This window comes from Gymnoscopelus braueri (genome assembly GCF_963280865.1).
Source record: "Gymnoscopelus braueri genome assembly, chromosome: 18".
NCBI lineage: Eukaryota > Metazoa > Chordata > Actinopteri > Myctophiformes > Myctophidae > Gymnoscopelus > Gymnoscopelus braueri.
Window position 1 is genome coordinate 40,933,296 of NC_137618.1, and position 72,089 is coordinate 41,005,384.

General features: G+C 41.4%; 1 protein-coding gene across 1 annotated transcript; it reads right to left on the reverse strand.

Annotated features, from left to right (window-relative positions):
- Positions 1–600: 600 nt before the first annotated feature.
- Positions 601–25,947, reverse strand: ikzf2 (IKAROS family zinc finger 2; the record flags this gene model as incomplete). The annotated part of the gene is made up of 7 exons (XM_080412242.1): positions 25,568–25,947; positions 25,058–25,129; positions 21,401–21,447; positions 13,154–13,261; positions 5,891–6,082; positions 3,527–3,694; positions 601–689 (listed from the first exon to the last, which is right to left on the reverse strand). The coding sequence occupies exons 3-7, from the start codon at positions 21,432–21,434 to the stop codon at positions 601–603; spliced, it is 591 nt and encodes a 196-aa protein (XP_080268368.1). The 5' UTR covers positions 21,435–21,447; positions 25,058–25,129; positions 25,568–25,947.
- Positions 25,948–72,089: the final 46,142 nt, after the last annotated feature.

A 72,089-nucleotide genomic window follows, 5' to 3' on the forward strand; every position in this document is an offset into this window, starting at 1 on the left:
GGGAACTTGGCGTAAGTTCTCTGCCTTACACAAAGTGCAAACCTTTCCATCGCAAAAAAAAGTTTTTTCTTCTAGTGTAAAAATCTGAATTAACACGTCAGGGTTTTACTCAGATTTAAATTATATACTGCTTTAAGATCTTGCAGTATGACACTGTACATGTTGTAATCATGTACAGAGAGACAAAACAAAACAACGATTCCTGATCAGTCCCGATTGACCACGTTGTGCTCTTGCATCCGTGAAGAAGTGAAGATCAACTTTCGGTTTGTTCTTGATCATTTTGGACAGACCGATTAACAGACAGACAGAATTACTCTTAAACAAATTTTTCTGTGCGATCGTCACCGCTAAAGATGTTGTCTTTCCATGCAAGCATTCACGCTGGCAGTCAGGGCTGCATTCAAGCACATCGTCCTCCTGTCGCCGCTTCTGTTCTGCAGCAACTCTCTTTGCTCTTTATCATCTGTTTCCACGCCTAACTTCTCTTTCCATGCTTTACTTCCCTCTTCTCTCTGCGCTTACACCTGTTTCGATGGCAGGGCGCCAGATGCCGCCCGGTGCCAAGCCAGCGCCATGCAGGAAGACAAAGGGAAGAGGTCATTTTACGAGGCAGCCGTAGCCAGCTCCGTCCACCACATTCTTCACATACTGTGCTGTACTTCCCTGGATCAGACCACCTGCCTTATCTGAGGGAGTTAGCAGTTACACACTTTCACTGATGAAAAGGTGCACGGGAGAGGCCGGGCGAATGAATTCAGCACGATTAAGAAAAGGAAGTGAAAACGAGCGAGAAAAAGAAAGGTCATCATGATCGCTCATGGAAGACGAGAGAGAGAGAGAGAGAGAGAGAGAGAGAGAGAGAGAGAGAGAGAGAGAGAGAGAGAGAGAGAGAGAGAGAGAGAGAGAGAGAGAGAGAGAGAGAGGAGAGAGAGAGAGAGAGAGAGAGAGAGAGAGAGAGAGAGAGAGAGAGAGAGAGAGAGAGAGAGAGAGAGAGAGAGAGCGAGCTGAGTTCCTATAAAGGATTGAGATTATTTGTGTACTCAGAACAGCGATGTAGAGATAAATGTGCTTACACTCACACAAACACACACACACTTGCCTCTAGCCCTCTATAGGTATACCTACAAAACAAAATCATGTCTGCATCTGAGTAACCCCGGGGAAGGCACCACCGCCACGGACTGAGAGACGAGGGGGTCTTGTCACAAAAGGCACTTCACAGGAGGACACGCCCCCCCCCCACCCCTCTCGACACCCAGATAGGAAAGTGGGTTACAGTTAAAGAGCTCCATGCATCTCTCTATAGACACACAGAGTTTCCTCCCTATAAGAAGTGCGAGCCGAGGCAACTGAGAAAAACGTGTCCTTGGTGACAAAACCACAACTGAAACAGAGAAGACCTGGCGTCGCATCTATCCAACTGTAAGAGATGGAGCCTGCTATAGGCACCTGTGGTCGACTGCGGCTGCCTCTGCTGCCTCTGACATAAGCAGGCACATGGGTCACACAGACCCAGATCATCTAGAGTGACCTATTAAGGGAAACGTTGATATATATCTCTGTGTGTATCGGCGCTGTCGGGCGGAAACCGTGTCCAAAGCTGTTACTCTTCAGGAAATGGAAAAGAAGAACCTAGTGTTCCAATAGGTCCAAATGTGTCCAATGCAGTTGTTTATTTGGTCACAAGCTGTCGTTAATACGTTTTTGGTTAAATATGTATCAAAACCCACAGACAGACTTAACCACTTTCACTTTTCAACAAGACAATCGCAAAACAAATTGTCTCCCCCGTCTCTCCAGCTCTTTAGTAAACAGAAAATACCTTTTCAGGTCAGGATCCCAATGTTATCCAATCAGGAGAGAGAATGCATACAAAACAAACGAAAATGAGCAGACAAAATCGGAACTGGAACGTTATAAAACTGAAGCTGATAAATGAGGTGGTCTTTCCTAATTGGTGACCCACCTGAAAATGTATTTTCTGTTTACTAAAGAGCTGGAGAAACATGGAGACCCTGTTACTGAACAAACAATGATTACTTAAAAAATATCGAATTTTTACTTTTTAACAAAGAAATAACAATACACAATAATAAAATAAGATAAAAAATAAAATAATAATTGTTTTGTTTAAAATAAATAAATAAGCACAACATCTTTAACACCGTGCTGTGCAGTAAAATGCTGAAATGGCCATTTGCCTGCTACTGTATGCAAGCCTGGCATGCAGAGGAACAGCTTTGAGCTTCCCAATAAAGCACGAGATAACTTTAGTGTCATTGATTTAAAGGTGGCATGACATTCATTTTCACTTTTTTTATTTTCAATGTTTTATTTGGGGTTTTATGACCTCAATTACACCCAAAAAACCTGAACTTAGAACATTCAGTGGATTTTCTGTGGTCTGGGGTTTTCTGAATAACTAGGCTGAAAAGTAATCTGAGCTTGGCCCTTCGACAGTGAGGTCACAGTCGATTAATCCCGCCCACTCTCCTCCTCGCCCCTCCCCTCCCCTATCCTTTCCTTTGGGGGGGGCGGAGCAGAGGCGATGATTGACAGGCAAAATCCCTCACCAGCGACACCCGCAGGCAAAGATTTCTTTTTTCATTGCAGTTGAAAAGGCTTTAGAAATGTGAGAGAAAAACACCTGCCATGGATCACTGGAATTGAATTTTCACTTAAAACTTTTTGTACACTTTTGAAGGACCTGGACAAAGACTTTGAATGTGGTGTAAAAGTGAATGTCATTAAACCTTTAAGAAGAGCCTTAAAGTGTTTACCCACAGGCTTGAATGATGGTGTGACAGATAAAGCAATAGTAGAAGAGTGTGTGTAGTCGCAAACACAAAAAGTACTCCTAATATACTCTAAAAGACATTTTAGGATATGTGTGGCAGGTCTGTGTGTCTTTATTCACGCCTGCCATGAATACACCACCTAGCTCCTCATGTGTGAAACACTGGAAAGTAGGGCTGGTATTGAAATTATATCAGTATCATGATATAATACTAGATATAGTCTGGAATTTGTATATAGTAATATTGTGATATGACATGAGTGTTAATATCATATAGCATTCATTTTGCAGATTCATGTGGCCAAGGGAGGAAGAGAAGGAGGAAGGGGAAGGAGATGAGAACAAAAAAGAAAAAAGAAAAAAAAAATGAGAAAGAAAGCACTGGAACAGCTCAGGCTATTCAAATGCCAAGTTGCTAAGTGCAAACGGACAGACTAACATTCAACACATTTCATCAGCGTCCGAGCACTTTTAGTTAGTTTAGACATGTTATATAGATGTTTTTATTTATGTAAGCAGCTTAGTTTTTAACACAGATTTGACACGAGTCTTTAACATCGTGTTGGTTTTTAGTGCGCAATGAATTCCACGCCTTTTACTTTGTAATTGGTATTGTTGACAAATAAAGTTGAACCTTGAGCTGCTCCAGTGCTTTCTTTCTCACCTTTGCTGTTGCTTTTGAAACTCCTTTTCTACCCAATAAAAAAACAAGGCAAAGCGTCTGACCTGCATGCGTGCGCAGGTGTCCGGACAGAGCATCACGCCTCCGACAGGCGTAGTTACAGAAGGGACACTTGAAGGGTTTCTCTCCCGTGTGCAGCTTGACATGTCTGAGCAGGTTGCCCTTCTGAGTGAAGGAGACCCCACACTGGTTACACTGGAAAGGCCTGTCACCTACACAGTCACACAGGAAGTCAGACATCACACGTTTTATTCATTACAGACCTAACTCCACCAGTTTTATCTCTAGCTTTTTATTTTTTTGTTGTTGTTAAAAATAAATGCACGGATAGGATTTAAAGGGCAAGACCAATTTGGTAGAGGTTTGGGTTGTGTAGTTACCTTGCCATGATATAACTCCAAAGGTGGGCAAGAAATGAAATAAAAATATATAAAAATAATTGCTCCAGTGATTAGAAATTGATAATTAGAAATATGCTCCTCATTGACTTACATTGTACGCTGAAACAGCTCTCAAAGTCAGTCTCTTACCACATAAAAGAACACAAACAAAGTTGATTCAGACAATATAGAACATCACCAGACCCAGTACTAATAGTTTTTTTTAAATATAAATGTTAACTTCTTGTAGATTTTACTATTTGAAGTTCATTCCAGGTTTTCTTCCTAATAAAAATTGTAAAATCAACAGGAAGGTGACATTTTTATAATAATTATTGGGTTTGGTGATGTTCTATGTTGTCTGAATCAGCTTTGTTTGCGTTCTTTTATGTGCTAAAAGAGTGACTTTGAGAGCTGTTTCAGCGTACAATGTAAGACAATGAGGAGCATATTTTGAATTATCAATTTGTGATTATCAATCAATCACTGGAGCAATAATTTTTGATTTCTTGTCCACCTTTGGAGTTACATCATGGCAAGGTAACTACACAACCCAAAGTGGTCTTGCCCTTTAAAAACCGAAGGAGAATAAAACCCACTTCATGGGTGTCAGAGAGCATCTTCTGCCAGAAATTGAAGTGCCGTTATCGAATCGGATGTTGTGTGTTCAAAGTGACACGTTGTCCTAAATGCCACTGGTTTATTATAACTTCTGAATGCCGTTGCTGCTAAGGTGAAGCTGCAGCAGCTCTGTCACATCTCCACCTTTCTGCAGAGCACTCCTTTTGTGTGCGTGTGTGTGTATGCGTGTGCGCTCGTTCATGCATGTGTGCGTGTGTGTCTGTGTGTAGGCGGGTGTGCATGGGTGTGCGTATAGGTGTATGTGCGTGCAAGTGTGGAGTCACTTCCACCCCAAGCCAGAAACTATCAGTCACAATAACAGTCAATAAGCATTGGGCATTGGGCACATTCAGGGCTCTGAGAAAGTGCTTGAGAAGTAACATTTTCTCAGGATAAATCATTGCATTGAATTGAATCAAATTGTCGTGTCTCATTTAACGGAATTGAAACTGTGATAAAGATAAAGAATGTGGGACAAGGCCAGGAAAGTAGGTTGTCAACTTGTTCACACTTCACATGATTATCTTATTCAAAATAACTTGAATGGCAAACAATGAGTTAAAAAAAAAAAAAAAAAAAGTGCTACTATCCAATTCATTCACACACGTCCCTATTGTTCCCTTTGTTGTCTGTATCCAGGAACACTGTCTGGTACATAACTACTGTACTCTCTTCTTGAAGCGCATCTTTTTCTTTTTTTTTCCTCTTGTATCTGCGGCCGTTTAGAAAAGCGAAACACGATCCCGATGCCGTGACGACCGGAGCCGGCGTGGCGTCAGTTTGAAAGGGCTCAGGAACAGGTTGCGGGAGATTTTGGGGATTTTTTTGTACCCTGATAATGAATCCAGTGCCTGAACTATTGTCTTTGAACAAACAAGCTAAAAACCTCTCCACGCCCAAGGAAAAAGAAAAAACAGATAACTGATTAGTGACTCACTCTACAAAAGGGAAAAGGATTCTCAAGTAGATAAGTGGGCTGTAGGAGGACCTGCTCGTTCCACATACGTACGTGACTCATTCCTTCACATCTAGGGCTGCAACTATGGATGATTTTCTTAGAGATTATTCTATTGATTACTTTTACAATATATTGAATAATCCTGAAGCGTGTTTTTTATACTTAAAAAAAATGTATATATCAAAAAATCGATAAGACTGATTAACCAAATTTACAACGGCGTCGTGCAAAAATAGCTGATGTACAAATTCACTGAGCTTGTAGATCTGCTAATTTCGCTATTTACAATACAACAAATTAAAAAGCAAATTTAACCCCCCTCTCCTCCCTCCAAAAAAACCCGAAAAAACGTGTTAAATTAAAATACTTTTTTTGGGTCATAATCAATTAATTTGATTAGTTTAATTAAGTGCTGTTAAATTCAATTAGTTTGATAATTAATCACGTACCGTTGGGAATTCCACTTCCTGCCTCGGCCGTCTCGTCCCGCCCAGACATCCCGTCGTCCTGTTGGTTGTTGGGGCTGTCCGTCATTGGCTCCTCCAGCCCTGAGCCTTCCTCGCCGCTGTGGACCATGTCCTCCGCTGCCGTGCTGCTCCTGTCCGCCTCCTCCTCCTCAAGCTCCTGCTTGATTGTCGGCTCTGGGAGGGAAGAGAACAGCGAGAGTTTAGTGACTTCATCTTAGCCCATTCAATCCAGAAAACACATCTGTGTCATTTTAAGATTTTAGCTATAACCATTATTTTTTACTTTGGGCTATTCAAAAATAGCAGATATACAAGCTCATAGCACGGCACCGAGTGCCGCGCTATGAGCTTGTAGATCTGCTATTTTGTAAATCTGCAATTTTTTTTTAAATCGTGAAAATGTGTGCAAATCTTTGAATGCATAATTCTTTTAAAGCAAACATTTGTAACTCAAATATTTGCTTCTGGGGGCCCCTGGAACTACATATTTTGAGATGGGGGTCCGCGGCCAAATGCATATAATTTTAGGGGTCCTTGACATGAAAAGGTTTCAGCACCACTTATATAGCAACATGTACTGTATAGATATAGCAAGTTTTTCAGAAACCTGTTAGGATTTAGAAGACACTCGTAGATGCGTTCCCGGATTGAATGTGCTAAATCGGTCGTTCTCAAAACATTTTCATATCAAGGACCCCAGAATTGATGCGTTTTAGGCAGTGGACCCCCATTTGAAAAGATAATAGCGCCAGGGACCCCCATAAGAGAGCCTTGACGTTAGATTAGATTTAGTAGGCTACAGAATATGCTGTAGGTCAACAGAGTGAAACCTATGATCTGAATAGCAGTAATACATACATAGGCTACTCATCCTGGGGACCCCATGGAACTCCCTTATGGTTTATTTCTATGTTTATGGATTCATATCGTGCTATACGGCCCACAATACAGCTCCTGTATGTGATCTAGCCTTACATGGATTGGACTGGGCTGATCTTGGCTGGACTGGGATGGGCCACAACTATAGGGGGAGTCGATAACAAGATAATTGATACATCATCCTGTGCCCAAAATCTCTTCTGCCCGGTTCTCCTCAGTGGCTGGAGTAATTGATCTGCATTTGCACACAGCCATTGACCATTACCATGTGCACGGAACACCGAAGCCTGTTTTTCTGCTTTTCCCAAATATCAGCTGTTTATTAGCGTTTTTGTGTTAGCTGGCTCCCAGGTTCCCAAATCTTGTGTGTGAAACAAGCGCCAGGGTGTTGCCACTTCCGTGAATCAAGCGGACCATGCTCGTATCCCCCGACGGGTATGGTCTAGTACACAATGAATTACTCAGTGTTGATTTACGCATGTGTGACTCTGAGAGTAACCATTACAGTAACACAGTGTACAGTGTAGGTGTATCTACGAAGAGGGCCATACAGGATGGACCCCCCATGTATATATAGAGAGAGAGAGATGAAGGGAGAGAAGAGAGACTGACAGGGGGGGGAGAGAGAGAGAGAGAGAGAGAGAGAGAGAGAGAGAGAGAGAGAGAGAGAGAGAGAGAGAGAGAGAGAGAGAGAGAGAGAGAGAGAGAGAGAGAGAGAGAGAGAGAGAGAGAGAGAGAGAGAGAGAGAGAGAAATGGAGAGAGAGTCAGAAACAGGCTGGTCTGGTTCCTGGCTGGCTCTCCCTGGGGAGAAGGGGAGTGTCAGACGCAGGCAGGTGCTCGGGCCCTGTGGCTTTCCACTTGACTGGCAGTGGGAGACCGGCTGGATGACTGGAGGAGGGAGGGACTCTTGGAGGAGGGCAGGAGGCTGTGTGTGTGTGTGTGTGTGTGTGGGCGTGGGCGGAGGAGAGAGGAAGAAGGGGTATGGGAGGGTGATGAGAAGAGTCTGTAAAGTATTTACCGTCTCCCACAGTCCACACTTACCAGTCGCCAGTGTGGCATTTACACATAAGTGGCAGGTGCAACACAAAATGGACACACACACACGCACACACACACACACGCACACGGCACACGGCACACGCACACGCACACGCACACGCACACACGCACACACACACAGATATTCCAACACAAATAAAATGATGTAGCTTATGCAAAAAAACTAATTATACCCACTTCTTTACATCTGTAAACCAGTAGTCCATGAGCCAGAGCCCCAAAATTGAGCAATGATTATCGAAAGAGTGGGCAAAACCAAACCTATATTAAATTGTTCATAGGGTCAATACGAGTAAATAAATATATGATAACCTTTCCACAGGAGCAGCTTTTTCATGGTTATCACACATTTTGTTATTTTCCCCATACGTACATGACAGGTGAAAAAATGACAAAATTTAAAAAAGAGTTATCATAATGAAACTTCCTGAGTTGATTACTTACATGAAGACAATGATTTATCGTATTACAAGTTTTCTGAAATTGTATATTTAAATATGCAAATTAGGCATTTAGTCCATGAGCCAGAGCCCCAAAATTGAGCCAGATATTGAATATTCCCTCGTTAAAAACCTTTGACTCCAACATCTTAACAAAATGAAATAAGTATGTTGACTCTGGCTTTGTCCAATGTTCCAATATTGATTCTGGAAAGTTATGCAAATGTGGGCATATTTTCCTAATGCCTAATTTGCATATTTAAATATACAATTTCAGAAAACTTGTAATACGATAAATCATTGTCTTCATGTAAGTAATCAACTCAGGAAGTTTCATTATGATAACTCTTTTTAAAATGTTGTCATTTTTTCACCTGTCATGTACGTATGGGGAAAATAACAAAATGTGTGATAACCATGAAAAAGCTGCTCCTGTGGAAAGGTTATCATATATTTATTTACTCGTATTGACCCTATGAACAATTTAATATAGGTTTGGTTTTGCCCACTCTTTCGATAATGAAATCTTGTCTGGCTCATGGACTAAGTGATGTGACAATAAAGTTGATTCTGAAACTCAAGATTTTTCAAAAATAGCAGATCTACAAGTTTGTGATATGACGTGTTGTGAGCTTGCAGATATTTTAGAATAGCTGAAATATGAACTAAGGCTATTTTTTTTTGAAGAATGTTCAGAACCCAAGATATCGTGATCCGAAGATTTGCTGCTCCATTCACTTCTTGTTTAACTTATTACTGAAAAAGGCTTTATCTCGGCTCCTGAGCACTTTTTTTTACTTTAAAAAGATTGCTGGCACAGTAGCAACATATTTTTTTATTTCATTGGCACTGAGAGAGTTAATTACAATTTTGAGGTAATTGTACTTTACTTGAGTATTTCCAATTTCCAACACTTTTACTTCTACTCCACTACATCTCAGAGGCTAATATTGTACGTTTACTCCACTACAATTATTTTAACACTTTAGTTACTAGTTACTTGGCAGATATAAATTATTACATTATAAAACATACATTAACCACTTTAGCCCTATTTTATACCTAGGCTATTTGAAAATAGCCGATCTACAAGCTTGTAGATCTGCTATTTTCAAATATTTTAGTACTTCTACTTTTGGTACTTAAGCACATTTTGATGCCAATACTTTTGTACTTTTACTCAAGTCAATTTTGAATTCTGGACATTTACTTGTAACAGGGTAATTTCTATACTGCAGTATCGGTACTTTTACTTAGGTAAAGAATTTGAGTACTTTTTCCACCGCTGGTTAAACATATACGCACTCTTGCATGCACGTGTGGTTGCATATTGCCTCACTCCTTATCCTGACAGCTGCTTTCTGATTGGCACAGAATCAGCCATTGAGAAGACGTGACATTTCTTACGCCTCGCTATTATCCGAAGATTATTCTGTGAGTCAAAAGAGCAAACTGAAGGAGGCTCCACACATTCTTGGGCAAAGTGTGGAGAACCTGATCTCGGGCTCCATCTATACGACGTTTGAGACCAGCCCATCCTGATCCTGACCAGCCTGTTCTGAGATCTGTGAGACTCGCTGGTATTAATCACAGGTTGAGCGTGAACGCGGTAGTAACACATCAAAGCGTATAGCATCTCCCTCTGCATCCATTCCCTTGTCCCCTCGAGCTCCGAGGCTCTATTCACTTCAGAATGCGTCTGTCACTCAAAAAGCTCCTCGGAGTAGACGTGGAAGAGGCCTTTCCTTTTGAAAAAAAGGGCCTTTCCCCACAAAGCTGTTCTTACAGGTGGTTTGTTCCCCACGCCATAGTTCCTGGCAACGCGACGCAGACCCAAACATGGCTCTGCTTACACTTGTTGCTATTCTTAATTATGTCTTTGTTACTGCTGCTAAAATATTGATTAATCAACACCAAAGAAATGTTACTCTTGTGTATATCGTCGCTGTCGGGCGGAAACCTCATAACTCCATTCAAAAGTCAAAAACAGAAAGATCTGCTACTTTTGATGCTTTTGTGTGATATAAAAAATCCATTCCATTTCTCCCCTCTATTTCCCATTCCAAGTGCGTTTGTCTTATACTGTATGTAACGCCAGCGCCACTATTCCAAAGTCCCCTCAGGTAACATTTTAACTATTTTCAGCAATGGGATAATAATGTTTTGGGTGGGTATAGATCTTGCTGAGCTGGTCATTTTAAAAGTAGTTCTCAAGTCAAAAAAGTGTGGGCTCCCCTGCTGTATAGTATGATCAAGTAGGGCGTTAATTTACGCAAAAAACACAAAAAAGTTAAAATCTGGAGAATAAATACATGGTTTCTGCCCGACAGCAGCGATATAAGACATCCCTATATTATCCACCCTGTTCCATGTCTTTCTCCATAAGCAGAGCTACATAGATCAGTAGTTCAGACAGAGGTGGCTGATCTATTGAGGTGTTTGTCGGTCCGACCGTGCCATCACTGAGGAGCACGTCATGCAACATGGGTGGTGCTGGTGCATTTCCCCCGTAGTCATGATACATACATGTGGTATGCAGGGTGACATGTGGATGACCTGACATTCCTGTTCTCAATTGCCTTCATAAAATCTGCCTTTAATGGTTTAGAAGAAATATGGGCTTCCCTAGGATGTTGGTTATGAACTACTGTAGTGTAGATATACAGTAAAGGAAAAAATTATTCAAAAAATGTGAAGAAGAATTAATAATTGTTTAAATGTGGCCCACACAATTTATCCCCCCCACCCCAAAAAAAAAACACATCATTAATGCTCATGTTGTGCAATTAAAAGTAAAGAGTGGCCATGAAGAGCACATTCTTTTAAGCGTAATTGAACTACTGATCTTATATGCAAACTATCTGTCACCCATGCCGCAGGGTGTAATTCTACTCTCTGTATACACTAGTGTATGTTTATGCCAGAAAGAATGCGCCACTACCACGACTATTGAAATACAATTTGCTTCAAAGCGGGCGAGTTCAGGAGCTGGCGGTACGACACCTGACACCGCCCGGCGCTTATTTTCATCAGAAGATGAGGTTCGTCTTGTGTTACAAAAGCTCAGAAAACAAATCGTGTTGAGCAACCTCCGGGATGACAACAGCTCTTATCTGTGAAAAGTATCTCCCCGTGGGACCAGGCCCTTACACCGCTCCTTGTATCTCTGACCTTGTGGGAAACCAGCTTCCCTTTTTCTCACTTAGCCCCGTCCCTCTCACTTTCCTTCCCTTTTTTGGCTCACTTAGCAAGCTCACGGTGACACGGCCAAACATGTCACTGTGTTCCACTATAGGGCTACTTCTAGTAGAGTTCTCAAATTCTGCCCGAACCCGACCCTATACCCGACCCTACCCGACGTTTTCGGTCCGGGCGCAAAATCTATGCTAATTAGTCGAGCTGGGCCGAGCCTCGGGTTCCGTGAAAAAAAAGAAAAGAAAGAAAGAAAAAAAATGTATTACCCCCAAAAAAGAAAGTTAAACCTAGCGGTAAGGCCGATGGAAATGGCAGTAGATGTGTTGGATGCAGCTCAAAGTGAACTTTATTCAGGTATCTAGTTTGTCGCCGTCCGACCTTCCTAGCCTGTGATATCAAAGAAAAACGGGCGACAATGGCCTAAACTCAATCGAAAATCGGCGATCGAAAATTGGCGAAAGTGGCCGTTTTCAAGATGTTTTGGCCATTATCTCTGGAACGGAAGGTCCAATCTGCTCAGTTTAAAGCTTGTTGGATGCGTGACTTTGAGGAACTTAAGTACACAGTGACACCTTTTCGTTTTGGGGGGGCTTTCGGGCCTAAAGGTATGGTAATAGCCCAGTTAGGGCCGGGCCTTAATTTTCGCGGTGTGAGCTTGCAGATCGGCAATTTTCGCTAAATGTCACAATATTTGTTGTACACCAATACCAATAGGGCTTAAGTGGTTAAGACAATGTTTCTTTTACAAATCAAACTGTGAATACATGCATTTTTTGGAATAAACCAATCCTAGTGTAGCTCAGGGAAGGGAGAGGGAATAATTGTCAATGTGACAGGCACCATGATGGTAACCAAGGCTTTCTGCACAGTAACTGCTACAGTCTATCACTACTGCTTATTATAATAAATGTCAGCTAATACTGTTACCTTAGGTGAACTGTGTGTGTGTGTGTGTGTAGGTGAACTGTGTGTGTGTGTGTGTGTGTGTGTGTGTGTGTGTGTGTGTGTGTGTGTGTGTGTGTGTGTGTGTGTGTGTGTGTGTGTGTGTGTGTGTGTGTGTGTGTGCGTGCGTGCGTGCGTGCGTGTGTACACGTGTGTACTTGTATTACTATAATTGCAAAGGCCAAATGTCCTCAATAGAGAAGTGCTTGTTTTCTGGTTTAAAACGATTTGGGGAGTTAGGATTACAATTGGGAAAGACTCAGGTTGGGGTTAGGATTAGGATCAGCCATTTAGAGGTTAGGTTTAGGGTTTAGGATTGGGAGTTATGCTTGATTTATACTTGGTTGTGTTGCGCAATTATCCAATCTATAAGCTCACAACACGTTGCAGCACGATGTGTTGTGAGCTTGTAGATCGGCTATTCTTGGTGATAACTCAGGCTTTAGGGTTAAGTTCTAAATGGCAAACAAAAGGTAAAAATGACATTTATTAACATAAGTTTTACGTCCTCACACGTATAGTAATACACGTTTGTGTTTGTGCGTGCGTGTCTGTCTGTGTGTGTGTGTGAGTGTCTGTCTCTACGCCTGAGTGTCTTTGTGCCGAGAAGCCTGCAAGTCTATGCCAGTGTGTGGGTGGGTATACTGGAGCACACATGCACCCGTCTACTGTAGCGTGTGCGTCCTTCCACACCAAATGCATCTGTCTTAGTGTCGAGAAAGGACTCACCGGCTGGGGATTTAGGACCCTGAGGGCTTGTCTGTCCGTTGGGCGCGCTCGTCGACAGGTCCACCAGCATTCTCGAGTTCTCCTTCCTGGGAGAGCAGTCGCCGTTACCTGGGAGACAGACGGCAAACAGTCAGAGAGAGGTGGGAACGGTGTCCTTCAAAGTACAGTGCGGTAGGCTACCAGTATGCATACGCTCGGCCACTCTATAGGATACTTTAGCTGTCGTGCTGTGAAGGCTATCCGCCCCGTTCTCGTATCATGTCACAGGCGAAACGGATTGACTGACAGACTGACTGATGTACACAAAGGCAGACGGACAGGTGGACTGACAGAAATGAAATCAGAAGCTAAAATAAAGACAGACAGACAGACAGTGTCTCTACCACTGCAATTATGAATTTGAGGTTAACCGTTGGGATACAAATGCCGATGGACAAAGAAAGTACCCAGATAAAACAGTAATGATTCATTTACAACAATCCGTTTCTCTGGATTACATCCTTTTCTTTCACAATTTGCCGCGACCATGTGCACAACAGATGCCAAAGGCCCAAATCTTGGATTGAGTCAAACATAAGTTCTGAATTATCCTCACACAAGCCCACTTACACAGGCACCTGTGCACCTGTGGAATTGTGGAATGTCTGAACACATGGCAGCCTAACCAGCACAGCTCAAACACAATAAGATCACACAGTACAGTACATGGCATGGACTCCCAACATAGTCTGATGGTTTGTCTGATTGTATACTTGTAAAACAAGTATGGATTCACTGTCTCGTAAAACAAAACCGCACATGACAAAGCCTGTCTTAAAGGTAGGGTAAGTGATTTACTTTGGTTAAAATAAGTGTTAAGTAGCTCATAGTCTGATAGTACTCATTGCTATAGAGTGTTTGTTCAGTAAAATGAGTCTCCCATGTCTCTCCAGCTCTTTATTAAACAGAAAATACATTTTCAGTGCTCTCTCCTGATTGGCCTGAATTGTGTCACCTAGCTGAAAATGTATTATATTCTGTTTACTAAAGAGCTGGAGAGATGCCTGTGACCGAACAAACGCTCTGTAACAACGATTACTATCAGAATATAGTACTTTAACCTTTTTTAACCAAAAACAAAAAAGAAAATATCACTTACTCTACCTTTAAGTTTGCTGTAAGTGATATTTGTTGGCTAAAACTAAACTTTTTGTGAAAAGGTTAAAGCTCTATTCTGATAGTTATCATTGCTATATAGAGTGTTTGTTCGGTAACAGGGGTCTCTCCATCTCTAATTATTCGTAGTAATTTATTTTCATCACTTCCAATGTCAATTGTTTATCTTATATCCTGTATGAGTTCTATCGCCTGATTTGTTGAAATTTGTATCCCGACATAAAGATGTCTCTTCTGTTAAAGAGCTGGTGACACTCTATAGCAATGATTACTATCAGAACATAGAGCTGTTTAAGACTCATTTTACCTTTAAGTGCCTTCTTTTCCACATCTCTCCTCATCTCCACTCACATGCCCCTGTGGACGTAACCTGAATGGTCACTATAGAGGTCAGCTGGTTCAAAGCCGAACAACATACCGCTCCGCGGAACGGTCAAGGCTCCTGGCTAAAAAAAAAAACACCTACAGTATACACTATGGGATCCTAATATCCTGCCGTCGCGGATCGAATGGCCGGCCGCTCAGCTCTGTGTCCACTCGGAGGGAGAGCTACCCAATCCCTTATCCCGTTACAGGCTGGCCCCATCAGGGTCACCGCAACAATGCGGTGGCAACAGGTGCACACCCCCCTCTGACCCAGGTGTCAGATCCCAGAGGAACCACAGTGGGGCCAGAGCTGCCATTCACCCACGACGACACCATTAGAGATTCTCCTTGAGCGACCCGACAACTGAGAGGTAGCTGGAAAGCACCTGAGATGCTGATACCGCTAGCGCCTAAAGTTTCTAGTAACGGAGGCATGTGATGGACGGTGCATTTTTGCATTTTAAATTTGGGGAATTATGAGGAATTTGTGGGGGAATTTTTTTTTAACCGCTTTAACCTGTACGTCTTTATTTTGTGCTCGTCATTATTGGCGAAGGTTTCTATAAATGTTCCGAAAAGAGAAGATGTACATGTTTGCTCACAAGTTCACAACGTAGCTTGTACATCAGCTATTTTAGAAAACATTTCGATTTTTTTTCTAAAGAAAAACTACATATTTTCAAAGATTCTGCTAATGAAAATACAATAATAATAAAATAAAATTGATTAAAAGAACATCAGTGTCGGATCTTCCCCCCATTCTCTATGAGAGCTCCACTTATTGACAAGCCTCTTGGCATTGTGTCACTGTTGCGTCGGGCCACCGTTGAGTGAGGCACTCTAGGAGACTCGGTCCACGACACAATCCCTGGGCCCGGGCTCGGGTTGCACATGTCGGGGTTGGAGGAAATCTCAGGTGACTGAAGGCTGCATGGCTATCCCTTGGCAGCGCTGTCCTGGAGACAGGAGTGGCCCAGATTTGTCATGAAGGATTTTCCATTACTGTAGTGCACGCACTGACAGCTTCGGCTCACTGGTAAATCGATTAGCGGAGATATATAACTAGACCCTTGCACCAAAGCCTTGAATGCCATCATGATACGTTGTAAAAAACATTTAAAGATTCACCTTCGGAACATTCTGAACATGCCTTTAAAAATTGACATTATTTGAAGGGGTATAGGACATCTAAGCTGGATAAACGATATGGTGTGCTTTTCACTCAGGACAATAGAAAAAGAAATCGATCCGAGATAGAACTTGTTTCCGATGGTCAACTGTTCAACAATATGTAACTTTGAATAATGCTGTAAATGGATTGTTCTTTTAAGTCACAGGAAGGTAGAAATGCCCCAAGATGCTGTTTGACATCAGCAACCAAGTGCATTCCTCCTTCGCTTGAAAGATGGAATTGAATAATGTAGTAATAAAGAAAGGCAGGGAGATGCAGTAGGGTTATATCTGTTGTATCAGCCCTACACCAAATGAAGTTATTTCACTGTCGCAGACACATTTCCAATTTCAGAATACTATCGTTTTTGCTACAGTAGTGATGCGTACTTGCATAGGGGTGTTGGAAAAAAATAATGTATTTGATGCAAGTAACATTAACAAATTTGATGCAGAAACACAACATAAGTTGTGTTTCTGCATCAAATAGAACTACACCTAATCTAAGATTCCATCAAAGCCAAGATTTTTTTTTGAGCTGTCGGAAATAACTAGGCTACACTTCATTGTTAAAGTCAAGATGAAAACAATATAATAATTTGGATTAAACTGATTGGGAATATTTTTTTAATTTTTAACCAAATCGTGATCCCAAGAATTGGAATCGAATCGTGATTGATTAATTGTTTGCAGAGGTCCCTAACCTGGGGTCCGCGGCCCATTTAGTGGTCAGCGGACCATTAGCTGGTTACACCAGTTCACATGGAAATGCTATTTTGGGGGGATTTTAACAAAGCAAAAACACAGTCGGTCACTTAACAACGCATTTCGCACCAATCGTCAACAACCCCCGCCAGTCTGTCTGCTGTCTCAATGAGTTGCTAAATATTATGCAATTCTCCCAACCTAGCACATTTCCTGTCATTGTGTGTGTCACTCAATATGACGGGTGCAATTAGACCTGTCACAATTATTATATAATCGCCTAGTCGCAATTATTTGAGTGAATCGTTAAAAAAACATTTGCATAATCGTCATAATCATTTCCATGTTGAAAAATCTTCATATATTTTCAAAAAAAAAAATTAAATAGTGGAAATAGCCGATCTACGAGCTTAAAACACATTTTCAGCTTGTAGATCAGCTTTTTCCACTATTCGTGTTTTTTTTTGTATAAAGTTATTAAATGATGTAAGTTATTTGTCATATTTGCCCTGTGCACCTTTTGTTTACGAAGCCTAACAGAAATATAATTATTATTTATAATCTAAGTAAAATGTTATAATCGTGACAACCCTAGAGGTACAATGACCAAATATATAATGACTGGAAAGAGATTTTGTTTCCAAGTCTGCATTCGGCGCGATGGGGGGGGGGGGGTCACTGGCAATTGTTTGATTTAGCTATGTTTTTTTTGTGTTCCTAAAAAAGTCTCCGCTTGGCATTACATTTCAATGACGACAAGCAGTGTTGTAAAGTAACTCAGTACATTTACTAAATTTCTTTAGGTACTTTTACTTTACTGGAGTACTTCCAATTTTCAATACTTTTACTTCTATTCCACTATACATCTCAGAGGCAAATATTGTACACTACAATTATTTGAAAACTTTAGTTACTAGTTACTTTGTAGATTTTGATTATCATTACAAAACATACATTAACCACTTCAGCCCTACGCATAATTAGGCTTTTTGAAAATATCCGATCTACAAGCTCACAACGCATCGCAAAGCGACGCGTTGTGAGCTTGTAGATCTACTATTTTCAAAGCATTAAGCACGGAATTAAAGTTGGCGGATAAAATGGCTCCATAGCATTCAAAGACAAACTGGAACCGTTGGGATGGCGTGTGCACATGGGCATAATTTGACATGTTCCCAACAGTATCAGGGATTTTGGGAGAGCCTGAGGTCCTCATCCAGCAGGTGAAAGAAGACCTGTATAACACTGTATAACACAGTGGGAATATAGTATTTGACCTAAATTACCTTACATCTTTTGACAACAATATCCAACATATATTATGATATATTAGTCTGTTGAGTGTTGTGATATTGTGGAATTGTTGTACAAGGAGTATGTAGTGTATGAGAACAAGGGCAATGTTTAACACTATATCTCCCTGTCACCAAGCCCCACTGATGTTATATTAAATCACATTCTTATTGATTAATAGACAGACAGACTGCAGTGGCTAGATAGATGGAGGAGATGGATGGATGGATGGATGGATGGATGGGTCGATGGATAGATGGATAGATAGATAGATAGATAGATATATAGATAGATAGATAGATAGATAGATAGATAGATAGACTTTTGCTTATAATGGTCAAATACAGTCATATAGTCAGTCATATAGCAAGTCAGTCATATAGCAAGTGAACACATTTCACTCCCCCGCATTTAATTGGTTAATCCACAGACATTGAGAATTTAAGTGTTTACACAAAAACACACAATCAGCAAGGGAGCTGTGCCCGGCGTTGGCGGCGTCCCCCATTTGCTGAGTCAATGCTGTATTACGAGCAGCGAGCTCTGGATAGAAGACAAGCGGAGGCTTCAGGGAAACACATTCTGAGTAACACGGCCACCTGGGATCATTCACTATGTTGTGTTGGCGAGTGGAAAGGAACACAAGTCACAGAAAACAGAAGGAAACCTGTAGGTGACACAATCAGTGGAATCAATGGAATTGAATTGAGACGCGTGCATCTCCAAAGAGTCATCTCCCCTCGGAACTTAAGACCGGTCTGCATTATTTCGTGACTCAGAACAGGCTCGAAAGACTTGCGCGAATAGAGGTTATATGAATAGCATAAAAATCAAATCAAGGGTATAGACTCGCAGCCACCTACAAACCTAGCGTGTACACAGAACAAAAGCAGTGCATGTGGGACTGTACGCGATTTGTTCCCTGAGTGACGGGGCACTCAGTTCTGGCTTGTTGGATACACACACAGTGTGGGATCTGGTTTTTCCTGTCAAACTCAAGCTTCCCAAACGTACACCAACAAACACACACCTACACACACCTACACACGACAAGGGAAGGAGACAGATTGCAGACAAAAGTTAACTTACACTCGGAACTATGCTGTTCACAGTCAGGCGTTTGTAATGGTAAAGCAAAACTATACTATATAATGCTTCTTCCTACATGTTGGCTTAATTATTTCAAACCTTAGCTGACCAGAGTCCCCAGGGGTCTATACTAGGCCCCCCTCCTGTTTTCGCTGTACACTAAATATCTTTGCAGACAATGGCCAATCTACAAGCTCTTACAATGCGTCTCAATGTGACACGTTGTGAGCTTATAAATCGCCTATTTTCACTGAATGTTCACCCCAGAATAGGGATGCAACTTGCAAGTGGTTAATAACAAAAGCATTCAATCTTATTGCTGAGGGAGTGGAGGGAAATACCAGGGAGGACCTGGTACCGTCTAAGCCTGCAAGATAACAAATCTCTGGCCCATCTGCCATACTGCAGCAGGATGATACAGCTTTTCCTGTTCCACATGCAGCTCCTTCAGAAAGCAGAACAGCTTTTTTAGACGTGCTGACGGTATTACTACTGATGGAGAAACGCTTCAGTGACTTTGCCCCGGCACCTTTAAGCGTGAGCATGCTTAGATGGATATTACACTAACAAGACACACCTGTGTCTATAAACTAACTTCTACAGCAGCCATTACAGGGATAGTTCACCCCATAAGGACTTTTTTTTTCTATCGATGACAAAAACTTGAATTCATGGATATTTTTTTGTTTTTGTTGCATTCCTAAGCCAATAATGTGATGACCGGCAGCGGTTCCGGTAGGAGACACAAATAGTCTCCTTTGTGTCTCCTACCGGTACGCTGGTCATCAAATTATTGGCTTAGGAAAGCGACAAACAAAAAATCCATGAATTCAAGTCTCCATGGGGTGACTAATCGATAGATTTTTTTCCTTTTTTTTATGAAATATCCCTTTAACCCATCAAGACCTGGAACGCATCTGTGTCACTTTAGATTTATTTGGCTATTCAAAAATAGCAGATATACAAGCTCATAGTGCGGCACCAAGTGCCGCACTATGAGCTTGTAGATCTGCTATTTTTGAAAAATCTTGAAAAAAAGATTTTTTTCAAAAAACTGTTAGGATTTTTAAGAATCGCCTCAGCTCTTAATGGGTTATGGGAGTCCTCTGTCCTGTATATGACACCCTGCATTACTAATGCAATGTCCAAGTGGCTAGAACCTCATACATATATATATATATATATATATATATATATATATATATATGCCATGTTTCCTCAGCATCATGCTAGCGGAACAAAGCAAACGATTACTTGTTCTAGCTCTCTCATTTCAAAAGCGGCCCACGGATGGACTAGGAGCGATGGAGTGGCCTCCTATCCTTCCACCGCCGCCTCCTGTATAGCCTACCCCGCCCGCCAACTGTTCCGACAGATGTGTATTGTGTACCCCCGATGGAGATCGCCCCTGTACATACCCCGCCTGCCGACTGTTCCGACAGGTGCGTGTACGTGTACCCCCGACGGACGGAGACATGAAAGTCCCCGCTGATGTAATAAACAACAGCAAAGAAGCTACTGTGTATAGCTGTACCTGTGTGTTGTGTTCACATTATGCACACATACAGATACCTAAGGAGGACAGGCGGGGAAATGCTTCAAAACACCTGCCCAGAGGAAGCCAGCAAAAGGGCAAGGGAGAGCCACAATGAGCAAAGCGACAGGATGTGTCGCCTGAGCTCGGTTTTCTAGACTTTTCTGGGCTGAACAGGAAAAGGGCTGCGCTATAGGGGAAAATCCCTAGCAGTGTTTACAGTGTCTTGTGCAATAATAGAAAATTAATAAATAAAAACATTTTTGGGATATCAGCGTTATTATTATTGTAACGAATGGTAAAAGCATTGCAAGCGGTATAAGGCCGTGTTGAAGAGGTAACGTTTCTACTTTGTTTGTTTGCAATAGTTCACGCACACACAGACACACATATGCGTGCACCTGCGCGCGCATTTACACACACACACACACACACACACACACACACACACACACACACACACACACACACACACACACACACACACACACACACACACACACACACGCACACACACACACACACACGCACATTAACAAATCATTCATTTATGTCCACATCACTACTAAACAGGGCAACAAAAGCAATTGAAAAATGTATGCATGCCTGCAGAGCATAATGGATGCATACTGTATATCAGCCCCAAATATGGCAAATTACAGTAATAATTGACACCAAACATGTATAGAACAGCAACACAACATAATATGCAGGCACACGCATGCACGCATGCACGCACACACACACACACACACACACACACACACACACATGCTTAGGCACGTAGCCACGTTCAGTATATTCTTTAATGTGAACTGGCCTTTTAAGACTCTCCAACCACAATGCATCTCAGACACACAACAGAGCTAGAGTTATCAGCACAGAATGTACTGAGAAATGCAGTGCATGAGAAAAAAGGACTTGTGAGGACTTACCAACACAGTAGCCATCGGGGGCCTCTGTTTCCATAGCTTCGGGAGCGCTGCAAGGGTCAAACAGAAACCGTTCTGTCATTTTTTATGCATAGAACATTTTGTTTCCTAGCCATCTCATGTACCAACAATGATCATGAAATAGTTCATCCCACCAGGACATTAATACGTTTGAAGTAATTGTTGCAGGTTGATGGTTTATGAGCTAAACATGGCAATCTTAAAGGCATAAAGATTATGTGCTTGCCGCAATAGAATCCTCCTCTTTAAAATAACAGCACACACCTTTGGACAATAATATGCACTAAAGCGCTGGTTCTCAAAGGGGGGTCCGGGAAAACCCCAGGGGTCCTTAGGTGGTTCCAGGGGGTCCCCAGCTAAATGAGGAACAGTTTAAACACTTAATAAGCCCTATTTTCTTTTCCTTTCCTATTCCTCTGCTATTTTCAGAAAAATATACAGTATAGACAAATGTTGACAAGTCTTCACTGGTTGGAAGTCCCTGGCACAAATGTCTGCAGGCCAAATGCATATCAATTTGGAGGTTCTTGACATGAAAACGTTTGAGAACCACTGCATTAAATAAACAAGTCAGATAGTTCTATTGTCTTTTTTTAAAATCTCAGGTTTGAGTTCCCCCACAGTCAACGACTACAATAAAACACAAGTCTAAATGGTCTTGGTTATGTGGTGTCACACAATGCACATACATGCTTCAAAATAGTCATTGAACTTTACTGTTGCTTACTAGGGAAGTAGCAACCAAATGTATCTACAATAGCTACACTATTGGGTAGTTAAAGGGATAGTTCACCCCCAAAATGACTTTTTCTCTCTATCGATTAGTCAACCTACGGAGACTTGAATTCATGGATATTTTTTTGTTTATGTCGCATTCCTAAGCCAATCATTTGATGACCGGCAGCGGTTCCGGTAGGTAGGAGACACAAAGAGTCTCCTTTGTGTCTCCTACCGGAACCGCTGCCTCCCGGTCCGCTGGTCATCAAATTATTGGCTTAGGAATGCGACAAAAAATTAAAATATATCCATGAATTCAAGTCTCCATGGGGTGACTAATAAATGGAAAAAAATATTTTTTGGGGGTGAACTATTCCTTTAAGGGGTTACTAGATTAGCATAAACCAAATGGCCCATGGGCTATGAGATGTAACCTACAGTATGGCATTGGCATGTTTAGTAATATTAAAACATTTTTATAAAAACAAAGCCTGTATAAAGAAGACCATGAATTTTGTATTTAGTCTACAATTGTAAGCTTTATTTCAAGAACAATTAATTAGGCCTTATATACTTTTGCTCATGACAAATATCAAAAATATTTGCTCTACAAGCTCACAACGCTTCACGATGTAATGCGTTGTGAGATTATAGATTTTAGCTATTTTTGAAAAATAAAAATAATAAAACTTTTGAAAACTTTTGAAAGAAATTGTAAATGACCTATTATGACATGCCCAAAAAATGCCAGGGTTAATGTGGTTAAGGGCACTAAATTACAAAACTACTATTCTAAAAAAGTTCTTAGTGACTTTTTGCATATATACTTGAAAGCCCATGTTAGGCAATTAAATATTAAAAATGTAATCAGATTTTCCACTATGAATGTGACGTTGATTAGCACACGCAGCTGACACTATAATGACACAATTAAGAATCCCATTGTGTCCGATTTAGGTTCTTCCTGGACTTATCATCCAGCCTACTGATGAAGGATTAATATTAATTAGCTGGCTGGCTGCCAGTAGGCTACAAGTCGGACATTTAACCCATTGGAAGTCAGTATAGCAAACCCACTGCAGTGCTGGACACTTGGTACTCAACTCCAGTACTTGAGTCAAAGTATAGATACTCCTGGTCAAATGTTACTCCACTACACGTGAAAGTTGCTCTGTCCAATTTGTACTTGAGTTAAAGTACTGGAGTACTTGCTTTAAAAACATATATACTTAAGTATTCAAAAGTACCTGCTTTTAGTATCCAAAAGTGCAATTACAATGTACGTTTTATTTTTGAAATGATCTACAAGCTCACAATGCATTGCATTGTGACACATTGTGAGCTTGTAGATCTGCTATTTTCACAATTTGAAATTGTTGGTTAATTCATGATAAACCATTTTTTCCCGTCCTAGAAATGTGGTGGAGTCCAAAAGTAACATGTCTCTTTGAAAGATAGTGGAAGTATCCAAAAAGTTAAGTAAATATACTCAAATAATGTACTCAAGTAACAGTACTCAAGCAAATGTAATCCGTTACTGTCCGCAACAGTACTGACAACTGTAAGTCATACAAAAAAAGGAAGTATCACAACAGAGTTTGTGACATCCATGGAAATCACCTGTTGAAGTGCATGTGCATGTGTGTGACACATTTGCCAGTCTGGCTGCATACGACTTTCTTTTTTGTTTTAACCCTTTCCAGCCTTACAGTTATAGGACATTTTCAATAACTGTTAACACTATAAAGACTTGTTGTTGTTCAGGACAGCTTCAATTCATCCTGGGCTTCATCAAAGATCCAAAGGATGTCTGTGACATTCTGAAGCTTCATGAAACAGCTCTAGTTGGTTCTCTCTGTGTACTGTGAAGCATCTTTAGAATGTTCAGAGACACTTTTTGATGGGTCTACATTTCCAGTATTCACAATTCTCTAGAACCATGTATAGTGTTTCAATTACAGTAGTTATCGTATTATTGGTTCTATGTACTGTGCAGCATCTTTAGAATATCCTGAGACACTTGGGGGTTCTAAATTTCCAATATTCATAATTCTATAGAACTTTGTTGCATTTTTCAAATGCACCTGTCAAATCAAATATTACTTATATTAGGTTAAAAATATAAAAATGTAGGTGCCTTTCACAGTGTGTCCAGTCCACAATCCACATCATCTAAACTAAAGCAGTACATTTTATAACAATTCATCAAATCCACAACAGTGGATAGCAAGATTTCACCCGAATGTGGTCAATACAACACCACCATCTGTCACTTAGTTCAGTTATAACATTATACAATATAATTGTAGTTGTTAAGTTCTGAAAGGCTCTCAAAAGAACGATAGTTATTTTGCAGTTTCAATTTCCTTGGGAGAAGCAAAAACAACCACTTATTTAAAAAAGTGTAATAGTCAGAAGCAGACCCCCATTTGACAGACAAGGGCCCATGTTTTCATCCAGATAGGTTGCTTGGATTGAGCTTATTGTGCTGTTTAACACATAGTAGGCCTATACACACGCATGATGACATTACATCAACATCAGGTCACTATTTATTTTTCAATGTCTATAGTCTACTAAGAAGCACCTAGGTATAATTGGGGTAAACTTCAAAATCATTTTGAATGCTGTCATATTCTGCAGGTAGTGCGTTTAAAATACATAAATAAAATAATATGTAGCCTATTTGTGTTCGAATTTTTCAAAGTATTCCACAATTTATTTCAAGATTTTTTTGAAAATAGCAGATCGACAAGCTGACAACGTGTCGCATCGCGCCGCGTTGTGAGCTTGTAGATCTGCTATTTTCAAATAGCCAATGCATATAGGTTTAAAGAGTAATTTTCTTTTTAAGTGTGACAGCAATAATCACATCAGAAAGCAAGCAAACCAGCAGGAAAAAAAGTTGATTGATGTATTTACCTTAGTGAGTGTCCCCTTTATATGCCACTGCTTAACTGGTGATCTCCGTCAAGGAGACAAGTCTCCACCTTCCTTTAAAAAAATATTTTTTGTTTGACCTAATGATGATGAACCGGTAATAATAATACAAGTTCTACAACTAGCCTACTCAGTGTGGTCTTGTTTCAGTATACACAACCAGATATAAAATAGAATACAATACACTTTAAGACCCTTGCTGATCAATATAACCTGACCATAGGATAGGCTACAACTGTGACAAAAAATATATAATTGTCAAAATATTTTAGTTTGACCTAATGATGATGAACCGGTAATAATAATAAAAGTGTTGTATAGGCTCTCAGTTTGGTCTTGTTTCAGTTATACAGCCAAATAGAAAATAAAATAGGCCTACAATAAAAAAAATAAAGAGCCTTGCTGATCAATATATAACCGACCATATATAAAAGGCTACAACTGTGACAAAAGTTATAAGGAAAACATCTGATCTCAAGTAGGTTACTTTACGTGCGTCGCTTCTTCCGCTGCGTGCGCGTCTTTCCAGCTCATGCGCGACCTTCTCATTAAGCACATCAATGCATCGGTTCAGAATGATGTGGGCTCTTTTTTTCTTTTTAACATTTAACAGAGATATAGAAGGTAAAAAAGCGTCTCCACTGCAGCCGTGACAGCGGGTCAAGGAGGAAAGACTCTCGAAGTTTGTAAAGGAAAAGAAAAGAGAGGGATGAATCAAACTGGATCGGCCGGTTCCTAAGGAATTAGGCAGGGAGCAGCCATGCTATTTTCTACTTGTTGTAAAGGGATTGGAAAACCGTGGGTTGAAAAGCTAAGAGAATGGAGCTGTGAGTTATTATTACATCATTCACACCGGCACAGGCAGCGCCTCGTGCGTGTTGCCCCCTCAATGGGAATACACAGACAGTGGTGCTTGGTATATAGCTCTGGTTCATCATAGCGTTAGAAGGAGTTCTCCTTAACGCTATGTTACTTTTGAGTCGTTTCCCTCACACCTGCGGTAGCGCAGGCTGTGCAGCCTCTCGTCTGTAGTACAAAATAAAAAATGCACTTTTTCCTCTCACCAAAACAAAGACGGTTTTAAGATGTTGAAAGCCTTCTTTCTCTAGAGGCCATACTCGGAGCCCCCCACCTCACGTCCAAAATACACTTTTTAACCAAAATGTAAAATAATTCATCGGATGGGGAAAATAAATATTGTTTCTCCACTGCGCCCCCTACAGCTTGGTTTAATGGAAAGACCTTATCGACCAAATCTGCAGGGGGCGCAGTGGAGTAACTAAAACATTTTTCCATCCGGTGGAATATTGTCTTTTCTGGTCAAAAAGTGTATTTTAGACGTGAGGTGGGGGGCTCCGAGTGTTGCCACTAAGGCAAATAGTCCTTCAACATCTTAAACCCGTCTTTGTTTTTGTGAGTAGCGAAAGTGTATTTTTTATTTTTTACTACAGACGAGAGGGTGCGCAGCCTGCTCTACCACGGGTGTGCGGGAAACGGCTCCAAAGTACAATAGCGTTAAGGAGAACTTCTAACGCTATGGTAAGCCTACTGTGTAGTCAGAACGCGCCAGAAGTGCTCGCCTATTATTTCTGTGGCTTGTTATTTGTATTGTCCGAAGAAAGCTGTCTGTCTGACAGACAGTGACCCAACTGACTGACAGCTGCCATTCAACAGGTTATCCGATCACCGCAGTCTGTCTGCAGTAAAAAGCCCGTCTTACTTGACATTTATCAGGCAGACGCACCGGTCTGTCTGTCTGTCTGTCTGTCTGTCTGTCTGTCTGTCTGTCTGTCCCTGCATGCTGCAGACAGACACGCTCGGGAGGCTGAGGGTGAATGTCTGTCTAGCCTCGATCACCAAGTAGACTAGCGCCCGTTATAATAGGTTATATCCAATAATATAGCCAATTCATGCACTGCACATTGTCATTTAATTTATTTACTATCATTATTATTTACCTTAAAAAAGCAGGAGTTTAAAGAATTCCATATGCTCACAATAATTCCTTGAAGTTGCACATGGCTGCTCCAGACTTCATTCTATAGCCTCAGTATCATGGCTATAATAATACGACATGCAGACAGTGTGTGCGAGGCTACAGTTGGTTCCGCAGCAACAGTTGGCCACCGCGCCGCTCCCCCCCACCCCACCCCGCCCCCCCGAGCGCTCATCATCATCATCATTCATCATCATCATCATCATCATCATCATCTTAACCATCTGAGCAAGCAGTCATCAGCTGGGTGAAGCTGACAAACTGAATCCCCCCCGCGCAGCGGGACTAATTATAAGGTTTACAACTAAATAAATAGACAAATCCACCGTTGACTTCCTCCATCTTCGAAAGCAGCAGCACAGCAGCAGCCAGTGAGTTGCTATTCTGGGAGCGTTGGTCTGACACGCACGCGCGCGCGCGTGCACACACACACACACACACACACACACACACACACACACACACACACACACACACACACACACACACACACACACACACACACACACACACACACACACACAGAAACGGATCACTGTGCAGACTGCACAGTGATCTGCCTGATGCTGCTTGCAATCGATTAGGTTACAGGGGCTTCTTTTGCCCAAGTTGCACTAAGGTCATCTCAATTATTTCCTGATTATTTATTATATTAGGGTTAAGGTTATATATATATATATATATATATATATATATATATATATATATATATATATATATATATATATATATATATATATATATATATATATATATATATATATATATATATATATATATATATATATATATATGTATGTATTTATTTATTTGGGCATTTATTTATTTATCTATTAATTTATTTAATTAAAGTGGTTGCCAAATTGTCAGGCTATAGATAGCCTACTGTGGCTTGATTAGCCTGAAGCGAATTGCCCATGAACTTACTGAACTGAACTCCATTATATCGTTAGGCTATTTACAAAGAATAGCCTCCAAGCATATAGCCACACCATTTTTGATCTAAAAAAAATGTCCTCTCTTTTGTCTGTGTCTACAGCAGTGCTTCTCAACCAGCCCTTGAGGAGGTTCCAGGTGGTCCCCAGCTAAATGATGGAGAGTAACTCCATCATTTAGGTAACTAAATGGACCCTTATAGATCTAATTTAACTCTTGAGAGTTACATTATTGTTAAACATCTGCATTATTTAATTTACAAGAAGTCTACACCATTAGTGAATGTAGAAGCATTGTTATTTTGATCAACGTTTGCCTGTTATTATTTCTCCTATATGGTACCATGCACATCATTAAATACAGCATGGATTTGTGGACACAATCTTATCCAATGGCAACACAATATTCTAAGTCTTGGATCTGAGAGGCTAAATTTCATAATGGGTGTCTGTGGCTCAAATGCCGAATAAATAATGGACCTTGATATGAAAGAGGTTGAAAACCAATGGTCTACAGTGTTTGAACCTAAAGAGAGCAATCCACTGAACTCAGTGAACCTTATTGAATACAACCTCTACTTTAGCTCCCTCCTGTGGTAATAATGTGTATTACATGCTGTTTTAGCAGAAAAGAAGGGACATTAATTAGATGCCATTATTTATCAGACATTGTGCACATGTATTATTGTACGGTAAACATGCTTAGTCGACCTACTATGACTAGGCCTACTATTAATTATGCTGGTTAGGTTTATCCCACAAGTTCCAGTTAGGAATAGGCCAACCGCAGGAATTCAAATGAATCAGAATTTACCGTCAACCTTCAACTTACTGTTACAGTAAAGAGACTTCTGATATGGGCTAACCTGTGCTGGGAAGTACAGTATAGGTAACTCTGAGATAACTTCCTGACATTTATAGGATGACACCACCTTTTCTAGTTTGTGTAATCTCAGCTGACATCAGTCACCACGATCACCACCGCCGTGGCAGTGGTGTAATAAAAGGTGATGATGAGGGTTTATGGTAAAAGGAGAGCATGCACAAACTGGGTTACGAAGCTCTGATATCCGTTCATGGTGAAGAGGCTCAGGGTGAATCATGTCACTCAGTGGCTCACCTGAAAAGAGAACTAAAACAAAACTAAAAAACGAAATAAATAAAAACCTTTAAAAAAAATCATTGCCTACCCTTCACTAAGAATACCCGCTGCCCCATTTACACCACAATCGACACAATAAAATGTTTATTTAACCCTGAGAGTGTGTAACCAAATGGTCTCAAAATTGATTAAGAAAAAGAAGGAAATAAAGAAGAAAATAAACAATAATCATTTGAACACTCTCTCAAAATATAAAATGGGGGCGGGGCGCCCACTGGCTTAGCGGTCCAGGTGCATACTATATGCTAAGGCTCTAATGCAGCCTAGACGGCGCGTCGCAGGTTCGAATCCCATTCCCGACGACCTTTGCTGCGTGTCACTCCCCGTCTCTCTCTCCCTGTTTCCTGTCCACCTCTACTATCAATAAAGGCAGAAAAAGCCCAAAAAATAAATGTATAATTATAAATGTACTAATAGACCAATTATTTGTTTACCAACATTGAGACTGGATGCACAGATTGTCTCATGCAATCAATTCTCAACCTGTTGTTTTGGGGTATGCTGGTTTCAGTGCACCCCAACCTCCTCTTGTGTGTTGGCTAGTGAGGCGCGTCCTAGCGAGACCTGACAGAATGGGTTTCATTTGCAACCAGTATGACGCTTGCAACCAGTGTGACGTCGTCTGTTAAGGGGTCTATAAAATGTACTAATAAAAAATGTAATAATAAATTTACTGCGAACAGAAGAGAGTTTAAAAAGTTAAAAGTCAAAGTTTTAAAAGGACATACAGTAATTGTATACCGTGGCAAATTCAGCGTTTTGGTGTGTTCTTGGGAATGTGTCTCCCCAAACATGCACAGACATGCTCTCTCCTTCACTTCCAAGTTATTAGCTACTGGATTAAGGGGATTGGGTGCCTTCATACAGTATCACCTGGCCTCTTAACATTCACTCACGCTGACACAGACGATAACATAGCGAAACCCGACTGGAAACACGATTATAATATCAATCTGATACAGTCCTACGGTCATTGATGTCATCGAGTCTGACTTGATGACATCTGCTTTTCAGTTTCTCTACTATTGTTTTGCACTGCAGTAGCTGCAGCAGCACTTTACTTTCCACAGCAGCCCAACTGGTGTTGCTTCAGACATTGTGCTTTCACAACGTCAAGACACAAAGTGAGAGGACATAACCTCAGAGAGAGCCAGCTGCCTACTACAACCTCAGAGCCACCGCCAGTAGACTGATAAATGCTAGTTTATTCCCCCCCGACGATCAGGCTTATGAACGAACAGGCCAGGAAAAAAACAAAAAACTAAGGTTGGGAAATGCTTATGTTCGCTAATATACAGTATTCTACCAGCGGTTTGAGAGATTTGCCTGACAAGCTCACAATGTATTGCAAAATGACAGGTTGTGAGCTTGCAGATCGGCTATTTTTGCCCAATGTTCACCTATTTTTTGCCAAATGTTCACCTATTATGACCTGCCCAGGAGTGTCATTATATTTCAGCTCCAGACAGAGGCTGACAGAGGGCAGTGCTGGTCTTTCAGAGATCCGAGACACGTCGACGGCTGCTGAGGTCTGAAGCGTCAACACTGGCACTTAACTGTCTAGAGCACAGAAAGATGTGCTGTATTTACCCTGAATGCATCCACAGCTGCAGAAAGCAATGTGCCACAAGCAATACTTCATCGAAGAATGTATGTCTATACCGGTATATATGTGTGTGTATAGTGCTGGTTGCCTATCTGACCCTGAGAACACAAACTCATGATGGACCACTCTCTTCTTATCGAAGAATGCAATCAGTATGACCTTGATCTTTGATTTGGACACGCGTGCCTTCTTGGGTCTGGGTGCCACTCGAAGACTTGTGTCCGCGACATTGCATCTTCTCCATAAGCCTCCTGGAGAAGTTTGAGACACTTGGTCACTTGGGCGCTTCCCCAACTTAACCAGGAATTTCAAATTGATTATTTGCTCCATGTTTGTGCCACCTCCAGTTGCATAACAGCAGTGTAACAGAAGTGTAATACTGCTGTTACGTGACACTGCTGACAATGCTCTTCAAAAGTGTGACATTATAGCAGAATAGTGGTGAGAAGTTGCGCAACACAGAGTCATAAGCGGTTACTCATTTAGCATTGAGTCATGAGCGTGGCTGCCACAGTCTCGTTTCTTTATTGTCACACCTCGTCACACCAATATATAGTGATCACCAGGGGTCATCAATGTATTCGTACATGGACAAATGAGTCCCTGGCAAGACTTGTCCTTGTCCGTGGCAAATTGTCGATTTTTAGTTTTTTACATAACATGTTCTTATTTTGATCATAAGACCCAATTACTGAATGTCAGTCTCCAGGTTTTCCTCCACAAAGACAGTGGTTCTCTAAGTTTTTTATTTTCAAGAACCTCCATAACTTTGAGAGTTACAGACCTGTAAAGGTCATTTAAGCTATATCTCTTTATGTGTTTCTGGTAATATTATTGTCCACTCATGTGTATGTCCATGGCAAAAACTGAATTTTGACAAAACTGTCCACCACAAGCCAGCATGGCGATGACCCCTGGTGATCACAACAACATTAAATGTTCAAGTTTGGGGTGGGTGGGGGATATCAGCGTTTCTCTTTCCCTGGCCCGTTCATTCATGTGCCCGATTTGTCCGGCGGAGGAAGCCATTAGCGATCCACTGCCAGTGTCTCTATAATGCTACAAAGCCAATTTCCTCTGCACCATCACCTCCATGTGGCCACCAGCCATGTACCCCATCCACCAGCCAGCACCCTTCACGATACTCACCACAGCACTGACACTTGTGACAGGGGTTGTGGTGGTGCCATGGGGGTGGGGGGATCTTTTTGCCATTGGGTCTGCTGAACTGCCACTGAAGTGCTCTCTCATGCATTAGCCCGTTAAAACCTGAAGCCGATGTCTCCTAAATCCCAACAGTATTCTGAAAAACCTATGTTTCTAACTTTCTATATCAGTGGTGCTCAATCTTTTTCATGTCAAGGACCCCCAAAATTATATGTATTTGGCCGTGGACCCCCATCTCAAAATATTTTGTTCCAGGGGGTCCCAGAAGCAAAGATTTTAGTTCAAAATATATATATTCAAAGATTTGCACACATTTTCTCGATTTTTCAAAAATAGCAGATCTACAAGCTCATAGCTTGTATATCTGCTATTTTTGAATAGCCAAAGTGTAAAATAATGCTTTTTTAGCTCAAATCAAAAAAATGACACAGATGCGTTCCAGATCTTAATGGGATAGAGAGGGAGAGAGAGACTGTCAGAGCAAGAGAGAGATAGAGACAAAGAGAGAAGGGGAGAAATATGGTAATAGAGGAAGGCTATAGCGGTTGAGAGATATGAGTTGGCTCCTGGCATACATACATCTTCATGCCACCACTGCATATCTTGCCCAGACAGCAGAGAGGATTGAGCAGTATTTCACCTGATCCCCGAGTCATCATCAAAGCCGGGGGGCGTGAGGAGGTGTGGGAGGAGTGCTGGTGATGGTGGAGATTGAGGGGATTGGGTGGGTGGGGGGGGGGGGCTCTACTGTAACATAGCTCTATCTGACATAGTGCATATTAGCTCTAACATTCGGTTTTGTTAAGAGCTTCTAATCACAACTACCACAGGTATGCAGTGGTGGAAAGTAACTAAGTACATTTACTCAAGTACTGTACTTAAGTAAAATTTTGGGGTATTTGTACTTGAGTATTTTCCAATTTCCAATACTTTTACTTGTACTCAACTACATCTCAGAGGCAAATCTTTTACTCCACTGCAATTATTTGAAATCTTTAGTTACTAGTTACTTTGTAGATTTTGATTATTATTACAAAACATACATTAACCACAACCCTATATACATTTCGGCCATTTGAAAATAGCCGATCCGATTGTGAGCTTGTAGATCTGCTATTTTCAAAAGATGCTTATACATTTGAAAACTTGAAATGGGACATTCTGCATAATGAGTACTTTTACTTTTGGTACTTTAAGTACATTTTGATGCCAATACTTTTGTACTTTAACTAAAGTACATTTTGAATTCCGGACTTTTACTTGTAACGGAGTATTTCTATATTGCAGTATTGGTACTTTTTCCACCACTGCAGGTATGATATGTTTTGTGGCCTTTACCACATGAACTCTAGCGTCCCCATTCTGGGCATATCATAATAGGCGAACATTCTGCAATCTATAAGAGCTTGTAGTTCTATTTTCACCTAATTCTTCGAGCAGCTATTCACGGCAAGGAGATTTGGTGTAGAGGGAAAAAAGGAAGGGGCCATGTACAGACCCCTGGGGTGCCCCAGTCAAAGACGTGTAAAGGGTGTACGTGGTTAAATTTGACTTTCATTTTTGGTAAAAGCCTGGATGCTAATCTGTTGTTGTTTTTGCTTGTTTAGTTTTTGTATTTTGAACAGTAGTTTGTCTCTCAATTGAGCCCCCTGTTGACACATCCAACACTGACTTATCGTTTCATGCCAGAGTGTCACTGATCAAAACACGAATAAATCCCAAAGCGCTGTTTACCGCAGAGAGGCAGAAAGACAGGATTCGTGACTGATTTTGTTACATTTAATGAAACTCACAGAAAGGTGCATGGTTCCTCTTATAATATTAGAGTAGGCTATGTTTTTAGGCCTTAATGTACATTAGGCTATCATTTAGGTAAACGCCAAAATGCTAATGCTGTTTTTTCTGTGTTTTTGTTTTGTGTTTATCTTGTATAGTTGTGTCTCTCAATTGAGCCCCTTTTTGACACATCAAACACTGGATTATCCTTTTATCCCAGAGTGTCAGGGATAAACCCCACTGCACTGTTTACAACAGAGAGGGAGACAGTCAGGATTTGTCACTGATTTAAGCAATGCAACTAGCAGAAAGGCATGTGGCGTGGCTGTTCTTATAATATTAAAGTACAGCTAATAAGCAAAATAAACAGTGGTGTAAAGTACATTTACTCAAGTGCTGTACTTAAGTACAATTTTGAGGTACTTTTACTTTACTACTACTACTCCACTACATCTCAGAGTCAAATATTGTACTTTTACTCCTCTACAATTATTTAAAAACTTTAGTTACTTCGCAGATATAAATTATTACATTATAAAACATACATTAACCACTTTAGCCTTATTTTATACCTAGGCTATTTGAAAATAGCCGATCTACAAACGATGCGACGCGTTGTGAGCTCGTAGATCTGCTATTTTCAAACATTTTAGTACTTTTACTTTTGGTACTTTAAGTGCATTTTGATATCAATACTTTTGTACTTTTACTCAAGTAAATTCCGGACTTTTACTTGTAACAGAGTTCTTCTACATTGCAGTATTGATACTTTTACTTAAGTAAAACATTTGAGTACTTTTTCCACCACTGAAAATAAATAAGAAATCTAAGTTGATGATTGCGACTCTCTGTATCTTGTAACATCAATGTTCTGACGGCTGGGTCAAGACGGGTAGCGATGAGGTACACGGACGTTGGCCATCGATCAGGATTATGAAGGCTTCACCTCAGTGCTCTAACACCATTATAGGTGACCGACTAACTGCCCTCCCTGACCAATAGCCACTCAACCCTATCCAGCACAGACACTCACAGAATGAGGATAATTCAGAGGGCAGTTCTTTTTCTCTGCAACGTTGTATCGCTCGATTTATGCTCCGTCGTACGACGGTGCCGCAAATGAGCAGCTGTACAAGCTCATGGCTCGTACAGCTACTCAAGTACTGTACTTAAGTACGATTTTGAGGTACTTTTACTTTACCGGAGTATTTCCAATTGTCTATACTTTTACTTCTACTCCACTACATCTCAGAGACAAATATTGTCCTTTTACTCCACTACAATTATTTTAAAACTTTAGATGCTAGTTACTTTGTAGATTTAGATTATTATTAAAAAAATTACACTACCCACTTCAGCCCTATATACATTTCAGCCATTTGAAAATAGCCGATCTACAAGCTCACATGGTAGATCTAGATCTAGATTTTCAAAAGATTTTTATACATTTGAAAACGTGTGAAATGGGACATTCTGCACAATGACTACTTTCTACTTTTGTACTTTTAAGTACATTTTGATACCAATACTTTTGTACTTTTTACTCAAGTAAATTTTGAATTCCGGACTTTTACTTGTAACAGAGTATTTTTACATTGCAGCATTGATACGTTTACTTAAGTAAAACATTTTAGTACTTTTCCCACCACTGTCCGTAACACATTATGAGCTTGCAGATCGGCTATTTTCACTGTAAGAGACCTACCTCTCCAAGCCTGACCAGGAGAACTTCTATCAAATACATTTTCAGTGAAACAAAAAGGTCGATATACACAGCAAAGTACTCAGCGGAGCGCTACAACACAATAACAACTCGGCTAAATCTAATATTTTCCCAACACACACCAAACCCTCTCTATGGATGCAGGGACGGATATAGATTTATGTTTATATTACATCTGACTCAACCGGAATTCAATACCCGGTCAGGCTTTTCAGCCCCTGAATGGCCACATTCATTCTCTCCCCAGCGTTCACGGTGCCAGTGGACGCGGCCGGTTTGATCAATGTAATGTGCGCGGGCAGAAGATACATCAGAGCTTGTTTAGAGTTAGTTACATCTTTATTCTTCGGCGCTCGTGCAACAATGCAGGGCGGCTCTTGTTTGTGCTCGTGTGCTAATGGCAGAAACGGTTTTGTGTACGATGTTGCACTATACTGACCCAGTGCTTTTCAAAGAGGGGGGGGGGTGCAAGAACCCCTAGAGTTTTTTTTTTGTAGAAGTCAGAGGGAGGCCCCTGTCAAAATGAGTTATAGATTTAATTCCAACACGGGTTGCCAGATGAAACTGGGAGAATTAATTAGAATAGCATTTCCATAACATTTGAAGTATACAATGGACATTTTAATTCAAAGCAATACCGTGCTCCTTGTGTCAAACACAGAAGAGAAAGTAATGCCTGATTTATACTTGTGTTTTGCACACTGGAAATAGCTGATATAAAAGCTCACAACGTGTTGTGCTGCAACACGTTGTGAGCTTGTAGATCAGCTGGTCAGTGTGCAACACCGGCACAATGGATGAATCAATCTATGAGATACTTGTTTTCTCAATGTTTTGCACACTGGAAAGCTCACAACTTGTTGTGCTGCAGCGCGTTGTGAGCTTTTAGATCAGCTATTGTTGGTGCGCAACACCGGCACAATGGATTCATCAATCTATGAGGAAGAAATCAATCCACCAGGGCCTCCATGATGCGCTTGTTGGATGCAATGCATCCATTGAAAATCCATTGTTATTGCCAATATGCATCGTTTGGTCCCCAATGATGAACGCACCCAGGGCACTTTATGGCCTATACTATTTCATATGAACTATGAGCATTTATGCTTTACTCTGCTTTTCATTCCTTCCTTGTTACCCCCCCCATATACAATGTAGACGGCAACAGCTCAATGCTATACATTTGTGACATACCAAGTTTTAGATATTCTACACAAACTAACCTACTGTATGCAGACCTGAGTCACAGAGGTGGAGGATGCCAAGACGTAAAGGTAACATCAAGATTCCAACAGTGTCCACAAGTATAACCTGTTCTTCCACGAGTGGCTGAACACAACTCCTCACGATCAAAATGTGGCCATTTGCTGACATTTGGTCAGTGCTTCATTTTTCATTGAGTGAAATTCATTTCCAACGTTGGATGCAGACAGAGCGAGGTCAATAGACTGTTTAATTTATTCTCACTGTGTCTGTAGACTCTGGGCTGTGAAATTGCAGAACAGCAAGCAAGGCAATAAAGTGACTTAGAAAACAATCTGAGAGCACATCTGCCTGCGTGCACACAGATCACCGCAATGTCTACTCCAGCCCCCCATCATTTATATGCTGTGACTGATGCTAGCCTGCGTGAACACGTGTGTCCACTGTGTTTGTATCTGTGTATTTGTGCCGCCTTGCAATAACTTGAACAAACTCACGCACACACACACACACACACACGCACACACGCACACACGCACGCACTCACGCAAACCTAAATCAGACTGCCGTCCTTGACCTTGTTGAAAGAACCGTGGACAGATTAGAGGAAGAGTTTGTGAAGGCATGGCATATCGCCCAGCTCTGTGCTACATCAGCGTGCAATCACACATGGCCTTCCCTGGATTCGTTATGGCATTTTGACGATCGCTGTTTACCCAGCATGTATAATGATAACACCTGCGTGCCCCGTGAGGGGCTTGTAGCTCCGATAGACGAGGCGAGGAGAGACGAGGACGCCATGCAAAGGTTGTGGCATGGTGATGGTGAATACTTAATCAGAACCAGGATTTGATTTGTAAAAAATCACCACTCTAAGCTCTACTACTACTACTACTACTCTAAGCTCTAATTGTTTAATTGTAATTGTGACACTAGCCGAGCTACAAGCTCACAACATGTCACGATGCGATGTGTTGTGAGCTTGTAGATCAGCTATTTTAATGTGGTTACAAAAAACATAAAACTTGTGTTGAATTCTTAGCTTGTGATAAACATATGCAAACATATGCATAAATATCAAACATTTCAGACATTTACCCCAGTCTGACAGAATCGGGAATAAAACATATCCATAAAAACGAATGCCGAGCTACAAGCTCACAACATGTCACGATGCGATGTGTTGTGAGCTTGTAGATCAGCTATTTTAATGTGGTTACAAAAAACATAAAACTTGTGTTGAATTCTTAGCTTGTGATAAACATATGCAAACATATGCATAAATATCAAACATTTCAGACATTTACCCCAGTCTGACAGAATCGGGAATAAAACATATCCATAAAAACGAATGCCCCCCCCCCCCCCCCCCGCCCAACTAAACGCAACACTGATCAGAACCACGGTCATGGAGCTTTCTACTCGTTGGTGAACATGAATATACACAGTGCGTCGTGAGGCCCCTTCTCTCTGACCCCCCACCTCACCCCCCGTCGTTCATAATGTCTGTTTTCAGAGCATTCTTAGTGACGCCTTATCCCTCGGAGTCTAGCCGCGGCAGAGTATCCCATCAGCCTGTTCATTACACTGTACTGCTGGCCATCCGAGCTCCCCAATGACAGTAGAACCATTTCATTTCTGTTGATCACTGCTGTTCTGCCTCAGGGAGCCAGCCTGCCTGAGTGGCGATTGCTCCCTCACTGCAGACGATGACGGGGACAGACCACTATCACTTCCCGTCGTGTTGGATGCTTGGTAAAACACAGTGATATTGTGGTACCCAGTGTCACAGAGATTGGAGAAAACTGTCTAGTTTGGTACCAATGAATCACTGATGCTTTTGACTCTGAGCTGTATTCATACTGAAGTTATCAAAGGCACTTAAGCCAGTGGTTTTCAACCCTTTTCATATCTTCGGCATTTGAGCCACAGACCACCATTTGATGAGATTTTGCCTCTTAGACTTAGAATATGTTGTTATTGTTGCATAAGATTCCATGCTGTTTTGATGTTGGTACCATAGGAGAGATAACAGGCAAACGTTGATCAAAAGAAAACATTTTCTACATTCTCTAAATGTGTAGACTTTTTGTAAATGAAGTAATGCAGATGTTATCTGCAATAATTTAACTCTTGAGAGCGTAAAATGAAACCAAATGGACCCGTAAGGGTTTCATGTTACACTCTCAAGAGTTAAAGATCTATAAGGGTCCATTTGGTTACCAACTCTACATCATTTAGCTGGGGACCACCTGGAACCCCCTCAAGGACCACTGGTGGTCCCCAGACCACTGGTTGAGAACCACTGACTTCAGCCCTATACTTCATCGTATCACGCATAGCAAATATAGGTGCTCTACAAGCTCACTGTCGAGTCGCAACACGATGAGTTGTGATCTTGTCGTTCACGTATTATGACATGCCCAAAATATGGAGGCTAGGCTTAAAGTGGTTAATAGAAACAAAAAACAGGATGTTTCTCCCGGACAGGATTACATCCCAATGGAAAAAGCCAGAGCAAACACATTGTACAGTACATTTGGTCCATGAAAATGGTTGATCTGTGAGCACTAGACTTACTTCAGCATGCACACTGTTATCAGACTGGGGTCACAGTAGAAAGCGAGAGAGAGGGAGGGAGGGAGAACGTTCCGAAAAGGTTTGAGAAAAATCTCATTTGGCATGCACACCGCCAATGAAAGCCAGCAAACTCAAGGACACGGGATGAGAGATGTCATTTCACTGGCATAGTAAATCTGATTGGTCACAGCTCATATGTGGCAAAACGACCTCGGCATGCTCCACCGGTACACCAAATGACGCCAATTCATTCCCAGCACCGTGTTTGACACGGCTCAAATGAGGACATTAAAGGACTCTATCATTACATACAGTACAGGGTTGGATTTGCTGGAGGGGAAGGGGGGGAGGGGACGGGGGGAAATCCATGCCTCTGCTTTTGATATCGCCCCCCCCCCTTTGATGAGTCATTTTTATGTTTTACACCTGCTTTTGTTCCGACTGAATGAAAGACATGCGTTTCCTTTTGGGAAATTTCGACTGATACAGATTTTTATGTATCAAGAGTTAACAATTGAATTAGACATGTAAGTTAACCACTAAATAAATAACCATGTCATTTAGGGCAAATTTGTTCCAATTTTTTCAAAAATAAATATGTTTAGCAAATTATGACATTTATGTCTTTAACAATACAAGACAGTATAGCCATCAAGCTCCATCAAGCCCCCATGCCTTAATTCTGTCACGTTTTTGGATTGATGAATCTCGCTTGACTCTGGCACGTTTGCGCATTAAATATTGGGATGTATACAATTCAGATCCATGACAGATGCCCAAGGATAACCGCTTTAAATGTTTAGACCCTCCAGAAAAATGCAATTATGCGATCGCAGAATCATCAAAATGGCGCATAATTATGCGGGGGTAACGTTTTTTCAAAAAGGCCGCATTGCATAATATGCACATCGCATCGCATAATATGCACATCGCATTGCATAATAATTATGCGCATCGCATTGCATAATATGCGCTTCGCATCGCATATTTCACCATATTTCGCAACTTTTCACATATTTCGAATTTTTCGCAACTTTTCGCATATCGCATATTTCGCATATTGCCGCATATTTCACAACATTCCGCATATTTCGCAACTTTCCGCAATTTCACCGCATAAAATTGCAAAAAAAATTGCATAATCAAGGATTTTTGCCCACGTTTTTCTGGAGGGTCTAAATGTTTTATTAGCTAGCTATGACTCCCTCCCAATGAATTGTTATGAGTAGAGGGGCATGTGATAATTATTGTACCAGGCCCTGATTCTATAACATTATTATACAGTAACTGCTGGCCCCTGAAACGTTGTCTTCATTGCCCACCACACGCATTCCCTTAACCTTAACCTCACACACACACACCTCGTAGCACAGGAGGCGTTTCGAGGGGTTAGAGGAAAGCCAAGTACTGAAACCACTCTAACCAAAAGGGACTATGCATAAACATGGTTATTTTTCTGAGAAAACAGGCAGAGTACAATCTAACACCTAACATGCCACAAGGTGCAACATCCCTCCTCTGTGGTAAAGGGAAAGGTAAGAGGTAGGGCAGCGTGGGCTTGTCTGAATGATAACTGGTGTCTGGCTGTGTGAGTCACTCACTTAACACCTACAGTACACACTGTACTCACAGTGGAAGCTCCAGGCTGTCTGATTTCACTACCAAGCTACCCTTTTTTTTTTTTACGGCAAGGCTCTGCAGAAGCTCTAGCCGTCTGTAAGAGGGTTGGTCTGTGTGTCTGTATGTCCGGATGTAATCTCGCAAACCAATTGACTGAGTGACGGTTTCGCAAAGTAAAATCCCCTAAAGAATTTTACATTACATTACATTTGTACCGTCTTTGGAGTTACATTAACAGTAATGGCTTTTGTATATTAATGTAAATGCATACTGTGTATTCATTAGAGATACAATCTTGCTAGATAAAATTTCCTCTGAAGAAATAATGAAGATGATTGGGGGGGGGGGGGTGTCTATACTAATAATTTATTTTGTGGATTATATTACACAACAACTAGACTGTTTCTCAAATACTAATACTTGTTTGTTATATCAAACAACAACTGGACTGTTTTTCAAAGCATCACATTGTTTAGTGTGACATTAATTAGTGTGACAACACTAATTTCACGATACAATACACGATATTGGGCTCACAATATCCCTACAATATTAATATTTATTTATTTTTCTTCAATTATCGTCAATATTGGCCTTCATCTTCAGTTTTAAAGGGCTTTATTTATAAAACAAGTGTTTATACACTAAAATAGATACAATTATACAAGCTTAAGTAAGTAAACCCCTTTGTTTCAGTGGACATACTGTATAGACATATATAATATAAATACTGCATAAATATAAATTCCACTTAAATCAGTCATATTCTTGTCATCTAGAAGACTTTACCAACCAAGTGTAGCATAGTTATTAACAACAACTTGAACAACATAGAGCCAGCCCAGAGAGGGTCACTTGTAAAACAAATTGATGCTATAGATTAGATGTTAGCCTATTTGACAGTGCAGAAACATAATTGCCTTGATGCATATAAGATTAACGAGCGTCAACGAGCGTCAGCTGGACACAGACACACACATGCCCTCTGCAGTGCTCTAAACTGAAAGTGACTGAAAGTCTCATTTCTCTGCAGTGCTCAAACTGAAAGTGACTGTCTCATTTCTCTCCAAAAGCCCTTGAATATGATGCAATATGATTAAGGATTACTGTGATTATGGTAAGCTCACATTTCATATAACACACACCACAGTAAGAACTCCTCTAACTTTCACTAGCCCCCCAAAAAATGTGGGACTGTCCCACGAGATGCGGGTCCTAAGGTGATGTCCATTATTCAATATAAAAATCCAGCAAACTCTGCATGGAGTGTTACAAGTAACTATGTCTAGATATACTTCAAACAATAATAATCCACACTATCCTAATTGATTGATTATAATGCTTATATTAGCCACTTGAGCCCTATTTTATACTTTAGTCATACGATTATGTCACACAAAAATAACTATCTACAAGCTCTCAAGTCAGTGTCATTGTGATGTGGTGTGTCCTTGTAGATCTGCTATTTTTGCACGACAAGTGTCATGCATCATTCCTGTTGCCCAGGCAGCCCATATGGGCTTAAAAGACCTTGATCAAACAATATTGTTTCAGTCACAGTGTTATTGTTTTTACTGACCTTTCAAAATGTTCACAGGGTCATCCATACGGTTATTAAAAACACTGAATGACTTTGCTGTTACAATAAAACAACTTATTTGCCATCCTCATACAGCCTATAGATCTAGCCTATGCAGATGCATTCTCAGATCATTATAGTCTACCCTTGTTTTCTATACTTTAGCAAGCTAAAGTCCTGATTGCGTGCACACTCATTTTTGCATGTAATCATTTTCATACTTCACCCATTCATAATAGTCCTCTACTGCTCATATCCAGGTTTGCAATAGGTCCATTACATAATATCCAGTGGAGATGATCTCCCCAACGAAGGGTATAGCTTGCTGCCAGTGCCATGATGTGCTTTAACCTGCATCCTCCTTATAAGAGCAACACACTCTCATTGTTTGTGAGTACTGTAGGCTAACTGTCATATATATTTGTTGTAGTTGTGTATGGGTCGTGAAGTAATCATTTATTTTACTCAAGGCTCCAGAACATGGAGGGATGCTTTTCAGTAAAAGTGGTGGTGAATGTGCCTCGATGGCCCCTTATGGTGAACCATGGGTCTGACACTCTCAGATTTGTACACAGTCAATTCAAATTGACAGCGTAAATTGGGGCACCAGAGATTAAAAAAAATTGAAAGTGGTATGAAATGTGGGTCCATGGCCAATTGTATTTCAAACTGGGGGTCCTTAGAAAAGTAAAAGAGTTGAGAATCACTGGTTTATCTTCCCAAGTGACTTGGGGGAGAAAAAAAATGGCAGAAAAATAAAAACATGTTTAATTTGGTCTTGACCTTCACAGAACATATTTGTTTCTGAAGTTAGAAACATGCGTGGGCTGCAGTAGACATGCACCTGTTCTCACCAGCCTGATGATGGCTTGTGAAAGTAGTGAAAACTTATCCAATGTCAACCGGAGCGCGTCTCTCAACCACTTCCACCTGGGTGGGTGCTAACCACAGAAACCATTTTCTAAACGCTGTCAGCTGGAGGCGTTTACAGTTTGAGGAGCCCTATTTCACTTAACCCCTTCAAACCGGGAACACATCTGTGTAACCGCTTTAACCATTATTTTATACTTTGGGCTATTTTGAAATAGCAGATATACAAGCTCATGAGCTTATGAGCTTGTAGATCTGCTATTTTTGGAAGAATCGTGAAAATGTTTATATATAGTTTTAACATTTTTAACTAAAATCTTTGCTTCTGGGGGTCCCTGGAACAACGTATTTTGAGATGGGGATCCGTGGCCGAATACAATTGTGGGGGTCCTTGACATGAAAAAAGTTTGAGAACCACTGATATTATAGCATACGTAATTTTTTTTAAAAAGGTAGATTTTAGAAGACAGAAGATTTTAGAAGACATTTGTAGAATCCCCAGAAGCAAAGATTTGAGTAAAAAATGTTCGCTTTAAAAGAATATATATATTCAAACATTTGCACACATTTTCACGATAAAAAAAAAAAAATGCAGATATACAAGCTCATAGCGCGGCACTCGGTGCCGCACTATGAGCTTGTAAATCTGCTATTTTTGAATAGCCAAATAAATCAAAAAATGACACAGATGCGTTCCCGGTCTTTAATGGGTTAAGTGGTTCTGCTCTTCCCACTCCAGGGGCTGAGACATCCAGCCAACGATGAGGAGTGAAGCCTTCTCGCATGCTCTTGACTGACTCCCACCACCTCCTCCTAATGCCTCATCGCTCAACACACAGTTCAGGTCTGAGTCTGAGACGCCATAAAGAGTGTCTTGAATCTGATAAGAACTGCACCTGCCATTGATTGAAGGGAGGAGAGTGGCTGTGTGGGGGGATGTATAAGTGTGTGTGTGTGTGTGTGTGTGTGTGTGTGTGTGTGTGTGTGTGTGTGTGTGTGTGTGTGTGTGTGTGTGTGTGTGTGTGTGTGTGTGTGTGTGTGTGTGAGAGATGAACCTTTTACATCGCGTTTTGATCTTTTGACTATCTATTTCCTTACCACAACTGTTTCCAATGGAGACATAAGACTTTGAACCCTTTGTGTGTACACAAACCATTGATATACACGCCTGCATACACACGCACATATCCACAAGCACACACACATGCACGTCACACACACACACACACACACACACACACACACACACACACACACACACACACACACACACACACACACACACACACACACACACACACACACACACACACACACACACACACACACACACACACCCCTGATGAATGTGTGTTTCAATAGGCATAGACCACTGACCTTTTTCTGTCTCTATTAGCAACTGTGTGTGGTAATACTGTGCATGGCTGCTTGGGTGACTCTGGGGGATTAGCAGAGAAAAGAAATCATTGATTTGTTCATGGATTGTCTCATTAATGGTTGGTTTCTAAAGCCAGGTTCATCTGTGCAAGCTCATAATTATGTTCAACAAATCTTGATCACGCTAAACGAAAATCTGACCTTTGCCAAGGAGATAGAGTATTTTGCTGTAATTGCAGGGGCCGTAAAATAATTTGATTATGGTGAATCACAGTATATGTCATAGGTTTTCAAAGTGTGAGTGTGTGGGGGTGGGGGGCATGCTTTACCAAGGGGTGCCAGGGGGACCAATTCTACGAGGAGAGGAAAATTTTAAATTATAAATCATAATTCAATTCAGAAGATCACTGTGCGAACGACTTTCAACCTTCTGTCGCTATTTTGGGCATGTCATTATTTCAACGTTTTCAAACATCTTAAAATCGTTATGCCGAAAAATGCCGATCTGTAATACTGTAGCTTAGTGAGCTTTTCACAATGTCCATTGTTAGTTTTTTTGCCATTTTGCAATAGGGAGGCTGTAGCAGAGACTAATTGGGGGTCCTTGGCGTGTCAAAGTTTGGGAACCCTGGTATATGTCATGGTGTGTCAGGGGAAAGGACCCAAGAGCAGACGAAGGAGGCAAAGCAAGAATCCAGACAGAGAATTTATTGAAACGCAAAAGGTACAGCCAGGCTTACGCTACAGGATGGTGGAACATCAGGCGGAGGTCATAACTGGAAAAACAGTCCCCAGAGGAAAAACAAAGCCAAAAGGGGAGCAGGCGAGTCTGTCTAGGGAAGGGGACAGGTACAAGGTCAAAAAACAGGTAAAGCAGAAGAGAACCTGAGGTGGGACTCAGGACACTAGAAGACAGGCTAGGGAGCCAAGACAGGAATACAGGAAACATGGGAAACAGAAATAAAGCCTGATTTATATTAGCTAGTTGAAAGGTTGAAATCTTGTTTGAAATGACCAAACCTGCCTACCAATGATGTCACTGGTAGGCTGGCTTCTGAACTGTCCACAGCTCTCCTCTGAGACACAGATCCAAATAGACAGAAATGGTACCATTTTAAAATGAGCATTAGTGACGTTGAACATTGGTCGAAGTGGTCCTTTAAGCGATTAATCCGACAGTAATTGATTTAGTGCATTATAAAGAAAAGTCTCAATTATTTTTATTAATCAAAATAGCAATTTTTAGAATAATCAATAGTTGCAGCCCTGGAACGAGGTGAAGTTGAAGTAATGTGGGAGTAGAGGGGACAGGCAGAGGGACAGATACATAAACGACCGAGGCAGATCATGACAATATTATATGCATTCACCGACTATGTACCGTAACCATATACAGTATAGTAGCTATATTGGAGGCCTCATGCCGCAGATGAAAAATGTTAACAAGATTTAAGATATTGATTTAGGTTTATGATCTACTCTGAGATTGAAATTCATTCTGATACTGCAGCTTGCCCAACCGCATGGTCCCTCCAGGCACGACATACAATTTATTCAGCTATGAGGAAGATTTTTTTTTTCTCGACACCATCGCCATCTAACAACAAGAATAACTACTCAGCCACACAGGCCTGTCTCCAAGTGAACCTTGTATTCTTTGTAAAAGTTAAATGGGTGTCCCCATTTACTAGGAAACATCATTACAAGCTACAACAATAATAACCTTTCTGTAGTACATCGCACATATACAGTGCGCGGAGTTTTCAAAGTGCTTTACAGAGGCTATAACAAATACACTTGTAGGAAATGGAAGGTAGACCCTTTAAACAACGATACGTTAAATAGATATTGATCAGCAGCAATCTAAAATGGGTTTTCTTTTCTATAACGTAGACCTTGAGATTACTGTCTGGCACCGGTATGCTTTGTGAGAATTTTTTTCACCGCTCATCTATCTTTTGCGATCATCAGATTTGGCCTGAAGCCTTAACCTATTCAATCCGGTAACACGTCTATGTGTAAGAAATATACAATATACAGAAATATACAAGCTCATAGCGCGGCACTAAGTGCAGCGCTATGAGCTTGTAGATCTGCTATTTTTGTAATTTTTTTGCAAATATTTGAATATATATATTTTTTAAAGCGAACATTTGTATCTCAAATCTTTGCTTCTGGGTCTTCTAAATCCAAACTTGTTTCTCTTTTTTAACGTATGTTGCTATATATCAGTGGTGCTCATGTCAAGGACCTCCTACAATGATATGTATTTGGCCGCGGACCCCCATCTCAAAATATTTTGTTATTTTGTTCCCCTTAGAAGCAAAGATTTGAGTCAAAAATGTCCCCTTTAAAAAATATAGATATTCAAATATTTGCACAAATGTTCAAGATTTTTCAAAAATAGCAGATCTACAAGCTCATAGCTCTGTGCCGCGCTATGAACTTGTAGATCTGCTATTTTTTGAAGAGCCAAATAAATCTTAAAATGACACAGATGCGTTCCCGCTTTGAACGGGTTAAGTATGTTGCGTGTGATGATATTTTTCTCGCTATGAGACTCGAGAGCGATTCGCACCACGGTATCTGCTTGCCTGATCATCAAACACAATCAGGCCTTATACAGGTCGGCACTTCTCAGGCCTCGGGAGAACGACGCAATGTAATTCATTTTCTCAAAACACCGCGACGCCTCCGTTAGCTCATGATGAAATAATGGCAACACGAGGGTTCAGATGAAATAATGTGAAAGAACGATTGAGATTGCTTATCCGCAAATCAGCAACTAACTGTATCTTCTAGATGTAAATCATTGTACTTTACAGGCCACATTAGAAACACACAGCTTGACTTTATTATGTTCGATGTGGAAGTGAACTTGACGATTTTTTCAACGACACGTAAAAGATGTGTGCCATGCGTTCCACAAATGACTGCTGAGAGACAGAATTAACGCATTAAGACCGGGAACGCATCTGTGCCATTTTTAGATTTCTTTGGCTATTAAAAAAATAGCAGATATACAAGCTCATGGCGCGACACAGAGTGCGGTGCTATGAGCTTGTATATCTGCTCTTTTTTTTTTAAAGCGAACATTTGGAACTCAAATCTTTTGCTTCTGGGGATTATAAAGATTCTAAATCCTAACAGTTTTTGTATTTATTATTTTATTTATTTTTTACGTATGTTACTATATATCAGTGGTTCTAAAACTTTGTTCATGTCAAGGACCCCCCAAAAGATATGTATTTGCAGGGACCCCCAGAAGCAAAGATTTGAGTTACAAATATTCGCTTTAAAAAAATCGTGAAGACAAAAATAGCAGATCTGCAAGCTCATAGATCTAGCATATTCGTACTGTACATACATAGTGGTGCCGCGCTATGAGCTTGTATATCTGCTATTTTTGAATAGCCAAAGAAATCAAAAAATTACACAGATGCTTTCCCGGATTGAACGGGTTAAAACATTTATTGCGTTCCAGCGCAGCCTTCCATGGTCCTGTAACAGGTCCACTCTCAGCTGCAGAACGGCCATCAAGCCAGCGATCCATGAAAGTAAACAGCTGTTCTGTGCCCTCAGACAGCAGTCGGCCCATCCAGAGAGCACTGTGGAAGGTCACCTGACAGAGCGGGCAGCATGGTATAGCATAGCCTATACCTATCTCTCTCTCTCTCTCTCTCTCCTGGAGCTGAAGTGAGAAGATGCATGGGCCGAACCAATGGTGAAAAAAACAGTGGCAATCAGGTTGAGTTAACCACACGAACAGCAGATCTACAAGTTCACAATTTCATGTGAGCAGAAAAGGGAGCAGACGTGGTATAGAGCCCTGGTGGCTGCTCAACTATTAGGGTTTAGGTAGTCTACACATATACAAAAACTAACTTTACTATCACTAAGATACACTTGTGACTGTGACTGACTTTTTCATGCGTAGGAGCCACTGCTGTGGTGCAGCATTGCAGAATCTTCCAAGTACCAGTATAGGGGTTGTTTGGAACTTTGGATGACACCAATTTGGTTCTGTTTTCAGCAGAACTATTGGTCTGAGGAAGTATCTGAGAAGCATAATGTCGTGAAGCCAACCTACAGTAGTTCTTAAGTGCTATAACCAAGGGTTTTCTATCTTTTTCATGTGATCCCAATGTATGTACTTTCATTAGGCCATGGACTCCCATTTTAAATGAGTAAGTAGTTATACTAATATGGTTTAAATTTAATTGTCAATATTGTACATGAGAAATTGATTTCTAACCCTAACCCGAACATATTGAAACATGCTATTGTCACTCACTGCATTTAATGAGTATTGGACAAAGTACTTAACCCCAGGATTTGAGTCACAGCAATCAATCAATCAATCAATCAATCAATCAATCAATAAATCAATCAATCAATCAATCAATCAATCAATCAATCGTTAGTGACATCACAATGAACTCACCAGCTGCCAGAGTTATTTCAGATTTTTAGCTGTTGGCTGCCAGAGATTTTTCATTGAAAAACAAAAAGTACTCAGGAGCCGAGATACAGAATGTTTAAGTTTTAAGTTATAAGTATATAAGTATCAAGTATAAAACGGAGGACCCCCTCGAAAACGAGATGATGCATCTCAAGGGGGTTATCGTCTAGTTAAATTTCAAAATAAATACAATAAAACACAGTCAGGTTAAAGGTGATAGGGCTTAGCGCTTCTTCAGCAGTCTGGTTGCTAGATAAAAACTGTAGAGACGTTGCTGAGCCTTTTCAACTTGTGTGTGGTGTGTGTGTGTGGCCCACTGGAGTCATCTCTGAGATGTGTATCCCAAGGAATCTAAAGTCACTGACCTGTTCCACTGCAGCACCGTCGATGTGAATAGGGGCGTGCTCTCTCCTCGGCCTCCTGAAGTGTAGGTAGTATTACTGTAGATCAGTGGTAAACAACCGGTCGATCGCGATCGACATGTCGATCAGCAAAGCCGTCACAGTCGATCACAAACAGGTTTGTTTGTGTATTGGGAGAGGAGGAAACAAAAGTGTGGAAAGTCTGGTGACGCGAGGTAATTAGTACCCTAATGGGGACGTGAATTTTGTTACAAGACCCGATTGAGAGATTTGAGTGGAGCCGTCATAAAAAAAAAAGACGCACCCGGACGCTAATTGGACCTGTGACGGGAAAATAGCCGGCCGACAAGCTCATAATATTAAAGTTAGTCTTGAGCTTGTCAGCTATTTTTTGTACTTTTCTAAACCCTCACAGACTAAATTATCAACAATTGATGACAGATAATCTGTCATCACATCTGTCAAAAGTATCCTTCTGACAAATATATGGTCATGCATTTTTTTGGGTCAAATATCGACAAAATCAATCAATCAATTGAACAGAATATCTAAATGTGAATATTAATTGATGAGAAAGTCGATATTGTGCATTGAAGATTGCTAGATTAGATATCTGTAATAGCAATGCATTTCATGTCCCTGTGTGTTTTAATTTGTTTTTAAAAAAGTTACCTAAAAAGTGTCAACTTTATAAAGAATGTTCCTAATATTTCAGCATTTTTATACATTTTCCACCACTTTTTTTTGCCATATTCGTATTTTTTTTTAGACTACTAGCCTTTGTGTGGATGCAATGGATGCACATGTATGCAAATAGATTGAGCCTGTCAGAAATGGCAAAAGTAGATGTCTTACTCATGGTGGGGTTTTTGGAACATATTGTGAATCTCGGCTTACACATTGGAATAAAAAGTGCTCATGGGCTTAACAAGGTTGGTTACCACTGCTGTAGATACTCCTGGTGAAATATTACTCAACTTCAAGTGAAAGTTAGTTGGTCATAAAACATTTTACAAGAGTTAAAGTACTAGAATAATTGCCTAAAAAGACTATAAGTAATTAAAGGTACATGCTTTTAGAAACACAACAAATTTACAGGACAATTTTATTTGAATTTCATTTGTATTGTTTTCACAATACATTTACAGACGCTTGTAACTATCTGAAACCATTATACCGGTAATTAATGTCTAATTTAATTAATGAATGACTTGCTTTTAGAACCACTATGCTTCACAGTGCCCAATCACTCACTCACTCACTCACTCACACACTCACTCACTCACTCAATCAGCTATTTTTGCATAACGTTCGTCCCAGAATATGGACACTAGGGTTAATGTGGTTAAGAGGTAAGCTTATATTGTAACCAATTATATTTAGCCTAACTACAGTAGCCCATTAAAGTGGGCTATAATTAGCTACCTCATAATTACCTTGAACAAGATGGGAACAAGCACTAATTTGTCTTGCAGCCTGCATACCTTGTGCTAACCCCATAGGAAACAAATGGGGTAAGCATCCATCTAATATTGTTGCCAATGAAAAAGCAAATTAGCTGGTCAGGTACTAAATGTACTAATCCCCGTAACGGCATTGCTGTAGCCTACCCATAATTATTTTATGAGTGTTCCGTAGTTTAAAAAAAAGGCGCCATGAATACCAAATTGTTAGCCCTTTATTCCCAGACATATTGTTTTGATCCCCTGTAACTACATTATCGTAACCCCATAATTAATACCCACCCTCAATTACGAAACAATTGGTGGGCTGTAATTTAAAGCATTACCAATAGACAAAACAGACAGGATATAATGACTGCTAGGCACAGGCCTATACAGTAGCCTACATACAGTACAGTAGCCATTAAAGGAAGAAGCGAGGAGAGATGAAAGACAGACAGATAGACAGACAGACAGACATAATGTTTGACATTTAGACAGTCTCACAGAATGTGAACTTCATTTTGAAGTGAAAGTGAGACGTCCTGGCGGAGAAGGAACTGCAGGTTTCACGGGCAAGCGAGCGATATTTGCGTCGCCGTCATGCACGCTCGGAGAATGAAGACCTCATGTATCACATTCTGTCAGTGGCGGCGACGGAAGCAAAATGAGCACTGGGTCCCTGGGACCGGGTCTTTGATTAAAGTGTTATCATTGTTAAATCATTGACACGCTAATCCATTTTGAAGCCCCGTTGGTGGAGCCCCCAGCTGAGTTGCTGTGGTGTTTAACTCAATGAAATATGTTGTCAATTCTCATGGGGGGGAGGGGGCTCCCGGCTTTTGTGCTTCCCAAAACTGTCATGTGGTATGGGGGAAACCAAGCCATTTTTAAACATGCACTGATACGATCCCTGGCGTCTTCCCCCTTGCGACGTACAGTGCTATCCACACAGAGCTAATTTGACTCGCTGACAGCGTTGGCCGTTGCAGTTGGGACTTCTCTCTTCCGACTAGCGTGCGTGTCCAAACCCTCCTGAGGAAGTGAGCTAACAGCCCTGTGTCTCCCTTATCCGGTGCAGACGGATCACTACAGTGTGTGCAGTGTGTGTCATTCCATCGCAGGCACTGTCAGCTCGGGGTAATTGACTCTTACAGTCTCCTCCGCCCGCATTCCAGCTGCAGCGCTTCCCGGGCTCCACATGCAATTATGGGCTGGAACTCCCCTGTGGGCACAGGTGCGCGTGCGGGGCCAAGGGGGGATAGGAAGGAGGGCTGTAACTGCGAAGTCTCAATGTCAGTAATTAAGAGTTTGATGGGGAGCGGAAAAAATGGTACAGTGGTGGCAGAAGGACTCAGATATAGCAATACCACAATGTAGAACTACTCTGTAACTTACAAGGCCAGTATTAAAAATGTATGAGTCAAAGTAAAATAGCATATGGTATAGAATGTCCTGTTTTTTTTTCTTCTAAATGTGTCAAAATATTTCAAAGATAGCAGATACAGTATACAAGTTCACAATACATCACATCATGAATTATGAGCTTGTAGAATAGGATAAAATAGGCCTTAAATGCTTAATGTACTGTATGTTTTGTATTGTAATCTCAATCTGCAAAGTAACTAGTTTACAAATTATTGTAGCAGAGTAAAAAGTGGAGAAGACGTATAGATGTATTTGTAGCACCTGTCACCTTTTCATTGGCATAACGACTAAATTGGGGCAGAAGAGTCACACAGGCACGCACCAACGCTCACACTCACACAACCTAAATGCCCTTCAGTGGAGTTGCTCGCTCACTGAGTCAGTTGCCGGTGCCTGGTCACCTAGGCCTCATGGATCTGACACATGTGATCGTTAAAGCCAGGAATCTCTGTTGACATTCAGTCAGTCGAGTCAATTAGTCGACCGAATGTCGTACAAGCGCCGAAACATGAACAAGGTGACGCCATCTGACCCTTTCTCATTTTGTCCATACTGAAGCCTAGCCAGCCATGCTGCAAGTCTGACTGCTCACTCACTCACTCTGTACGTGCCTCGAGTGAAGCCCAATAGGCTCTATGCACCGCAGCCATATAGACCCCTTAACAGACAACGTCACACTGATAAGAACCAGTATGCACCCGCAGGCCGGCACCAAATGAAACCCATTCTGTCATGTCTCGCTAGGACGCGCCTCACTAGCCAACACACAAGAGGAGGTTGAATGTACTGAAACCAGCGCACCCCGAAACAATATGTTGGGAATTGATTGCATGAACCAATCACCTGTGCGTCCAGTCTCAATGTTGGTAAACAAATAGTTGGTCTATTGGAAAAGAATTGTGCCGCTTCATTATTTCCTTCACAGGTCTTACCAATTATACTAATGAAGGCTCTGTTCCATTTAGTCTAGCACAGTGGTTCACAAACATTTTAATTTCAAGGACCCCCATAACTCTTGAGTGTCTAAATGGGACCAAATGGACCCGTACAGGTTCATTTGGTTCCATTTGTACACTCTCAGAGTTACACACTCGTAAGGGGCCATTTGGAACCCCCCCCCCCCCCCCCCACGGAACCATGGGGGTCCCTGAACCCCACTTTGAGACCCACTGGTGTAGCAGAGTGTTTCCAGTGAGCCAACATGCACAATATCAGCACCCCGACTCTGTTTGACCAGAATGGAACAGGGCCTTAATTAGTATCATTGGTAACACCTGTGAAGGAAGAAAGGAAGGCAGGAAGGGGCCCAATGTATTTCCAATATGGCTGCTGTGCAGAGCCTATTCATACTTTGCCGTAGCCAAGCTAACTGCGAGAATCGCAGAGAATAGCCGATCTACAAGCTCACGACGCGTCACATCCGTCAGTTTGTAGATCTGTAGGTCCTGCTACTCTTTTCCGTTCTTGGCGTGTGGCACGGCGGAGCATAGATTAGCCTTGAGGGTCAATGTTCTCTGGCACCAGTGCTCTGCTGACATAAAAGGTTAGCTTTAGTTTACTAACGGGGGGTGTGTGTGTGTGTGTGTGTGTGTGTGTGTGTGTGTGTGTGTGTGTGCATGTGCATGTGCGTGTGCGTGCGCGCGTGTGTGTGTTTCGCTTGGCTACTTCCAATAAACCCACTGCAGTCTTGAGACCGGGCACCTTAGCTTTATACTTCACGTCAGCCCACCCCCTCGCCTCTTCATCCACCTCCAATCACCACCGGCCGACACAGGAAATAAAAAGAAAACACTCCAGAGTATTTGGACCATAAGATTAAACAGCCAGTCATTTCTCTCCCCCAGCCGAGTGTGTGTGTGAGGCACAGATTGAACCGGGCCTTATTACATTGGCTTGATATCTGACCATCCATCGGCCACCCAGGGAGAGACAAAGAGAGAGAGGGAGAAGGGTAGAGAAAGCCAAAAGAGATTGAGAGGACGATCGAGATGAGGAGAGTGACAAAGACAGGGGAAAGAAATGAAGACGAGAGAGGAGAAATAGCCCTTCCGTGTACTAGTTGTGAGGCCTAATGATCCGTCACGGACGTGCACAAACCAATTAGCCCGGCCGACCCCCCGAGATGGCACGTTGGCACACTGTCATTCTGTAAGGGGTCGGGGTCGCGATGGCGGGCGGCGTCGAGGCCTCGCGTTGGTCCTTATCTCTGCCTGCCTGTCAGGGTGGGGCGGCCACCTTTAACCCATTCAAGCCGGGAACGCATCTCTGTCATTTTAGATTTCTTTTGCTATTAAACAAGACCAGGAGACCTGGTTCTGCCAGACCCAGACTTCACATAACGTGTCAGCCTGTGTCTATGCCCATGTATGGACGAAAGGGGGACAGACTTTTATGGCTGGGGCCTAAGGACAAAGTGACCAAAACCTGTGTTTTGCCCATGTATGGAGAAAACAGGTACAAAACATGCCCATGTATGGACGAAAGGGGGACAGACTTTTATGGCTGGGGCCTAAGGACATAGTGACCATGCCCATGTATGGAGAAAACAGGTACAAAGCCTCATGTAAGCCAGACCCCCTGGGTCCGGCAAACATAGCAGATATGCAAGCTCATAGTGTGGCAGCTGCGCTATGTGCTTGTAGATCTGCTTTTTTTTGGGTCAAATCTTGAAAAAGTGAAAATCTTTGAATATTTAAAGCGAAAAGAATGACTCAAATCTTTGCTTCTGGGGATTCTACAAATGTCTCCTAAATCCTAACAGTTTTTTGAAAAAACGTATGTTGTTGTAAAACTTTTTCATGTCAAGGACCCCCAAAATGATATGTATTTGGCCGTGGACCCCCATCTCAAAAGATTTTGTTCCAGGGACCCCCAGAAGTTGTAACATGAGTTAAAAATGTTCGCTTAAAAAAATAATATATATATATTCAAAGATTTGCACAAATGTTCACGATTTTGCAAAAATAGCAGATCTACAAGCTCATAGCGCGGTACTCTGTGCCGCGCTATGAACTTGTATATCTGCTGATTTTTGAATAGCCAAAGACATCTTAAAAATGACACCGATGCGTTCCCGGTCTTAAAGGGTTAAGCATCGACCGGAGGGAAGGGGGTTTGGCAGAGGCGAAAGATCAGAGGGAGACAGAATGACGGGGCGATGCTATCTGGCAGACGGAGGGCTGAGAGGTGGGGTCACACAGGGTGTCCACTGACAGCGCGTCGCCCATGTGACAGCGCCAGAGCCAACAGGGGTTGATGCCTGCCTGGTAAAGGAAATCACTATCCTTTCCTTTGTTTCTGTCATGTCGGGGACTCAGTGGGAGAAGTTTCAAGAAAGAAATCTTCTCTATACTTACTTCCCAATTATCTCAGTGCTAGTCTGATACTTGATATTTTCTACAATCCTCTCACCAACACCGTAGACACATAAACTTTGTATTTTCAACTTACTTTTCAACTTATATTAAACACTTAATATTTAACCACATGAACCCTAACGTCCCAATTCTTGTGCGAACATAGCAAAAAATAACAAAAAATAGCAGACCTACAAGCTCACAACACATCGTAACGCAAAGCGTGTGAGCTTGTAATAACTAACATTACGGCATTAATGCTATTTTTGGTTTATAACCATGTTGAAATTGTTGTCACTGACTGTCACTGCGGGGGATTTCTATCCTCTATTGTTAGCTCTGCTGTAGTTATAATATTTATTACTACTGGTATTGTGTTTTTGTTTGCTCCAGGCTGCTGCAGTTGAATTAGAGCAAATACACCTTATTGTGTCAATAAAAAAGGGCTTAATCGAGCTCTGACTGTAGGCAACCTCAGTGCTCCTAAAGTAGATCAATCCTGACTTGAGTAGAGACTTATTATGTGTGTTTTTATTATTATTATTATTATATCTATATCTATATCTTAGCAATACTGCATACTTAGAAAACCCACCATCATTTCTTTGTCATTTCTCACAGTTAGTTAATGCACAGTATACTGAGGTATTCGCTCATCACAACACATCATGCATTCTGTTAACCACTTAAACCCTATGTTGACTGGGGTCCCCCAGGGGTCCTTCCATATTACCTCTACACCAACTGTCTTTGCCGGAAATAGCCGATATCCAAGCTGTGTTTGTAGATTTGCTATTTTCGCAGAATGTTTGCCTGTTATGACATGCCCAGAATAGGGACGCTAGAGTTCATGTGGTTAATGACACCTAAATGTACAACAAAATAGTTTGCTGTAAGTCTTACATGTATGTCTGCTGTCTGGTAGTAACGCATGTATGTTTGCATTCAATGTTAAAGCTCAGAATCTAACCTCATTATTGTATATATGTATTTTCACCAGGTTAGTCCCATTGAGATAAATTATCTCTTTTCCGAGGGAGACCTGGCCAAGACAGCACAGCAGAATAGAAAAAGTTATAGACAAATCGACAATAAACAAGAAAACACAGAAGATATAAAAGCATAAAAAATCAATAAAACTACAATCTCCATTGTAATTATAAGAGCTTTAAAGACCAATTCCCTTAACTGCTAGCTATTCATTTGTTATTATAAAACATGTATTTTAAACTCAAATTTGGCGCAGAGCCCACATTGTCAAGTGTACTTCTGTTTGTTAACTTGCTAGCTAGCTAACTCATAACACGGCACACTTCACATTGAATGTATTAGACAAATTAATTGATTTATTTGACAAATTAACTAATTGCATGATATGCAGATATAAACATTCTATATACTGTACCACTGGATTTGCCTGTAATATCGCCGTATTTGCCCCGGGGCGACTGTGTTTTGGGGCGAGTTTTTTGGTATTCCCCCGTTGTTGCGCCACGATAAACAAGGAAGTGCAGTGGATCAAATAGAAGGAGTTTTCGGTCATTGCATCGTCTATTTCTCACTTCAAATGTTTTCAAAAACATTCTTGAGAGCAACGTTTAGTTGTAAATGACATTGTTTGTTTGTTTACATGGCTGTCATGTTGGATAAAGCATAAAACCAAGCAGCGCAGGTTGATATGAGCAGGTGCTCTGAGTCTCTGATTACACAGCGGTCCGTTATTGAGCTCATCGGTCATTATCCAGAAATAATGACCGATGATTGACCAATCAGAATCGAGCATTCAACCAAGCCATGTAATAAAAGCGGTTAATGGTATTCCCGAATGTCCTAGGATTGTTCAAATGTTAAGTGGTAACTGACAGATAATTCTCACATAGTGATATTTTGATTTATGATCTGCATCAATTTCTTAGCTGCCTAAAATGGAGCCTGTCTGCCCAGGCCTATTTTTAGGAGACTAGATGATTCTGCAGTAGTTCTTTCTCTTTCTCTTACCCGTCCCTCTCCTGTGTTTCATTCTCACTGCTGTTGCTATGGCACAACACCTGAATCAATCAATAAAGTTGATCTTATTTCATCTTAAATTGTTTTATGTCAGGCGGTCTCCCTTCCACCAGTCAAAGGACGTTTCTTTTAACCATAGCAATAAGATGTTATCCGATTCAGAATGTTCTCATCTGGACCATATGGCACACTGTGGTGCACTGAGCTTATGGCAGCACAGTGAGACAATAACAAATTATGGGTTTACATAACAAATATGGAGGGACGGCGCAATGGCGGATCTGAGATCTAAGACCCGTCACGAAATGGGAAAAACATTGGAATTTTTCTAAAAAACAACTGAAATAGGAAATTATATCTAGGAGTTAAGTGTTACACCACATTTGGTGACTTATCAAATTATATGATTGGCTTGTGATTGTTAAGGATTGAGTCGTTCAGAAGTCCTTCTGTGGCAATGCCCATCTTTGGAAACGGTTGCAGTGGGAGCACTTTTAGACAGAATGATGAAGTGAAACAAAATGGAAATTCAGGTGTCTGTAAAAGTGCAATATCAAACCCAGGGTCCTTAAAAATAAGAATGTTGAGAATCACTGTTCTACCTACTGTAGCTGACTCGCCCCATAGAAGACATATTGAAAACAAAACCTTATGGTACAAAGAAAACATACTCAAACCTACTGAATGTTGATGCACACACACACACAGATTTGCAAAAACAGAACAACACTCAGAGCTTTGCTCCTGGTTCTGCCCTTCATCTTTGTTGTGTTGTTATGGTATAGCAAAAGAATATGAATTGTAATGAGAGAAGCAGAGAGAGACAGAGAGACAGAATGGCATACGAAATAAGACTGTCCCTCTCAGACAGCACCTAGAAGGCCAGAGGTTTTTTAGAATGTACTTCTCTGATAAAACCAAGAGCTCATCTCCAGTGTGTGAGGATATATATTTGAGTTTAAAGCCGCAATGGGGAACTTATTTGAATGACTACAATGTTATTTTAACCAGTCTGTATGGTAGAGTATGTTAAGACAATATAATTGGTACAACTGCTGTCGGAGGGGTTTAATTCCCTACTCTTCCAACGAGACATTTAGACACATATACTGGTTGATAAGTAGCACTGCCTGAAGCTCATGTGCCCAATATCTCGCCTGGCCAAGTGGGGATTCCCTCTTGTGCGGTTGATGTTTGGTCTCCCATATACGGGAAACCCGGATTCGAACCTATGGGTGTTAAGGTCCTTACACACCGGGGCGATTTTTTCGTGCGAATAATACTTTTTTTTTTAAAACAAAGTAAAATAAAGTCAATGCAAGCGTACATGGCGCGAAAAAGCGGAAAAGCGAAGCGAAAAAGCGTCTTTTAATTATTCGGAACGAGTCCGAATTTTGCGTATATTCGCCACATTCGCCGGTGTGTAAGGACCTTTACAGTTGCAGTCACTTTTCTCCGTCGGGAGAGGACATAAAAACGTATGGATTGCAGCTTTAACAAAAGATTGGAGCACCTCTTGCCATGTGTGCTCATCATGCACACAAGCTGGACTTCAAAAGAGGTCTTTCGGTAGCTTTGAAGAAGAGCTGATTTGAAGGAACATCCAGCCCTACAGCACGACAGCGAAACCCCTCAAAGTCCCCTTATTCTTCCCCTCCACAGAAAATACAAATATCAACTTCCACACAGTGTGACTGAGTTACTATAGCGCAGGGGTCTTCAACAGGCGGTCCGGGACCCCTAGGGGGTCCTCAGAGTTACTACAGGGGGGCCGCCAAATCTTTGTGATATATATATGTTACAGGGTGTTTGGAGAACCAGGGTGATTGAAGAAGGAGCACTTGTTTTCAGGCAATTCTGTAAAACCAACGCTAGAGGGCAATGCAAGCCTAGAGGGAGACTAGAGGGAGTGTGTGTGTGTGTGTGTGTGTGTGTGTGTGTGTGTGTGTGTGTGTGTGTGTGTGTGTGTGTGTGTGTGTTTGTGCGCACGCGCACACGCATGCACACACATGCGCACGTACATGCGCACACAATGCGCACACAATGCGCACGCATGCACGCGCCCGCGCACACACGCATGCTCCAACGCGCACACGCACACATGCGTGCACACACCTGCGCGCGCATGCATGCACACGCACGCGCACACAGGCATGCTCAAACGTGCATGCACGCACGCACATGTGTGCACACGCGCGCGCGCGCACCCTCCCTCCGGAATCTAGTGCGACAACAAGCAGTCTCCCCGGAAACAATATTTACTATTCTGTTCCTATCGTGACTTAACTAGGAAACGCTGAGGAAAGAAGGAGGTCTTCTCGGCGATCGATCGAGTCCCCGCCGGCCGAGAAGTAGTCCCGTAGCAATAATGTTCCCCACACACACTCACACATGAATGAAAATCGCTAGCTATTATTCAAAGCTAGCAGCTAATGTAAACTGGGAGCTGGCTACAGCACTATAATGGAGAGAGTAGCGGACTTCCGGACTGCATATGCTTACCATGGGAGTTATATTATACGACTATGGGGAGTCGACGCTACGCTAGTGTCATACTGTCTCCATTATATTGCTCTAGAGCTGGCGAGCCGGTGACGCCGTCAAATGTTTTCCCCACACATGAATTAAATTAAATTCCCTGGTCTTCATTTCGTTTTAATGTTATTAATTATTTCCCCCACATGAATTCATTAATCAATCACAACATATATAACATATAATAAGATAACAGTTTCATGGAATTGGAAATGTTTATTTCTGCAATAGCTCATTAATGAGCATTCAAATAATTAATCCATTAAAGTAAGTAAAGTGCAGCAACACCAGATCCATGCTGCTCATTTATTGGAATACCACCAAATTCATCCATTAAATCAAATAATTCATCAACTAAATAAATAAAAGTCATCCATGCTGTAAACAATTGCATAAATGTAATAATTCATCCTTTAAATTAAATAACTCATCAACTAAATAAATAAAGCAAAATCATTGTGCAAAACAAGTGCAAACAGTCCAAAATAAATATTCTTTAATACAGGTAGGCCTACATGTTCAGTTGCTGTTATGACATGTGCTACGCTATGTCATAACCTACTTATTGGAGCAGGAGGTTGCTTCATGGCATTTGCTATTGCACAGCAGCCCCTTTGCTTTGCAGTTGCATCTATTAGTGGTGCAACAATTGGTTTGCCTGCAGTTACACTTCTGGAAACCTTGTCCATTACCCTCTGACTGGGCAGTGGCTGCCTGACGCAAAGACACTTCTTTATCTGTGGGCACATCTGCAATGCTTATAAAGGACTCTAAACACGGGTCAAATTGGTTGCGTGCATATAGTTGTTTAAGGACCCCACTTTTTGTACCCAATCTGTAGAACCCATCTTCAGACATGTTGAGCACAACAGCCAACACGTTGCGTGGGTCATTTTTTGCCCGGTCCACATCAGGAACTGAGACCCTGACAGACTGCCCAAGCTCAGCCGCTTTAAAGCGCTTGGCAGACATCTCCAACATCCTCTCGGCTTGCTTCTCCTGCCTCCTCTTGGCTGCTGTGCGGTGCTCCCTCTGTTTTTCAGCTGTGTGGCAGTGACAGCACACAACAGCTGCCCCATAGCCTTCCTCATCACCCCTGGCAGTACTGCAGGGCTGAATCGCATGACATACCTACAGAATAAAATTACAGTGAAAAATAAAACACACATGTTATGTAATTATGCTGTTATATATGTCGTTACCCTAACCCTAACCCTTTGTAGCAGAAATGAAGAGTTGTGTTAAGTCCCAGCAGACGCACTAGGATTGACCAGTAGTCACTTGGAGTGGCAGTTGGGGCAAACGCAGTCCCCACCAACATCATTTACTATTCTGTGCCTATCGGTACATAATTCGGACGGGGCTGAGTAGGCTCAAAGCGAACTTCGCAACGTTCGGCACGGCAACTCGCGCGCCTTAGCGCACTCGGTGGTGCCTCTCGTGGCTCAAGTTCGCTTGAGACTGCGCCCCTCCGTCGCGGTCTGGTCCAAAACTATACTTAAATAATTATACTAGGAAAGGTAAAACAGCTAAAAATAACTTAGGGAAAATATTTAGTTAAACAGAATGTGAAATTATAAGGGCATTAAAATTGAAAAATGGCAAGATCCCAAAAAGACTTTCTTTCAACCCTAACCTCAGTAAAACTATGCCTAAACCTAACCCTAAACCTTACCTCAGTAAAGCTATGCCTGCCAGGGAGCCAATCAAGACACAATGGGAGACTGTTCTGTCCTAGAACTCATGTGGGTCCATAATCAGGCGTCTTTGACTTAAAGACATTTTACACTGACCTGGCCACAGATGGCGCACTTATGTCCACCAGAGGTCGTTTGCTGACAGGACACACACAAGCAGGGGTCTTTATTTTCTTGTTCTCCATCAGCAAAAACGGACATAAGTTCCTCCTCTGAGGTGATGTTAGAAGTGACCTCCTTTGGTAGCCCCTCTAGTCCCACTGTAATGGGCCTCCCATACATGGCCTTGATTGATTGATTGAAAAAAAAAACGTTATTAGATAAAGCATAGAACTACAATGGTAACATTCTGAAAAAGAATAGCAGAAGATGAAACATCAACAAACCTCATATGGACTCCTTCCTATTCCAGAGTGAAAGCGTCTGTTCTTGGCGTACTGGACAAACCACAGCCCGTCAGCCCACTTAGACGTGTGGTTGTCCCGTTGCCACATTGCTAGAATGTCCTCGAGATCACGGTTGGCACGCTCTACAGAGCCCTGGCTTTGAGAGTGACGGGGCTTGCCATGTACAAGTTTACATTCTGGCCACATACTGACAACCCTTTCAACCAGTTTGTTAGCGAACTCACGGCCGTTATCACTTTGAAGAATTAGTGGCGCACCTTTGTCACTAAAGATGTGAAGTAAATGGTCGGCCACCTCTTCTGCTCGCTTTGTTTTCAGAGGTCGGAGACAGACAAACTTGGTCAGATGATCCTGATAGACCATGATGAAACGGTACTCCCGGTCAGCATTGCTCTGCATGTCTATTAAATCCACCTGACAGCGCGAGTTCATGTAGTTGGAAATGATAGGCTTGACCACAACACCCTTTTTAATTTTTTTTTGTTTTAGTTGACATGCCTCACACAATCGCAAATAAACACTGACACTCCTCTCGGTGACATTGTAGAATGACCGACGCAGCTCTTTGAACAGAATGTCACGACCACTGTGTCCAGTTCTGATGTGGGCTTCGTGTATTCTGTCAAATAAGTCCTCTTTGGCCACAAGTACAGTGTCCACACCTTGCCTGGCTATCTTCTTTGTGCCGCAAAAGTCAATTAAATGGTATTTGTTTTTCAACCTATAGTCCTTTGGGCATGTGTTCTGCGGTCTCTCGAGCGTAGCGATAATGTCTTTCTCCGTCTCGCGAGTTAAAAAGACAGCGTTACTCTGCTGAGTTTGGCCAACCGCTTCATTATCCAACCTGTCATAGAATTTTTCTCTCATATTATCCATTTTATTTTCAGCGCTCCTCAGCGTTCCCCTGGTGTAGCTTCCTGGTTGCATGTTGTTGTTGTCGTCGTAATCAAAGCCCCGCCTCTCGAAAAGCACCGCTTCGCGCCGAAGCCCCGTGCCTAAAAACAAGCGCTCTGTCTTCAATCACCCTGGTCCTCCAAACACCCTGTGACATATATATATATATACACACATTTTTACATAAAGCACTTGAACCCTATAGTATCCCTTTTCTGAGGAACTCTTTTGCCAAACATAGCAGATCTACAAGCTCACAACGCCTCGCAGTGCGAGGCGTTGTGAGCTTGTAGATCTGCTATTTTTGGCAAAGAGGTATTGGTGTAGAGGGGGAAAAAAGCAGACCAAGTTAAAAAAAATAGTTTGAAACACAATTTTATACAATAGGCCTATAGAGGGGGTCCCTGCTTCATCTCTCTCTCGGCTAGGGGGTCCTTGGCCTGAACAACGTTGAAGACCCCTGCTATAGCGCAATACGTCGAACGGTAGTGATTGTCTGGCCGTTAACACCCACGCAAAACGCAGGTGTACATACAGTATGTGGGTTTTCATAATTCTGAGGGAAACAATCCACTTGGACATAATCAGAAGTATGCATACACATCCATTAATTGTGGATTCTACACAGACCTTCATGCAGACCATTACAGCCCCAGGTCTTTCCAGCACACCTGGATGTCTAAAGCATCATCTCCTTTTGAAGCCAACGACCTTCATACGGACCTGTGAAGTCCCACCCCGTGCCTTTCTTCTCCCATCACCAGGGCGTCCCTGCGGACTCCCCCTCGTCTATGGGGATTCTTTACTCCTTGATGGTGAATGCTGTCAGTAGGTAGGAAGAAGATGGATCATTATTAGGAGGTGGTGTGTTGACGACTCGTCTTCTCCGTCCCGGCCATCGGCGCCTGATGGATCACCGCCGCCAGCATCTTTCTGGAGACGTCTTTATGTGGCTGAATCCGCAAACGCCAAGCCAACACACAGTGGGACGTTATCATTAATAACACACTGTCACACAATCAAGGACACCTATTGCTATCTTGTGTAGTCGATGGTTCAAAGCCACCAAAGGGTGAAAGTAAATTCTATATCTTTGATGTATGTTGCCTTTTAAGTGGAAATATAGGCCTATATCACTATGGCCCTATGGTAGGATACAGCCATATCATCATCCTTTGGAGTTGATAAAGGTACTGTATGTGAGAATGTTAGAGTGTCTTCTTTACTGGCGCAAAAACGTATCAACAAGATTTACAACTCAGGCTTAGTGATGTTTATCTACACTGATCACTGACAATTTTGGCAAAAAAATATAAGAGCATGATGGCACACAGCAGATGTGTTTTTTTTACACTTTTTGTATATTCCTTATAAGGAATATATATAAGTTATATTTATCATTAAAGTCATATAATGTTTTGCCAATGAATTTGGCGCCCACTTGCAATATCCTCACGGCCCACCAAATATAAAATCAAGGTTAAATTAATGCAGTTTGACCTAATCCTAACCCTACTGCTAGATAGGAAGCAGGTATTTCACTGGTTCTCAATGTGAGGGGGTTCCAGGGGTTCTCAGCTAAATTTGGAACCAAAGAAATACTGGTGTATTTAACTGTGTTCTCTATGGATTCATGATTGATCCCAGTGCAAACTATTAGCTGTCGGCCAGCTGTACCGATGGAGCATTATATCCTTGTTTAAATGTTCGAACAGGCCATTTGATGGCTAAAGCCATGCAAGAAGACTGGACGTGTGTTTCTGTCAGTTGGGCCTACCTCATCATTAACCTCCTGAACCATAGCGTCCCTATTCTAGGCATGTCATAATACAGGTGAACATTTGACAAAAACAGGCAAACATTCGTAAAGATAGGCAAACATTTGGCAAAAATAGTAGATCTACAAGCTTATAGATCAGCTATTTTTGCTATTTGATGTACAACAAACTAGGTTATATAAGGTTTAAGTGTTGACGGGTCTTGGAAAATGTTCTACTCGTGTTGATTCATATTTTAAGAAACTTCAATGCAATAAGGTAGGCCTGAGAGAACCAAATATGAGCGGACATGGATACTTACCTTACCCGATATAGCAAGCATAAAACATATATTTATATCATATATTTAATATGTTCTTGCTGTGCTATTTTGTCTTCAGTGATGTGAGATTGTGTGATACCAGGGAATACTGTAGGTGCAAGGCAGAAATGTATCACTAGGGGGCAAAGTTGTTCCAGCCTCTCTCACAGTGAATGACCTCACACCAACTCTGAGTCACACTGTTGTTGGCATGTACACAGTCCTTGGTGAAGGCTTTCCAGAGTCCAGACCTCCTGGTGCTTCAATCGGAAAAATAAAAACACCTTGCATTTCTAGACTCCAATGTCTCCATTAAATAGAATGATCAGGAATCATCATTACATTCACATGCAATGTAGCCTTGTCATAGTTTGCAGCTATGTCAGTGTTTTGGTCCCAGCGTATTCATTATCTCAAGTCTGTGAGCTTGTAGATCTGCTATTTTCACAGAATGTTCACCTTTATTTCCATTGGATGTTTGCTATGCAATGCCCACTTGCCCAGTATAGGGACACTGGGGTTCTTGTGGTTAATGAAGCAACAACAAAAAAATCATGTTCATGATTTTTACTTGATTCTCTTGATTCTTGCTAACCACTTATCTCCAGTGCCTCTGGCACCACCCTACTACCCTATATGCACCATTTTACAGTTTTATCAATGTGTTTTATTTAAAGCTGCTGCATTAAAGCTATTGCATATTGTATTAACTTACTCTACCATACAGATTGGAAGAAAATCATAAAAACATTATTTAAAAAAAAAAATTATCTTAATGAAACTGAGAAAACAGCCCGCACACACTAAATGTCCTTTTCACATAGTTGTATTTACCTCTCTACAGAGTAACGGATGCGTTTCAACCCGAGGTCTTCCTCAGCGTTGAGCGTTGAGGAAGACCTGTTGGGTTGAAACGATGTGAGGTACTCTGACGTCTTCCAAAAGCTACCTTCCGGCTAGAGTTACCGCTCTGTCATGACCTCTTCCACAGGAACACAGTTTTTTCCCTGTGGCAATGAAGCACTGAACAAGCCGACCCCCTCCCCCCATTGACACCTTGGATTACACCCTTCCATCACACATACCTCACTGGTCCAGCAATGTGGGTCATTAATAAGACCCTGTCCCCCATGGACAAATCCCCCCCCCCCCCCCCCCCGAGGCCAGAGGTCAGCATATGAAATAATAACTTGAAATATACAAGAACGCTTGCCCCAAAACACGCTTGCCCCGCGCCAAATCCGGCGACCGCCAGGTATTCCTAAACGTAGCCTCAGTAAACTATGCCTAAACCTAACCTTATTCCTAAACGTAGCCTCAGTAAAACTATGCTTAAACCAACCCTTATTCCTAAACGAAACCTCAGTAAAACTATACCTAAACCAACCCTTATTCCTAAACGTAACCTCAGTAAAACTATACCTAAACCAACCCTTATTCTTAAACGTAACCTCAGTAAAACTATTCCTAAATGTTACCTCTGTATAACTATGCCTAAACCTAAGTGTATTCCTAACCTTAATCTCAGTAAAAACGAATACAAGAACAGCTCGGGGTGAGCGGTCTGCAAAAAAAGATGGGGTGGGTGTGTTTTGGGGTGAGCGTTCTGGTTAGCCTTGAATGCATATGATGCCAAGGGGAATGGACATACTGCTACGCTCATGTGAGTACACTTGATGTGTACTCAGTTCAATAAGTACAATAGTTTATCAGCTGTCTACACCTTGACATGTGCAATACTCTATATGTATTTATTTATCTACTGTACCTACACTAATACTATAGGTTGTTTTAGCATGAACTTGATTAATTTAAATTGTATTCTAAAATAACATTTGCGTGGGAATGCCTTGGCTTAGTTTCCTAGCTTTGAAGTCCCTAGAGGTTATTAAAGTGCTGGTGAATTTGTGCAAAGATTAAAACCTGACTAAAAGACTTATATAATGGATTGATCCCTGTGTAATCTTGTTCAGAAAATATGTTTTTGTATGACGCAGTGAATAATCTTTCACATATTTTGAGTCTTAAACAAAAGAAAATAACCTTGACTATCATGATGAAGCAAGATGATTATTTACAATCACTTGGCTTCTGAAAACACAGTAAAAGAGAATTGGGAAGTAAGATTCATTCAAATATAATAGCATGTTATGTCTCTGCAAAGCAGCTTCAAACCACCCCAAAGCAGCCTTTTTATCACCCATGTAGATTTCCCATCAAGTTCTCTATGTGGTCTACTTAGAACTTGCTTAGAACTTTTCAGTTGTCTGTGAGGGCCTAGGGCCATCATCAAAGCAGTGCATGAGTAATGTAGGCCTAGTAATGACACAGTAAAGACTTCTAATCATTTAGATGAATGAATGTCTGCCATGACCTCCTTTTCCTTCCATGAAAAATCAAGAGCTTTTTAATCAGATCATCTTTTGCTGAATACAGTCTGTACTTGCAAATCTTACAGCAAAGTGACTTAAATGTGAATTGAAGTGTCCCCGCCTCCTCCCTTGTGCTTATGATGGCATACATATCACACACACTATATTTGCTGAAATAAGGCTACTGTCCACACCAAGCACGATAACTATAAATATATTGAACTATAAATATGTTTTAATAATTGTTCTAACTGAAGTGGATTGCAAGTCTATCACACCACAACTATAACAACATCAGTGGAAATGCTCACATAATTATTGCTATAGTTACCTTGGAGATATTGTGGAGATTATGTTTTTGGCCCTATTTGTGTGTGTGTGTGTGTGTGTGGGTGGGTGCACGTGTGTGTGTGTGTGTGTGTGTGTGTGTGTGTGTGTGTGTGTGTGTGTGTGTGTGTGTGTGTGTGTGTGTGTGTGTGTGTGTGTATGTGTGTGTGTGTGTGTGTGTGTGTGTGTGTGTGTGTGTGTGTGTGTGTGTGTGTGTGTGTGTGTGTGTGTGTGCATGTGTGAGTCTGGAGCTAATCGCGCAAACTGCGGGACCGATTGGCACCAACTTTTTGTGCCCACTGCCAAAGGCCAAGGAAGATGCTAGTCTAGGCCTATAACTCTTGAAAAAAAGGAAATGAAAATTGGCTTCCAAAATTAGTGGGAGGGGTCTATTTCTTACAAACAATGTCATATATCGTGAACGCAACATCCAATCACCCCCAACTTGGAATCACATGTTGAGGGGCCTTGAATCGAGCACACTGTCAAAAGCACTTTCACTTCTGCCCTTCGGAGGTGCCACAAATGTGAAAACCATTATGTCGTAGAACAGCTATTTCCCCCGGCAGCTTCCCTCAGGTCCTTTTACTTACACAGCCCTGGTTAGGCCACCTAGCCTGGCAGAGATATGCGCTCTGCAGAGTGCCCTTTTCTAATTAGAGTTGTTTATCATGCATGATGTGGACAGCCCTTAACTGTGCCATGGCTCATAATGGCCATTATCCATTCCCTCAACAGTACAGTAATTTATGTATCCATGGCTGAACTTTTACAAGCAGAACCTTTTAGACACATGTCCAATAATAAACACACACTCACTCTAAAGGCTCAGACTTACCATTATTGTTTTGGATTCAGAGTTTCTGGCTCATGGAAGACACTTGAACTGACATATTTTGTGGGGAAATGGCAGGTCATTGGCAGACGCTGAACATTATGTCTCTGGAAAGCTAATCTCCTACAGTATGATGTGCTCACTAATCCATATCAAAAGTTTGCACAGGATATTACTTGGCATATTCTGACCCGGGATATTTGACATCATTCTACCGCATGTCACTGACGCAGCCATTTGTGGCATCGATCCTGGAGGTTTAAAGTCAGCATTGGTCGACCTGTCTCAGCCAGGGGAAGAGTGATGCGATGTGGATCACCTGGATTTGTACGCGCCCCTCTCAATCAATACCCTCGTCAGCATTTAGCTGTGAGGAAGAGAAGGGATCGCCAATCAGTACTCAGGAGAGAGCAGATTTCAAACATGTCAGTTGATGTGAATTTGCTGCCCTATAACATGGGTAATACTAGGATCATGTTGTGCAGCTGATAGTGAGCAGACCTGACAACAATGCACACCATTTATATGATGCTACTAGGCCTACAACAATAGATTATTATCTTAGCCATCTTCGATTCTATTGATAACGTTTTTGATTAATCGAATAATCGAGAAGCACGTTTTGTTGTTGTTGTTGTTATTGTTGTTGTTCTTTTTTGCCAGACCCAAGGGGTCGGGCTTACATGAGGCTTTGTACCTGTTTCGTCCATACATGGGCATGGTCACTTTGTCCTCCGGCCCCAGCCAAAAAAAAGTCTGTCACTTTGTCCTCCGGCCCCAGCCAAAAGAAATTCTGTCCCCCAAAAAAGTCTGTCCATACATGGGCATAGAAGGGACACACGTCGTGCAAAGCACGACATGTGTCCCAGCCATAAAAGTCTGTCCCCCTTTCGTCCATACATGGGCATAGACACAGGCTGACACGTCATGTGAAGTCTGGGTCTGGCAGAACCAGGTCTCCTGGTCTTTTTTTATATACAGTAAATATACAACAAGACCAGGAGACCTGGTTCTGCCAGACCCAAAATGAAGTCCTAGTATGTAACACACCTACAAACCACTTTATAACTGAAGTTTATGATGTCATATATAGTATAGTTCGTGACGAAAGGGGACGTCACAAACTTTTTTTTGGCTGGGGCCGGAGGACAAATGGCCCCTGCCCATGTATGGACGAAACAGGTACAAAGCCTCATGTAAGCCCGACCCCTTGGGTCTGGCAAAAATAGTACAAAAGGCAAAGCATACATTCTCTCTGCATAGCATCGCTGTCGGGCAGAAACCTTGTATGTCCAAAACCGTTATTTTTCAGGAAATTATAAGGGGGAAAAAAAGAAAATAAACTGTGTTCCATTAATGGATCCAATGTAGTTATTATTTCGTTACAAGCTCTTGTTAATACTTTCCATTGGTTAAAGAGTCATGAGAGAGAAGGCATGGGATTGGAATGCATCCAGTTCATTGGCGAGTGTGGAATTGTTTAATATTTACTTATATATACTTCACTGAGAGATGAAAACATAATAATCATGTATTGTGTTATATCCAGGTATGGTATGCAAATGTGTTACATATTAACTCATTGGCCGCCATTATCGCATTAACGCGATCTAATAAATAGCGCGCTTGGCCGCCAGGATCGCATTAATGCGATCTAACGTCTTTATTGATCTTTATGCTCTGATCACGCTATTCTGTTATGAATCAGGCTAAGTTTCGGGTTCCACTTACTTCAACCACCACTGCATCCGGTTCCATGACTTGGGTTCCGTTTTCGGTTTTACATTTTTCCCCCCAGTCATTTTCGACCATAATAGGGAAACAAACGGTTTTTCACACGCTATGAAAAGCGATCGGAGACCTCCCCTCCTATAATCTATGGTCTGGGTGACGAACAGTTATCCCCGTTGTGTATCACAAAGTAATTTTCGCCGATAACAGAATCTGAAACATTTCACTTCCGGTTCATGTGTTTCACTGTGTGAGTGGGTCTGGGAGGGGGCGAGTGTGATCGAGAGGCGATCAAGCTTGGTATGTGCTGCTCTCTGGTGGTGGAACGATCAAAACGATTCAAGTGTCAAGGTAGACTTTCTAGATGTGAATTAAATAACAAAATAACGAAACAAAAAAACACGAAAATCGCTGGCAAGGGCTGCTATGAACGAGGTTTTAACTCTGGCAGTCAATGAGTTAAAGTGAGGTAACTACTCAAATTTAACAATGTGTATATACATCTGACCACTATAGTATACTGACACGTATGAAAATCTGCCAAATGAACTAAATATATCACAGTATATTAATGGCATCTGTGAATTCATGTTCAGGTTAGTGTTCACAGCTATAGTGGACTGTACTGAAATCACAACAAACATTTTGACTTGAGCACTGTGTTATTAAATGGGCTGAATCTTATAGAGATGACTACTGTGGACGGAAACCGAGTAGGAAACAAGACCCATGGATATCTGGACTTATCTCTGACTATGTGTCAACATTTATAAAACCTACAGACACAATGTTTTGAAAATATAGCACATCTGCAAGCTCACAACACGCAAAACATTGTGAGCTTGTGGATCGAATATTTTTGTTATGTTTGCGCGACAAATTTTTTCACACATTAATTAATTTATGAAAAATGTATGAGAAAAACAAACGTTGGAATTATGGAGATACAAGGCTTCTGCCTGACAGCAACGATAGATTTATGTTGTTTTTCTGACACAACAGGAAGCCATGATTGCTCATGCTAATGTGTGATATTAGGCTAATGAGGCTAAGAGGATCCTCGCAGCATAAGTTGTCAGAGCTAATCACGTACACGAATGCGGAATCAAAAGCTTGTCTACAATGTCAAAGCTGAGCTTCAGCAATGCTCTTGCAACTAGATGGCAAACAAAGCTATAGATGCAGAGTGTGTGACAAACACGCACAAGACATATTAATATATTGGTATGATGATTATAATTAGTTTACAAACAAGTCAAACCAGACAAGCAGCATCGTTCATTCCCATCGGTGTCTGCTAAAGTATTATAAGGTGCTGTACTGGTATTGTGACATTATGATAACACTATCAGGCTTATTTTATATTTTTTTGTGTTCCATCTTTTAATACATGGTTCTTCCTCTATTTGCCTTTATTTAGCCACATGAACCCTAGCAAAAAAATAGACGAATATTCTGTGAACATTCAGTCAAAAATAGCCAATCT